General features: G+C 29.7%; 6 protein-coding genes, 1 long non-coding RNA gene and 1 pseudogene across 9 annotated transcripts; 2 read left to right on the top strand and 6 right to left on the bottom strand.

Moving 5' to 3' along the window:
• The first annotated feature begins 2,355 nt into the window (after positions 1-2,355).
• Positions 2,356-4,491, top strand: LOC108328283 (putative serine/threonine-protein kinase). 2 transcript variants are annotated; one of them, XM_017562119.2, is made up of 6 exons: positions 2,356-2,569; positions 2,684-2,808; positions 2,942-3,158; positions 3,264-3,501; positions 3,602-3,749; positions 3,847-4,491. In XM_017562119.2, exons 1-6 carry the CDS (start codon positions 2,500-2,502, stop codon positions 4,180-4,182), a joined length of 1,134 nt encoding a protein of 377 aa, XP_017417608.1. In that variant the 5' UTR covers positions 2,356-2,499; the 3' UTR covers positions 4,183-4,491. The 2 variants fall into 2 exon arrangements, with proteins under 2 accessions (XP_017417608.1, XP_052728665.1); XM_052872705.1 differs by having other exon boundaries at positions 2,693-2,808.
• Positions 4,492-10,329: 5,838 nt separating this feature from the next.
• Positions 10,330-11,966, bottom strand: LOC128195394 (uncharacterized). Its single transcript, XR_008246835.1, has 2 exons — positions 11,667-11,966; positions 10,330-10,625 (listed from the first exon to the last, which is right to left on the bottom strand). It is a non-coding gene; the product is annotated as an uncharacterized LOC128195394 (long non-coding RNA).
• Positions 11,967-20,271: 8,305 nt separating this feature from the next.
• On the bottom strand, positions 20,272-22,105 carry LOC108328423 (V-type proton ATPase subunit G). Of its 2 annotated transcripts, none has more exons than XM_017562288.2 (4): positions 21,998-22,105; positions 21,219-21,307; positions 20,844-20,944; positions 20,272-20,743 (listed from the first exon to the last, which is right to left on the bottom strand). In XM_017562288.2, the coding sequence occupies exons 2-4, from the start codon at positions 21,304-21,306 to the stop codon at positions 20,600-20,602; spliced, it is 333 nt and encodes a 110-aa protein (XP_017417777.1). In that variant the 5' UTR covers position 21,307; positions 21,998-22,105; the 3' UTR covers positions 20,272-20,599. The 2 variants fall into 2 exon arrangements, with proteins under 2 accessions (XP_017417777.1, XP_017417778.1); XM_017562289.2 differs by having other exon boundaries at positions 21,943-22,105.
• A 4,599-nt stretch (positions 22,106-26,704) lies between these two features.
• On the bottom strand, positions 26,705-29,073 carry LOC108329398 (aquaporin PIP2-7). The gene is made up of 3 exons (XM_017563576.2): positions 28,355-29,073; positions 28,107-28,247; positions 26,705-27,164 (listed from the first exon to the last, which is right to left on the bottom strand). Exons 1-3 carry the CDS (start codon positions 28,946-28,948, stop codon positions 27,045-27,047), a joined length of 855 nt encoding a protein of 284 aa, XP_017419065.1. The 5' UTR covers positions 28,949-29,073; the 3' UTR covers positions 26,705-27,044.
• Positions 29,074-42,741: 13,668 nt separating this feature from the next.
• Positions 42,742-43,830, bottom strand: LOC128195368 (peroxidase 31-like; annotated as a pseudogene).
• A 654-nt stretch (positions 43,831-44,484) lies between these two features.
• On the top strand, positions 44,485-45,385 carry LOC108322422 (uncharacterized). Its single transcript, XM_017554498.2, has one exon. The coding sequence runs from the start codon at positions 44,642-44,644 to the stop codon at positions 45,131-45,133; it is 492 nt and encodes a 163-aa protein (XP_017409987.1). The 5' UTR covers positions 44,485-44,641; the 3' UTR covers positions 45,134-45,385.
• A 2,230-nt stretch (positions 45,386-47,615) lies between these two features.
• LOC108322461 (diaminopimelate decarboxylase 1, chloroplastic) lies at positions 47,616-52,104 on the bottom strand. Its single transcript, XM_017554564.2, has 8 exons — positions 51,553-52,104; positions 51,244-51,418; positions 50,507-50,656; positions 50,159-50,320; positions 49,116-49,301; positions 48,442-48,564; positions 48,220-48,309; positions 47,616-47,834 (listed from the first exon to the last, which is right to left on the bottom strand). The coding sequence occupies exons 1-8, from the start codon at positions 52,047-52,049 to the stop codon at positions 47,754-47,756; spliced, it is 1,464 nt and encodes a 487-aa protein (XP_017410053.1). The 5' UTR covers positions 52,050-52,104; the 3' UTR covers positions 47,616-47,753.
• A 3,096-nt stretch (positions 52,105-55,200) lies between these two features.
• On the bottom strand, positions 55,201-59,560 carry LOC108322457 (cytokinin riboside 5'-monophosphate phosphoribohydrolase LOG3). The gene is made up of 7 exons (XM_017554559.2): positions 59,228-59,560; positions 58,550-58,647; positions 58,331-58,361; positions 57,853-57,952; positions 56,144-56,214; positions 55,895-56,038; positions 55,201-55,476 (listed from the first exon to the last, which is right to left on the bottom strand). The coding sequence occupies exons 1-7, from the start codon at positions 59,345-59,347 to the stop codon at positions 55,381-55,383; spliced, it is 660 nt and encodes a 219-aa protein (XP_017410048.1). The 5' UTR covers positions 59,348-59,560; the 3' UTR covers positions 55,201-55,380.
• Positions 59,561-72,089: the final 12,529 nt, after the last annotated feature.

Below are 72,089 nucleotides of genomic sequence, written 5' to 3' on the forward strand. Positions count from 1 at the left end.
TTTAATTTGTTAAAGAATTATATATAAACATTTTAAGTCTCAATAAACTTAGTTACTTGTTTATATAAATAATATAAGAAGTTGAAATTATTGATTGAAAAATTATATTTAATTTCTTTTGACTAGTTAAATATATTTTAAAAGTATATAATTAAGTTAATCTTTTAATTTTGTTATACAAAAATTAATTTAAATATGAATCAAAACTAAATAAAATATCTCAATTTAAAATAATAAATTTAATAATAAGTTTATGGATTTCTTTATTACATGTTTATTTTTTTTAATATATGATTTAAATTTATATTTAAATTTTATTAATTATTCATTTATTTTTAATAATATATAATAAATATATATTTAATAATTATAAAATAATTAGTGTGAATTTTATTAAAATAATATTTTGATATTTTGACATTTTGACTAGATTTTATAATTTTTTTCGTCTTGGGAATTTATCCCAACGTTAATCATGATATAATGAAATATTCATATTAATTATACTAAACGTCCATATTATTTATTTTCTGATTGATTATTAACTTAAAATATTGTTATTAAACTTCACATATTATATTAATATATAATTTTCATTTAGTTTATATTTCACTTAAAAGAATTATGAAATAAAAAATAAAAAAAATGAGGTTAGTATTTGGGGCTAACTCCACCCAAATTATATCCCAATCCTTTCACATAAGGCTTTTAGAACTAAAACTTTAAAAAACCTCCAATTAAATGGACAAAAACAAAATAAAATCCACTTTTAAAGAGATTCAGAGTTAACCTATGAATCATGAACCTAAATAACAACTATATCTCAACTTATTATAATAATAATAATACATAAAAATGGAAATGATTGCCTATTATAACAATAATACATCAAATATAGAAATTACATAAAAAATAAATAATGTATTCTATTTTATGAATTTTAAATTCTGGTGTTATGTCACACATGACATTAGAACCATGTTAATAGATGACAGGGATGAAATGTGACGCTAAAAATAAAATCCAATATAAGCTAAGATAACCTTGACACATGCTTCTCAGAATCTTTGAAATTGGTCAAAGGGGTTAGTTGCACCAATATGCATTAGTTCTAGTTTGAAACACAAAGAAAAGTATCAAATGAAGACTCTGTCACCCAAAAGAAAATACCTTGAAGATGACATTTTTCGAATGTACAACTTTCTTCACCTAACATGCCTTTCTTATCTCACAATAATCTTTCAATTTTGTCTTTATTTGTTAAAGAGTGCTATCATTATTTATTATTATTTTTATTGGAGTCTGGAAACTTTTTTTTTTGTTAGATAAAGTATTTTGGACGGATAATTAGAGATTAAACTAAAGTTTAAAATGATAACTCTAAAATTAATAGAACATGATAATAACTTTATAGTTGATAAGATTTTTCGTATTAATCCGACATTTAAGAATAATTTGTTATTGTTGTCCTCCTAATAAAAATATATACATTTTTCAAATTTTACTTTTCAAAACAAATTAGAGATTTCTTAATTTTAAGGTGTAATGAAAATATTCTATATGAAGGTTCGTTGTGGATAATATTCAACTTCTTTAAAAAATTATTAGGATTTGCCTCCAATTTGTGGAAAGAAATTTTAGGAAAGAAGTGGAACGGCAAAAAGAACGTGGAAAGGCGCGAGAAAAGAGGAAGAGAAACACGTCAAGCTTAAAAAGGTATTTTTTTTAAACAAAAAAGCGTACCGAAAACTTTCCATATAGAATAAAAAAAATGAAAAAAAGTTATATAATAGATTATGTTCTCAGAATAATTAAATTCAATTGTTTTAAAAGTTATAGCTGATTAGATCTTCAAATTTTTATATATAGCTGATTAGATTTTCTTTCTTTATTATAATTCAAATAGTTTCCTTACTACTTTTTTCTTAATTCACCATTAAAAAAACAAGGTTGCAAAAGATAGCAAACGATAACAACTAATATATTAATGAAAAAATATTGAAAATTTTCAGGAATTTTCATTGAAAACAATTATTTTTACTTGCATAACTTTTTCCTAAAACAGGTTCTTAAACAAACTTTTAAATCAAGTCGAACTCTAAAAATATATTGATTTAAAAAGTGATCAATTTGAACTTTCAATTAAAAAATAAAACATAGTCAAACTTCACCTTTTAAAAAAAATGACAAACTTGGAACTAGTATCATTTTCATCCATAATCCAGAAAATCCAGAAGAAAAATCTAAGAAACTCGGGAGTGAAATGAGATGGCAACATGGTAAACAAGAGAATCTATCAGAAATAGAGAAAAAATATATATATATATATGAAGTTTAAGTCAATGGGTCAAAGACTTACCTTTGTGTGCCGCCTCCTCTTCATTACAACCTCCCCATGCTCTCCTTCGCTTTCTTCACACCATTGCCATCTCCAAACAAACCTTAGCGAAACAAACACCCAAATCAATCATCCTAGGAATTTTACACGTGTCTCCAGGCATGAAGATTCCCTGTTGTTCTTTTTGTACTTGTTTCTCAGCATCGGTCAAAGATCAAGAAACTAAGCACGGTATATATAAACATGTTAATGTCTTTTCCTCCTTCTCTCATCATTTGCTTTTTCATCACATTTTATCTTAACGTCATAGAATTCTGCATTGGATCTATAATAATTACCCAACAGAAGAGCCAGGTGAAGATGACGATGGAAACTTTCGCATATTCACTTACAGAGAATTGAATTCTGCCACGCGGGGTTTTCATCCCTCGGAAAAGATTGGAGAAGGAGGCTTTGGCTCTGTCTATAAGGTTATACACACATATCGTCATTTTTTCTTTCTTTTTTCATGTGGGTATTGAAGAAATCTACAATTTGATGCTGTGTGTTAGTTCTGTTAATGAATCGAGAATTGAATTTGAAGTGGCTGTGTAAATTGTAAAGGGGCAGCTTCGGGATGGAAGTTTGGTGGCTGTTAAAGTGCTTTCGATTGAGCTAGATTCCGTAAAAGGAGAGAGGGGTTTTGTGGCAGAATTGAATACACTTGCAAATGTGAAGCACCAAAATCTAGTTATTCTTCGAGGGTGTTGTGTTGAAGGAGCCCACAGATACATAGTCTACGATTATATGGAAAACAATAGCCTTCGTCACACTTTCTTAGGTGATCTTCAGATTATTATTTTCTAATTTTTTAAGTTAATTAGTCAAAGTGTAGAATTATATTTCATGCATGTATTGTCTTTTGATTCTCTGTTACTATTGACAGGTTCTGAGCAAAAAAGAATGACATTCAGCTGGGAGGCTCGGAGAGATGTATCAGTTGGTGTGGCCAGAGTGCTTGCCTTTCTTCATGAGGAGCTTCAACCCCATATTGTGCACAGAGATATCAAATCCAGCAATGTTCTTCTTGATGGAAATTTCACACCAAAAGTCTCAGATTTTGGCCTGGCCAAGCTGTTAAGAGATGAAAAATCCCACATCAGTACACAAGTTGCAGGCACATTGTGAGTGAAACCAGAACCCCTTTTGAGTGAATGAAACAAATTTGGATTCTTTTTACTGAATTACTGATGGGTTTCTTTAATCTTTGTGAAAACGTTATAGAGGTTATCTTGCTCCGGAATATGCCAGTTCTGGCCACCTGACACGAAAATCAGATGTTTATAGTTTTGGAGTACTGCTTCTAGAAATTGTGAGTGGCCAAAGAGCAGTAGATGATCATGAAGGTGCGGATCGTTTCATAGTTGAGAAGGTAAAAAAATTGGACAAGTGAACAGCAATGTTTTATTTTTTGGACATCCATGTTAAATGATACCATGTTAATTGTGATTGTGTGAACATGTTGACAGTCCTGGGCAGCGTACGAGGAAAAAGATCTTTTGAGAATGGTGGATCCAATGCTGAAGATGAACTATCACATGGAAGAAGCTAAACGGTTCCTAATGGTGGGACTTTGTTGCGTGCAAGAAACGGCCAGGGTGAGGCCACGAATGTCAGAGGTTGTAGACATGTTGAGCAAAAACATTGAGATGGAGGAGTTTCAAGTTTCACGACCAGGATTTGTGAATGATATGAGGAACGCCAGAACGAGGAGGCAAGTAAATTCATCGGAGGAATCAAGTGCTAGTGCAGCAGCATCCTTTGCAGATTCCTCCGGATGGAGTACCTCCAATCTTGCTCGTTAGATTTCAAGGATGCATGCTTAGGTTGCTCTGTAGAAACATAAATCATTAACTGTGTTTAAGATTCATCATAGTTTTTCTCAAGTGGTTACAATCATCAATTTTTTTTCCTGCATATATGTAACATGACTTTTCTCTTTGGAAAATATTTTATACATATCTGAATGAGACAATAGAAAGATGTAACAAGAAAGAAGTGAGAGATAGAGATAGTTACATTTACTTCCACATGTAATTTTTTTGATTGGATGCGATTGCTCAAAGTGAATTTTTATGATTCTAGATTGATTGAGGTAATTTGTGGTTGAAAAAGGAGGATTGATACATTAGTGCCCTTTTTATATGCATGATTGTTTAAAATAATAAAAAAATAACAACACTTTCTTTGTATGAAATGATTAAATTTCACAAAGAAAAGTTTCTCAAGGTATCATGCAAAACCAAAAGTTGGCATTGAAAACTTTACATTGAAATGAGAATAATGAACCATTTTCCACAAGAGTACCAATTACATATGCGTTTTGGCCTAACTTACATATTCAAGTTAATAGTGTTATGATTTGTTTTATTGCGTGTCAATTCATTCGGGGAAATCATTATTCATATTTATCATCTTACACAAAATTCCTTTTAGAAATCAATTGGATGTGAAACAATTAACATGTACATTTTATTCACTTGAATGGATTTGGGGGAGAGTGATGAAATGAATTTGAAAGGATTTGAAGATAAATTTTTTTGTTATTTATTTGAGTGGATTTGGAGGTAAGTTAGAGTGAATTTGGAAGTAAATTTTTTTAATCTGTCACATCAATCAAAACCTACACTAATTGTCACAAACTTTACTTCCAAATTCACTCTTAATTGCCTCCAAATCCACTCAAATAAACAATAAAAAATTTACCTTTAAATTCTCTCAAATCAATTCAATCATTCTTTCCCAAATCCATTCAAGTGAACAAAGTCGTAAAGAAAAGTCAGCAATTCATTAGTTACTTATGCTAATCTATTTTAAGTTTAATTCTCTACACTTTCCTTAATTATGGAATTTTTCAAATATTTTTACTTGTACTTCTCCATCATTTATTGTTGTTTAAAATAGTATTACTTAATTTTTTTTATCGATATTATATTTACCCTTTTACTTCACTTTTAATCAAGTGATGCGTATAGAGAAAAAAAATAGACAAAAAAATGTATTTGAACGAATTATTATTATTTTTTAAGTTTAACAAAATTTATCATAAATAATTATGATAATATGAAAAATTATATATGACTTGCAATTTAAAAGTAGAGTCAAATAACATTTTGTAGATCATAAAAAATATCAAAAACATTATAACATTATGTATCTAATTTGTATTTGATAATAATAATAATAATAAATATGATAATATGAAAAATTATAACTTGCAATTTTAAAAGTAGAATCAAATAACATTTTGTATATCATAAAAAAATATCAAAAACATTATAACATTATATATTAATTTTGTATTTGAATAATACTACTAATTATAATAATAATAAAATTCATTAATAATAAAAAATAAATGAAACATTATATGTTGGAGTATGAATTACCATCGAATTTTTGTTTCTGAAATCATTTGTCCTAATGCAACGAGTGAAGGTTGGAATACATTAACAAAATCATTGTATGAGTGTTCAAAAAACCTTTCTGTGTGATTGTAAAAAACAATAATACAAATTAGACAAAATTTTCAATAATAATAAATAATGTATAATGTAGGCAATAATAACAATTATACTAAAATATTTTGGAGTAATAAGTAACATATCATTTTGTTGCTGCAAAGTACTTGTTCATACTAAAATGCGTTTTTTACTTGACTCTGTATTGCTCAATAGATTTTAATATTTTGGTGATTTCAAAATGAATAAGGTGAGTTTTAATTTCAGAAAAATTGAAGAGGAAGAAATTTGGTTGAGGTTGTAATACACTCAACAAAACATTTACTTATACAAAAATAAATTGTTTATAATAAATAAGTGTATATGAAGGTTATATTTTCTTATTAGACAATATTATTAATGATTCGGATCGTATCAAAGTGAGTTAATATGACTCATATGGATTGACTCATCATGGATTGAAAGTTAAATCCGATTCAATTTTTTGGTGAATAAGAATGAAATTAGATTAATTTGATTTTTTTTATAATTGTACAAAATCAAAGTGTTTATATAATTCTTTAAATAGTATTATAAGGATAGAAATTGAAAATTAAAGGATGACAACTATAGATTAAACAAATAATTTAAACATTTAAACTATTCAAACATTATGAAATAACATTTTGATAGTTAAAAAATCAAATTGTAAAGTTATACAATTAGATGTAATAAATAATTATAACAAAAAAACTTAGAAAAATGGTAAAAATAAAAATAAAGTATTGTTGTTGATGGATTAATAGTGAACTCATTTTTAACTTAACTCAAACCCATTTAACCTTTGGATTAATGAATAGATGTTCAATTTAACCCATATTAAAAAAAAGACTAATTCAAATATGTGGTGAGAACTCATTTTGAATCTCTATTAATAAGGATAAAATTATTGATAACATTTTTTAGTATCTTGATTTGGTAGTATGACAATTACAAATTTTGTTGTCCCTAATAAAATTATTGATAACATTTTTTAGTATCTTGATTTGGTAGTATGACAATTACAAATTTTATTATCTCTAATAAAATAATTTATTTTCAAACCAAGGAATTTTAAAATGTACAACATAAAACAAAAAATAACGGCTTAGATTTCTTATTTTAATGTAACGTATTTTATTATCACAGATCTAATTAACTTTGTATAATTTTTTTTTATCATTGAATGTTTTATTATACATAATTAGTCATTTTCAAAATATAAATCTTCAGTCATAATTGAACTTTTGAATGAGATTGTCATCAATACAATTTTTTTAATTAACTTTAAATGACTGCTCAAATATGAAACATTGATAATTTATAATTTGAACAAAATAGTTGGGTTCACCGAAAATGCACACTCCTTTGAAATATAATTAATGGTTTTGTCATGAGATTGTAAAGAATAATTATTTATGATTTTGAAACGTGTTTCTAGTCTTGAGAATATGAAATTTATCCTAACAATAATTCAATCAATACAATCCGTCAACAACGATTAATTATATAATAAAAATAAACTATAGCAAGAAATGAAATCAACACATTAAACTATTAAGTTTAGAACAAACACCTGCATCACATTTTATTATTCACTTTTCATTGTCTTCAAGGACAGATTATTTGAAAATGATTTAAACATGTTTTTTTTTAAATTGACTACAAAATGATTGCTTAAAAAAAAGTTAGTTCTTAGATCAACAATTTAAAATTTAAAATTATTACATTCATTAGAAAACTTAATTAACATATCATGTAAAAGAAATTAAATTAAATTAGACTATACAAACTTTGAACACTTTCAAAAACAAATAATTTTGTAATGTAAAAGAACATCTTTGTAATTCAAACATATAATTTATTCTACAAAACTGTCTATACATCTTTTAGACAAATATCATTAATATTAATATTATATATTATAGTGAATGTGAATGAGAAAAATATATAAAACTTTTATATAAAATAATGAAGTACTTATTTTTAACTTGGTACAACAATTCAACTTTTGAATAATGAGATTTACATCAATACAACCTTTTTTTTACTCTAAATGTTTGTTCAAATATAAAACTTAGATAATTTTTATCCTTAACGTTAAACAAAATAATGATTAAAAATCATATTCTAAAAAAACACTATTTAAGGAATTTAACATTAAATATTTATAAAATTCAAGAAATAGTACAAAATTTGTTTAGCACTTATGTTATGTTCAGATGAATGGAAGTCAATGTTCACAGAAACTGGAAGAGACAGATTGCGAATAAAAGTATTCGCTTGAACCAATTAGGAGTGATAGATGATGATGGATTTGCGAATGAAGGGTATTCTCCATTTTGAGGAAGGCATAAGATTTGAGTGAATTACGAGTGAAATATTCACTTTGTCCACTGATGAAGGTTGCGTATTCTAATACAGAGGTGAATTCGATTCTAGGAGGGATGAATTCTATTTCAAGAAAAGTGGATTAGGTTCTAGCTAGTGTGCAAAGTCATGAAACTTCATATTCAGTTATGAAATTCGCTGTAACTGAATATAACATTACATATTCGATTCTAAAATATTATATTTAAAAATATTTATTTCATTTTTACTTAAATATTTTTTTTTATTTTAAAAATTAATATTTTTTCTCTTTGTATATTATATATATTATTAACAATTATTATTTTATATTACTTTTATTACTAAAAACATTTCTTGAAAAGTATGGTGACATTTTAGTTAAATTTATTTGACTAATAACAAAAAAACATCCATCTTACACTTTAAACATACTTATATACATATATTAACTATATAAAGATAAAATGTTAAAGATAAAGACAAGTAAAACTAAAGATATTGAAATTAAAAATAAAAAGTACTACATCATATTTTTCATGAAATATTGTTGCACTTCTTATAAAAGAAAATATTTTGGAGTTTAGATACGCTTATTTATTGTAAATGCAAGTAACATATCACTATGATCAACAATAATATGTTTAATAGTTCCAAAATTAGAAAAAAGATAATTTGTTTTGATATTTAATGTTAAACAAAAAAGACTAATATGTTTCGGTCAAATCCATTAAAAGTTTTAAAACAATAATATTTCAAAGGATGAAAGTTAATAGATGAAACGTTTAAAAACACTTTTTTAAATTTGTGCAGATTTTTTTTTTTCACCTTTTAAGTAAAGCACGAAACAACTATTGACTTTGCAATCCTAACATTCCATCCTTCCAAAATGGTTTTGCAAAATAACTTTTAACACATTCTTTAAAAGATTCTATATTGAGAAAATGTCAAGATCTTTTTGACATAATGAATAAAGTATACTTATTATACATTCAACAAAAAGTTTATTAAACTACCTCTATTGATGTAAAAAGCTTATCAAACAAAACATATACATAAGTGTTCAACAAACAATATTTATATGTATTTAACCACTCAACTTATCTATTAATGATAAAACACGTTTAAAATATTATATTTAATACTTTATTATTTAAACACAAAAATTATTAAAATAATAAAGTATGTTCAACTGGAAATATAACAACTCTTAGTTTAACTTTTTTTCAACTTTTAACTATTTTTAAAAAATTTGAATTAATTTTATCAAACATAATAGTAGCATGTCTATTTGTCATATATTTTTTATGATTTATTTGATAATTTTAATCGAGCAATTCTATGTTATAATATATATATATATATATATATATATATATTTTGACTTATTTAATTTTAAATTCTTAATATATGATTAATATTTTTAATATTATATAATTTTTTCTTTGCCTATTGAATTGTTTAATAAATTATAAAATTTTGACTTAAGTTGAAAAAAATATGGACTCTGTAAAATAATTCTAGAATTATTTCTAGGTTTCTTTTCCAATGTTTTTTTCCCACCACCAGAACAACCAATGTTGCTTTTCTTAATATAAGAAATTATTTAAGCCTAAACGTTATACTATAATTCTTAAACATTTTTATACTTTTTACAGTAGCCAAATGACCAAATAATTCTTCAAAACCACCAAAAGTTGAGGTGAGGTTTCTAGCATAGGTTGATTTAAAATGATTTCTAAATGAGGATTAAATCTTGAAATTATTATTTCAGGCATATCACATTTTTTCCTTCTCATTATTTTTTTTTTCTTGCACTTGGGTACTATTAGACGTGTTGTTGAAAATTCATGATTTTCTTTCCTTAAAAAAAATATACAGAAGGTGTGCACTTATGTACAGACCCAAGGAAATAAAAATGCTTGTTTTAACTCTTTCTCTTTTCACAAATATATGGTTTACAATTACTTTTAAAAATAAAATATTATGTTTAAATAGTTATAATAATAATAATAGTAATAATAAATATGAATAAAATGTTATGATATAATAATAATTTATATAGTTGCAGAACAATTATAAAAAAGAGAATATCAACTCATGGTCATGACTGGCCAAGAAAAATAAAGTAAAATTGGTAAAGTTATATAAATCAAGACAATCAGAAAGAAAAAAGAAATAAATAGTTGTACCAGTGAATGATTCAACAATAGTTTAAAAGTGGAGTCATAGAACTATTTTCTTTCAGTTCTAAATTGTGTGAATCTGTTGAGTATACAAGTCTTCTTAAAGTGCACTACCAATACAAAGTGTTCTGCAGAAGCTTTTTCAACAATACTAATCAATCTGACAAGCATGGCTAACATAGGCTCCACAAACAATGACGTAACTCCAATTTTCAAGAGAGTACACCTGTGTCACTAAAAGAGTAATACAAGCATGAAAGAGACAGAAAACAATTCAAGAAAAAATCTGCTAACTAGAAGACATTATATTTGCTCTCTAAAGCTTGCTACTCAATTATCATCAAAATTTACAGTCAATGATGCCACTGTTGTCAACTAATTCAAACTAGTGAAATAGAGAATATCCCAAAACCAGATGCACGATTTGGGTTGAAATAGAGAATATCCCAAGATGTTAACTAGTCAATCACACAAAAAAAATGACAACACAACAATGAAAAGTATTGGTGCATGCGTCAAATTCAAGATGACAATGATCTTTAAAGGACCAAAGATCTCAATTAACATGTAATACTGATAAGAAGAGAAGCAAGTATCAAAAGAAAAAATGTTTTTTTTTTTTAATTTCCTTTGTACCTAATGTCTCTTACCTCTCTCTCTCTAGATGATAGTTTGAACCAGGTAGACTATATGGATTAAACCTAACACAATTAAACATGCTCAGTATAGATTAATCATTTATCAGACATGAGAGGAAACCTCTTCTAACATCATTCGACAGAAGGAAAGAAAGATTAGGAAAAACAAAACATATTCAAGGAGAGACATAATGAACTGAGTTTCAGAAAAAATATAAACCAAAACTACATCAGTTTTGTTTAAACTAATAACTAACAACATGCATGACTCCTCGCACGCCATTAGTTAAAGCCATCACTGTTCTGATGGGCTCTGCAAATGGCATACAGGGAGCCAGGCACGCAAGTATGTTAACAGTAACATAAAAAACCAAATGCAAACTTAGCCATATTTATCTCACTAACATGGAAGAAGAAGGTAAGATGCATAGAGATTATTTGAAAGTACTATATATGAGGTAGAAGCAATTGAACAGCATATTATATATATACAAAGACAAGGCCTTCCATGTCTCTCAAATGACAAAAACACCCCTAAAACCCTCTTGCTACTGTTTTAACTTGGGAAACAACTAAGAAGCTAGCAATTTGGCATGAAGCAAAGTTAACTTTTGTAAATAATTCTACCTGAACCTACCTTGTCTCTCTCTTTTTCTGTTCCCTATACTTTACTTTTTCAAACTCCCTAAGAGTTAGAAACTCATTGAAGAATAGTGTTACATACATACACATATAAATAAAAAAAAGTGATTGAGGAGAGACTGAAGGAGATAGACAATGAGGGTCTTGTCACGTTTACTGTTGGCTGAGATGGCTCTAGGCATGGCTCAGAATTCAACTTCTTTTTCCATTGCATAAAGGGCAAGTCATTTTTATCTTGAGAAACTAACTTGTCTACAAGCGCTTGGATCCCCTTAAGATTCCTATTCCCTCACCATTCAGTTTCTTTAAAGAACAAGATATTTCCCTCTCTTGTCCTTTTCCCTTTACACAAAGTGTTTCTTTTTCCTTTCTCTTTTGGTATGGTATACATGATGTAAGAATACAACCTAGAATTGAAAGAATTGTACTCCTAGGGAGCTCTTCTATACCTATTTCTTTAATTTCCTTATGTCCCTTTTTTATCATTGAATCAACTTCTGCAGGCGTTTGCATTAAACTGTTACCACTTTGCAAGATAAAAAACTGTAAAATCAGTTTTTACCTTTGGGACTTGGAAAAAGTAAATGACACAAAGATTTATATTCATTTGATACATGTTACAGATAAAATAATCATAAAAAAATAAACTTTTGTAATTTTAGAAAAAATAAAAAAAATAATCAATATAAAAAATTTATGGGTGTCAAAAATATCTCTGATTCAAATTTACACTACCATCTTCATTGAGTAATATGTGGTCCACTGTGTAAACCTATGGTCGCAGTAACTTTAAAAAGATATAATTAGATATAATAATTAAACGTTAGAGCAACAAACAACTGTGAAAAAGTGTTCAGTAATCTGTCTATTTCTTGTGAACTTTGATTGCAATGGAATTTTTTGAATCAGAATGGTTTGTCGCCTGTACCAAACTATGTAAACCTATTGTCTTGCATAGTATACACGGGTGCTCAAAAATTGTCTCTTGATACTCCATGCAAAACTGATAAACTCCAAAATGAAATTATTAAAAGTGAAAGCATGAAACTTTATTAGATCCGAAGAAAAAGAAAAGACAAATTGAAAGGCATTAACATGTTAAACTGCTGAACGAATTGCATGCATGATAGAAAAAAAAGCAACGTCCTGGTAATGCTTACAACAGTCACGGGGCAAAGACACATGCAATTATGCAAAAGCAGAATGGCTAAAGTAGAGGGTTCCCTTCTAGTTAGACAGGAATCTCTCGTAGTACCAGAACCAATCCTGAAACAAACACGTTCAAGTTGTAAATAAAGCTGCAGATTTTCCATACTCAGAATCTTGTAGAGAATACTCGACAAGACAAATATTTACAAAACCTTGTTGTATGAAGTAGCAACCTGCTATATCACTCCTTTGGCAACATATATGTGTTTGGAATAACCTTCTATGTTTTTTGTTTATGCTTTGCTACCAGCACTTGTGCACATGCCTTCTGCTTTACATACACTCCAATGTAGAATTCTTTTCCAACTTTAACTTGCTTGCACTTATATTTTAATTACTATTACATTCAATTCAATTCAACAGTTTTTAAATCATTATATAAGACAACACACTAAGAGACACCAGTGAACATGGCATGACAGCATGCATGTCAAATGTATAATATTTTTCTAAAATTACATTATCTAATATTACAAAGTGATTTCATACTTATATATGTGAATTCAAACATGTAGCCTTAAAAATGAAAACAAAGTTTACATTCTTGTCTTCTAATTTCAACTTTTCTATATTTATGGACACACTTTGTTGTTCCTTTATTGTGTCCTTGAGTTTTTTTCTTTCTAACATGACATACTTAACTTAAAACTAATTTAAATCTGACAATTCAATTAAATGTGGGGGAGAGTTTTGTTTTTTACAATGAAACCGTATTAATGATTTTGCAATGAGGTGTGAGTGGTCCTCTTTTATATTCATGAAAGCAACACAGCAATTGGTACTTCAAATCGAAGAGGAGCTATGTGATACAATTAAACGAGCACAGACAATCGGCCAATACATATAAACTATCATAAATTATTGAACAACGGTATAAAGGAGAGATCATATTCGAGAAGGATCGATATAATTTTTAAAAGCAGAACATTAATAATGAAAAGTCTATTTTATCAAAAAAATTGTTAAATTATACTTTTTTATATAACAATGATTTATGTTAATGTGAAAAAAATAATCTGAGTTTTGAAAATATTTAAGCCAATGACATTAATAATATATCATTCAATATAAGTTATATTGTTATATTATATGCTTAAGCTACTTTCCTAAAACTTGCAATGTTTTAACTATAACTTGTGTGATGTGGGTTTAATTAGTTTGTCTCTTGCCTCACAAACAAGTATTGTAAATTGATCCTAATTTTGTTTCAAAATGTGTTGACTTTTGTCTTATTAACAGAGATGTGTTAAAAGAATTTATTATTTGTTTCATTTTTGTGTTAATTAATGAACTAATATTTTCTTCTAATCTTAGGCAAAACTCACATTAAATATACATAGTACAAGGTTACATGAGAGCAAACTGTCTGTCATTGTAGAACTAAACTCCAAGAATACTTTGATTGGAATGCAAAATCATTTGCTCCATGAATCAAATCAAGTTACTATGAACCATTATGAACAATTTTGATTTTTTTTTTAATTTTGAACTGCTTTTACATTATTTAATTATTAAAAAAAACATTTAATAAGTGTTCTTTATACTTAATTTATCAACTATAGCATTCACTTATTTAATTTCTTTTAAATACTTTATTTTGATAGTTTTCTCATTAGTTTTTACAATTTAAAAAAAATAGAAATTAACTATATTTTTTAATTATTACATATAACATTTTAAAATTCTTTTGATAAGATTTAGTGATGAAGAAAAAATTAAGAAAACAAAAGAATATAGAAGAAGCAAATACAATCAAGCCAACATGGTCCTTGCTCAACTAGTAATTCCTTGTTTAATCATATTCATTTCCTATTCAGTTAGTCTTCTTCTTGCCTAACTAAACCACAATAAAAACATATTTTGAACATCAATTCTACTTATGACCAATGAGTATTGTAAACAAAGATCACAAACTTTTTTTGTAGCAAAAAAGGGAAGGGTAAGGCACTCATCAATTGAAAACACCACCCTCTTTCACCCCCATTTCTTCTTCATTATTTAACTCTATGAATAACTAAAATATCTCTTGTCTAGATTAAATATAGTCACCAAAATCTCTTGTATATTTTGGTTATGTTTACATAAAGTGGTAAATTACTCTTCTATTAATGTTTACTTAAATTAGACATATTTATCTTAATTTCTTATATAAAAAATAAATTAAATACAAAAAATTTACCTAAATATAAAAATTAAATAAATTAATCTAGTAAAATAAAATTTATTTAAATATAAAAATATAAAATACAGATTAAAAATTAATTATAATATAATATGTTATATAATTTAAAAATAATATGAAATTGTTAGACTATTTAACTTTATGTTATATTTTTAAATTTAGTATGATTATTGTGAAAAATATTTTAATATTTAATTCTTTTTCTTAAGTAAAAGTTTAATATATTTTCTTTATAATTTTTATATCTAATAAGACTTTAATTAATCATTTTAAAAAGTAGATTAAAATTATAAAATTTTCAATTTTATGTTCCATAATTTAAAAAAATAAATAAAAAAAATATAAAAGTGGCCTCAATAAAAAAAAACACAATATAATAATAATAATAATATAATTATATAATAAATCACATTTAAATTTCAATTTAAATTTAAAATTGAAAAATATTGTGATTTAAATTTCAAATGGAAAATAGTAATTCAAACGAAAAAATATGTAAAATTTAAAAGAAAAAAAATCAAAATTTAATAAAATATTAAATTTCTAATATAATTAAAATTTTAAATTATTCAATATTTTTTTTTGGACATTTCTTCTTCTGTTATTCCTTCCCTATCATTCTTTTTCTCCTTACTCGAAGAAGTGTGTTTGATATTGTATCCCCAACCATGTTGGAGCTTCATAGGTTATAAAAAAGTGAAAAACTTTTATGAGTTCCTGATTTAAAATAGAACAATCAATAAATTATTTATCCAGATTTATTAATTATCTTTAGACCTTAATACGAGTTTATTTTATTAAGTTGATAAAGAATTGTAATTTAATAAAGTATACTTAGAATTTGTTGTAAAATATTACTGTATAACTTTTCGGAACTCATGACAATTAAGAAGAGAATAATCTTTAATCTTGAACTTAATGAAATAAGAGGATGTGGGTGATGAAATCTAATTCTAACATATTTATATCATATATTTCTATTTAACTAGCTTTCTCATTTTATAAATACCAAAAGTATTGAAATGTTTAAATCTAACTTCTCTTTTATCTTTTGGTTATTTAATCTTATTTCATATTTTATATTTTGTTTTGTGTCTAGTAGTATAAAGTTGGTGTAGTTCTTAATATGACAACATTCATGTGGATTTGATATTCTTACTTTTAAAATTACTGAGAGAAGGAAGGGTACGTTTGTTAAAAAGTTAACAATATTTCAATGTATTTTTTTCATTTTTCATTTTATAATTTTATATTAATTCAAAATGTTTTATTTAATGATAATTTAATCTTTTTAGGCTTAATAAGTTTGAAGTCTATATGAAAATTGAGTATTTTTAATTGACTTTTTATTAATTCTTTTTTAGTTGATTAGGTACTAAAAATTTTTATATTTTTAATTAAGTCTATGTGAAAAGTAAGCATTAAAGTTTAATTATTTGGTTGTACTTAATTTTTTTTTTGGGAAAGTTTCATCCTTGTCTCCACTTTGCTTTTTGTTTTAACTGAGTCTCAATTTTTAAAAAATTGACAAAATTAGATTCTTTTTTAAACTAAATTACAAACTATGATAATGACATGTCGTGTGTTAATTCGTAATTATATTTATTTTTTATTTTATTTTTAATTATTTTATAAAAAAAATTGTTGTCACGTGTTAGATCTCATGATGTGATATGTGATACTTTCACTATCACGTGACAGGGTAGTGCCACATGAAAATACCACATGGCTATTAACTTCTCAACAAGTGTATTGAATTGCTCAAGTAATATAAAAAGGTAAGTTTATCGTTTCTCAAGAGACTCGTGTAATACTAAATAATTGTATGATTAATAACTCATCTACACTAAAGAATATAAGATTGTGTGCAAGAAGTTAAATTAACAAATAAATAAATGGTGAACTTTGATAGTAGGAGGCACTTAGAAGAAGGAAAAGGTCAGAAATGATATGTAATAACATATGGTAGAATTCACCGACTTCACTCTTGTGTACACACAAAATCATGTCCTCTCCACCAAACACTAAAGTCAACACACTCAAACCCTAATCCCTTAGGTGAAAGAGTCTAGGTTTTCTCACTAAGAACCAATATCTTAGACACTTAACAAATTAACCGGCATTACGATTTCGGGTTTAAGACAACTAATAACTCAAGTTTCATCCTAGATACGAGCTCTATTAGATCTCGTGTTTCAAGTTTAGGTTTCACTATATTCTTCCCAAAACCTAACGAGCCACAAATCAAGCTATTCATGTCTCTATTTCAAGCAAGCATTAAGAGTAGAAACAATAAATTATCATTTAATGAAAGAGACATATATATAATCAAAGCATTTACAAAGTACATGAAAGTTCAATGGCTACAAATGCCCTTAACAATATGGGTTTGGCTATTTATTTTCATGGAGAGCCTCGAGCTTACAAAATGGAAAATGAAAGAAGGAAACACAAGGAGGAAGAAGAGGATGTTTCCACAAGCTCCAAGTAGCCTCCATAAGCTCCAAACATAGTAGTTGTGCTTCCAAACCACCAAAGACCTAGTTTCCTTTGAGCTATATAGGGTTCAACTTGCCACATCAACAACACATAAGTTAGCGCATGGGACCTGCCACTCAGCGCTAGGTCTTCATAAAACACCAAAGTTACTCTTTAGAATGTGCTCACTCAACGATGTTTTTAGGCGCTCATCGCAAGTCTTCTCTATAGTGCTCTCGCTCAAGGACAAGGAGGTGGCGTAGACTTTAAGACTCCCCTAATTTATGTTTTTCTCGTTTCTCTGGTTGGAGGTTCTTCCTAACACAAAATTAGCTAAAAAAACGGATTAATGATATAAATACATAAGTGTAGCCCAACATAAAAGTATTTACAAAAGGAAGATAAAAGTGAGGATTAAAACAAGTTATCAACTATAAGAGAGTTGATTTTGTCAATAAAATGAGGCTCAGATAATAGTAGGAATTAACATTATTAATGGTAATGCTTTAGTGTCACATGTTAATGTGAGTATCAAGTTTCATTATTTTGTACTCAATTCAATTGCATTTTTTTCTTCAAAATGGAGCAATGTTGTCATTGTTTTAATTGTGATCAAATTTATTATTTGTAGTGCTGTCAAAATGGATCAGAACCTGCGGGCCAACCCGGTTCACCACGGGTTTGGCTGTTAATTTGAAAAAAAATGAAATTTTTTTATATGGGCCAATTTTTAACTCGGCTCACTTAAAACTCGACTCACCTGGGTTGAACCCATGTGAACCGGGTTGACTCACCAACCCACCTAGTTTAATTTATTATTTTATTATTTTGTGTTTCAATATTATTAGTTAACATTTTTTTATTCTATTGTAAATGAGAATAAAGAAAAAGATGTTTCAAGAAAGCAAAGTATTATAAACTTATCCATTCAAGACTCTAATCTTATAAATGGATAAATGACACAAAAATTATCAATATTATAAACTTATTTATTCGCTTTTTAGGTTTGCTTTTGAGTTACATCTGAGTTGTGTTGTATGTTAATCTTTTTTACTTTGAATTGTCTTTAGAGTTTAACATCATTTTAGTGTGAAATTATTTAAATTTGAATTACAAAAAAGTTGTCTTTTTTTTTATTTTAAAAAAATGTAATTAAGTGAGCTAATGAGACAATCCGTTTAACCCATCAACCTGTAGTGAACCGGGTTGGGTTGGGTCAGGTGACCCGTTTTGACAACACTAATTGTATATACTTATATTTGTCTTAAAATTAAATTTTTTATTAAATATTTCTAGAATTATTTTAAACCAAATCTAACAATATTATTGGATTCCATTTAAATTAATTAGTTTTAATCTTATAGAAAAATGGATTAATAATATATTAGTTTTAATAAAAATATCTAATTTAATAAAAGTCAATTGATAACAGAGAGTATTTAATTAAGTCATATTTAAAAACTAAATAAAAAAATATTTAATTTTTTAATGTAGTTTAGAATCAATTTAATTTGGTTTAAAATTTTTTTGTCATCCTTCAAATATATTTTCACATTAAATATTTTTTTAATAAATTTATTACGAGGCTTATATAAAATAATTTTCTTTTTACAATAAATAGATTTTTTTTTAATATTCTTAAAATATATAAGATTAATCTAACCATATTTTTAAGTTCATCAATCTGGTCTGTCTAAACAAATTTAATAAATACATATTTTATTTTAAATATAAATATCTAAAAGCATCAAGCAATTTGTATTTTTTTAATTTAAAACTGTTAAATAAATATGATCGTTTTATGAGGCATGCATCCACTATTATAAAGCTGAATAGAGTGCATATCATTAAAAGGATTTGATAACAGAGAGTATTTAAACTATTAATAGAGAGTCTCATCTACATTTTAAAGACTAGTATGATGAAAAATGGTCATGTACAACTTTTATGTAAATTATCCAAATGTGTTTTAGTGTTAAACTAACATGTCATGGATTTAAAAATTAAGAGTTAAGTGTGAGCAAGTCTTTATTTTTATTGAAAATAAAGTTTCAGTTGTAAAATTTGGTAAGTTGTTTCTCTAATTTGTGATAGAGAAAAAATACATTCTTTAGGGTAATTGTAATTGACCTAAACTAAAAACAATCTAAGTTTAAAAATCAAAATCTTACTTTAACTAAAATATAACATTAACCAAAAATTATCTAAAATATCATCAATATTGACATTTTTTAATTATTAACAATCATTTAACATTTAAATAATTTCTAAATTTAGTGATAAATAAAATATTTTATTCAAACAATAAAACTAAAACTTACTAAGTTTAAATTTCCTCATCCAAATAAAATATTTAAAAAATAAAATAATCTAAAGTGTGATAATTAAATTTAATATATTTAAATATTTAAGAAATTGCGAGATTTTACACTTGTATATTACTCTTGGTAGTTAGTATTTCCTATACTCAATATAGTTATAGTTCAATATTTCTTATGTGTAAGTTACAGAATATATTAAATTAATATAAAGAATTAATAAGTTACCCTAAAAATTAATTTCTAGTTCGGTCTTGACAAAAGTTAGTTTAGCTTCACTATTATGAAACATCTTATACTGCTTACCTTTAACCTTGAACAAAACAATTCCACTAAACTCTTCAACCTAAAGAAAAGTAAAGAGCTTTCAAAGGAGAGCCTCAATCTAGTATTAGTCACGGTGGAAACTGCAATTAACAGACTCAGTCGAAGCCAAAATCAAGTAAAAGGAGAATATGACGGTGTTTACAAAAGAATAAATCATTGGTTCCAGCTTTACTCAATATAAACTGACAAAGTAATCCTCAGACCTATGGTAAAGTGGTGATACATATAAGCATGTCTATGAATTCTTAACCGCTTATTTTAACAAATCAAAAATTAATTTTACATGGCAACAAGACACTACATATCATAGCAAAAAGGCAATACTCTATCTCCACCACAATCTAGAACAATAATAAACACAAGATGAATGAAATATATTATTCTGCATAACTTGAGAGTTCCCAGCACCAAGATTTAATTCTTCACACTAATTACATACTTGAGGAGCGTGGTGACAACGTCCCCTGATATCCTCCCTGCCTCAGTTTTCAGGTGATGGATCTTTGCTCCAGTGTCTAGCTCAAGTCTCTTTACATTAGCACCAGAATGTCCACTACTCTGTATTCATAAGAATGAAAGCATACAAACTTTGAACGAGACAGTGGTACAGTACAACAGCTATAGTTATTTATTTTACTGTAGTCAATTATAGACTTGCCTCTGACACTTTCTTTTGAAACTCGTACTCCAACTGAGCTCTGTACTCAGCAATTTCCTTTTCAGCGTTTTCTTTGGCCTGCTTCAGTCTAGCTAATTTTTCTAGCAAGGGACAATAATGATACTGATAAGTTCACCGATAAGAGATTACAACTAGATTCAGCTCAAGTTACAGGAGTACAATAAAGGAAATAAACAGAAAGATAGGGGAGGAGAGGTGGAATAACTTATTATAGTAATACTTAAAGAATTTGCTGTCACATGTAGGAGGAAACAAGCAAACTGACCCCTCATAAAACCAATAACTCAGACCTACATATGAAAATGAAAATATCAACGCAAAAGGGATAGAGGGAGGCAAGAATATAAACAATACCATTTTTGGCAGCATTGACAATCCTTTGTGCTTCTTGTTCAGCTGCCAGCAACTGTTGAATTCCACCTTGACCCCTGTTGGATGCCATTCTGTGATAAAATCAGTTGGTAACTATCAACATATACGAAATTACTAAAATCTAGAAATTAGACATAAATCAAGTCCTTCAACAACTCAAACAAATACCTTCGCAAACAAACCACCACGATCGCGACATGGAAATAACTACGCATACGTTGTAACACAAAGACCTTGAGCTCAACAAATTAGACAAATAATCCCACCGAAAACACTTCTCCTCACTCCAAAAGGAGGCGGAGAATAATCATCACACTAAATATGTACTAGATTTCAATTTTAAACAACAGAATGGAGTATCCCTTAATTTACTTTTGTTCTCCCTTGGTGAAGTGATTCAATATACTTACAATGCCAATAAACTTAAATATGAAAACCTAATTCTCCTTTTTGCGATTTAAGACAACGATATCGTGCAGAAAGCAAATCAAACACGCGCATCAAAACGTCAATCGAAAGACAACATATACAAATAATCCATGGTGATTATACATTGCATCAATCAGATGAAAATACATAGTCGATCACAAGCAGATGAAAAGCCAAGCCTTGATCATGTGATGAAAGCATAGAGATTAAAGAAGGATGAATGAGAAGAGGAAAACGAGTTGAGCATAGTGTGAGAAACGCATGATATCTAAAAGACCTGCATTGACATGGAAATCGTAGATCTGAAACGGCGGAGAGAGAAGAGGAAGTACCGTATCACTTGGAGTGTGTTGGTTTCAGAGAAAACCGAAGGTTGTGTGATAAACCTTCTTAGCTGGCTATGTGTAACGAAATCCAGAGGACTGTTTTGCTGATTTAGTTTTTATTTACACAATCCACCTTGTTTTAAAAGAAAATGATTTTATTTTTTTCAATAATAGTATAAATACCATTCTGTAATATTTAAAAAGTTATATCACCCAATTATTAATTAATATAAAAGGATATGTTACATTACATATGACTTAGGTAGACAGTGCTTACAACAATTTTTTTTTACCAATTTTGTTATCCTGATATTAGTTTAGAAATGTTCGCAAATATTTTGAAACATGCAGACACTTAAATATTTTTCAGTATTTAAAAAAGTATATTTTATAAAATTTTAAAATAAAATAATAATAAAATATATAAAATATAAATTAAATTTTAATTTTAGTTAACTTTAATTTAATAAAATATAAATTAATTTTAATTTTAATTTTAATTAAATTTAACCTAATAAAATAAATATTTTTTTTATCCTCAAATATGATCTTGATAAAAAAAATGTACAGAGAATGATAAAATATGAATGCATATATTTGGATAGGCCCAATTTGAAAGTCCATAACTGTAAGCTACCCTTGATTCCTGGGGTTCAGTTTATTCAAATTCCTTCCTCCTTGCGCCCTTCTCGTTTTAACGAGGAGCCCATGCACTAATGATAAAAAGTTTATTTTAATCAATAAATTATTATCATGAAATAAAGTATATTTTTCCTTGAGATCAATTTGATGTGAGAAAATCTGATTTGTTGACTATATATATAATGAATCTTAATTATCATATTTAACACACTTCTAATTTATAAAAGACTAAACCAATACATTTTTTACTTTTCAAAAATTGAAATACAATGTTTATAAAATTTAATGCTGTTATCTGTGTGAAGATTTAATCCAAGAATTTGTTTATTATTTATTCATAATTTTAAATTAAAATATGTTATAGTTCTGAAAATTCAATAAAGATTTGAACCGATATTTTTATCTGTTTATTTTAATAAATTAAATTTCTTATTCTTCTAATCTAAAAATAATACAATCAATCTTCTATTTACCAAATTATGAGTAACATATTGAAGTAAAATATGTTAGTTAATACCATTGAAAGTAGAAATAAAGTCTGTATCAATTAAAACTCAAGAGATGCGTTTTTTACTTTTATATATTTGCTTATCTCTAGTCAATATACTTGAACATGTATATGATGATGAGATAATTAATTTGTATAAGCAGGTATTTTGTTTTAATACTGTACATATATCACCCAAAAAAAAAGGCGTTTCTTTTTTCAAAATAAATTGTATTTTCAGAAATTACATTTTAAATAACTCTACGTTTAAGAAACTTATTCCAATAACATGCTTGTTTGTTATCAGAAATTTTAGAACAAAAAATAAAAAATATTTAATTCATTTTTTAAGGAAAAATAAAAACGAAAGTGGAAGAACAAAAATAAATAGTTACTATAAAAAATAGTTTGCATCATGTACATAGAATGAAAAATAATTTACTCAAATTCGTTAATGATCGAGTGAATAATTTTTATTTTAAATACATGAGTGCAACTCATTAGCCTAACATTTTATTAAAATCATTCCTCATATATAGATATTTTAAATTACAAAAATATGATATAATTAAATTTACGTAATAGTTATATATATGGGAAAAGTCATATACTTGGTATTCTTATTTATTTGCATGCTACGTATGCAAAATCTAATTCCTATTTTATAAAAAAATTATAATAATTATTTCTATATGTGGTATTTGTTATAAGATTATGAATGAATTGGTAGATTTTAACGTTTGATAAGAAAACAAAATTATTTTAAGATATTTTTAAAATTAAATATACATTATTGACCCAAGTCAAAACAATGGATTTGTGATTGACTCAAGACGTAATTTGGGATACTTGACATTTGTTTGAATTTGAAGATTTTGGAAAAGAAAAAACAAGTGAAAGTAGAGTTATATGGATTAAGGAAAAGATTGTGTGATTTAAGATGATATGAGATAAAAGTTTTGTGTATGATATAATGATATGATAAATTAAAAAAGTTTTAATGAATAAAATTAGATAATTATCAATGTGATTTTAATTCAAATATAAATATTATTATTATTATTATTATTATTATTATTATTATTAATATTAATATTAGTTATTGTTATTAGTATAATTAATATTATTTTCATTGCTCTTTTGAATGTTCTTAGATCACATAATTAATAATAAACAATTAGTTAATTATTTAATGTTAACACTAACTGAACCTATATATTGTTTTGACAGCCAGTGAGAATCGGTTATATCAATTTTATGTTACACTGGAATCGATCGATCACGTTTTCGAAGATCTAGTAAATGGTTCCAAAAAGTGGGAATCGATTCGATCAAGTATTCACAACAAGCTGTAATCAATTCCAAAGAAATCATAATTGGTTATATCAATTTTACAATACACTAGGATCGATTCCACGCACAACATAATCAATTCCCAACGCACAAAATCGATTCCAGTCCTTTCTCCACTGTTACAACACTCTCACGTGAAAAATTGAAGGAAAGCCTCCAAAACTGAAGAACACGAACAACTCTGCCAATCCACAACCAATGCTCACCTCAAAACTGAAGATCAAAAGCTGAAGAAGAACGCTATGTGATGAACTCAAAGCACTGATGGTGCAAGTACGAATGTTTCATGAAACTTGCAACTTTAATTAGAATGATAAACAAGGCTATTTTGGTCTTTCGAACATTTTCAAATCATCTCTAATCTATTCAAAATGCGAGGATGAATGGTTCGTACAATCCCTCGTACCAAATCCTTTCAAATAAACATAACTAAAGGTTTCCAATCTGCGCATATGTCTTCCTACATGGTACAGCGCTTACCACTTCTACAATTTTATGAATTGAAATGAATATTGTCAAACTAGACTCAAATGATAATAAAACGTTTTATAATTTTCAAAAAGTACAAAATGTATTAAGTTTGAATTGCTTCATTTAAATTGCTTAATTTTTTAAAATAAAATAATTTAAATGTTACCATTATCAATTGATAAAATTTTCGAAAAATATTTTTATTTATGTTCTAATTAACATTGATATTAAAACTTCAACAAAGAAGATACTTTTAATCTTGATTAAAAAACTTGTAATAGACACTAGAAAAGAGACCATCAATTTTAACAAATAAAATACTTATTAATATTAATTAAAAAAAGTACCCTAACTTAATTATTATGTATATTATTAGAATTGGAGACGTTTCTTCCCTAGCTAAATATTCTAATTAAAATCCTAACTAAAAACCATCAAATAGAAAATATAAAAAAGGCATAAATTTACTGAGAAGTCAATTTTTTTGTATATATCAAAGACAACATTACTGAGAAGTGATTTTTTTTTCCAATGTAGGTTTTTACCCAACTTTAGAAGTTGACATATAAACTCTAAATAAGGAAAGCAATTGCATCAACTACTTGAACCTCAATGATAGAGTGTCTAAAGTTTTGTTGTGGGTAAATAATTTTAGAAAACTTTACCAGATAAAAATCTTTGATACTATTAGTTGAAACAAAAACAAAAGATTTTACCATTTAGCAAATAACTATATTTTATGTTTTACAAAAAAACTGTAATTAGAATCAGAAGTAGGTTACTGAACTTCTTTTCACCAGCTGTTTCTGTTTCCCGGAGCCAGCACAGCTACCTTCAATCCATTTCAGAATTTTTTTCTCATCATTTCATGTCTTTAATTCCAAACTTTTCTTGACCCACTCAAACCTAGAATATTAGTTTCTGCAAAATCACACAATTATTCCGACAGTAAATATTAGAAGGTGAGTTTTTAAATTGTAGAAATTGGGTAATCTCGTAACAATCCGATAACAGGTGAAATAGAAAAATAAAACACTCACATAGAACTTGCCAGGATAGATTCTAACCATGAATTTGATACCAATTAGAAGATGAGTTTTAAGCCTAACTCAACTCTACAAAATCAGCTTCTAAGATAAGTTTTGCACATCACTTATATATTATATTTTGACCTTATCTCTAGAAACTTTCAACCGTAAACACGAGCATCAAACCTTTTAAAATATAGTTCATCTTCCTCTTTATCTTAAACTATTGAAGTTACAAACTTAAACAAAATCTACTGCCGAAGTACAAATTTGCTATTTTCATTAAGTACTGAACTTGTATATATGAATTCCATAACCCATGGGAGCATGTGAATCGTGGAACTCGATCGAAAAACCAAATCCTTCCCTGGATAACTTCCAACAAAAAGTCGCAATCGCATCGCTCGCATCACAAGTTGGCTAAATTTGCACCTTGCATACACTTACCCATCTTGGATAATGACAGATATGTTTGGTGGGTAAAATGACAAACATTCAGAAAGTTTCACACTAACATGTAGTTTATGAGTTTTGGTTTTCAAATTTGTTCACCTCCTAACGTTGAAATAAAATAGACAGTTTGGAAAGGAGTTTGGTCCCCCTCATCCATCCATGCATAAAGCATGTAACGAGTAAAGACAGGGACGTCATTGATCACCCCGGGGGAAAAGATTCTCAGTCCAATAAAAATCCGTACTGGACCACACCACCTTTCATTTCAGAACAGAAAAATTAAACAATCATGGACCACACCCATAGATAAATCCATTAATCGCGACACAGTTAAATAGACACGGTACAACGATCTCGCTCTCAGAAACACCTCTTCACTACTACATGTGATCCTATCATCGCCCGAGAACCACAGCCACAGGTAATTAGCGCACATGTAGGATAGAGGATTAAAGATATGCATACACAAATTAACATGGACATGCATGTCCGTTGAATGGACGTTACCGCAAATAGTAAACATAAATAAATACACACAGTGACGAGGATATACAAATCCCAAATCCAAGATCCATCGAATACGATTAATTAAGGCTGTCTCCATGTGGTTTTGTTGGAGTTACAGGTGCGAGGAGCTCCTGAATGACCCGAGAGCCTTTGCCGCTTGTGCCCTCAATACGTACTGGTGGTAGACTGCAGCAATGGCTGCACCGATGAAAGGTCCGACCCAGAAGATCCACTAACCATTCCAAAACAATTTTCAGAACCCAATTAAAACTTAAGGTATCAGAACCAAATTTGGTAACAAAAATTACATTTTTTCATTTGTGTAGGTTAAAAATAGTTTAATGACCACATTCTCGGTAAAATCTTATTTTTGTCTCTTTTACAAGCTTCATTGTTTCTTTTATTAACTACTTTTTTTTTTTAATAAAATGTGACTAATACCTTTACATTTTTTTTTACTTGATAAGTACTATTTACTATGAAATATTAAAGATAATAGTCAGCATTAATTATTAACTATGAGGAAAGTAATTAAGTGAAAGTAAAATTGGTAGCCTTGATTTAAGGGTAATTTTAAACGATAATATACATTAATTAGTAACAAGTTTAATGTTATTAACTAGATTAATGAACTTATTAAATTATTATTAAACTTAATTATGAATAGTTTAGGTAATAGTTTGACTAATTAACAAATACTATAAATTGTTAATTAAATCATTACAAAATATTTATCAATAAGAACATGTATGGAAAAAAAAAATGTTTGCAATTTCAGCTAAATATTTGGAAAAATAAATAATTGTTTTTAAACAAGTTAATTGAATGAGAACATTTATAAATTAGGGTTATTTCTTAACATTTTTCTTTTCTCTTTTTGTCTTCATAAGCTACTATTTTTCTGGTAAAGAAAAAACTGATTTTTTATTTCATCCGAATAAAATAATTATTTTAAAGACCACTTTCGACAAATTCATCTAAACAAAAATTTGTTCAATTATAATAGATTACAAGGACAGATTATACGTACATATTAACCCAAATATATTTGAAACGCATCCACTTCATGTGAGAAGTACAGTAGGACTTATAAACTGTTTCATCGTTGATGTTTTTTTTTGACATAAAAGTTACACAGAAAAACTGAAATGAAATATATGCATGGATCTCGTACCTGGTCATCCCATGCTTTCTCGTTGTTGAGTATGACAGCAGGGCCGAAGCTTCTGGCGGGGTTGATGCCAGTGCCGGTGACAGGGATGGTGGCCAAGTGAACCACGAACACCGCGAACCCAATTGGAAGTGGTGCCAAAACCTGCATATGTATTTTACTGACTCAAGGTTCTGTATCAAATTAATCTGGTATAGAGATTTTTAGTGTTATGTGGATCCTTATGAGTGAAAGTAAAAAGAAAAACCTACGGGAACATGAGAATCTCTGGCTTTTCTCTTGGGATCGGTGGCGGAGAAGACAGTGTAGACAAGAACAAAGGTGCCAATAATCTCAGCGCCCAAGCCAGTGCCTTTACTGTACCCATCAGAGAGCAAGTTCACGCCACCATTGTACCTGTTGTAGTAGCTCTTCTGAAATGCCTTTACCAGCCCCACGCCAGATATAGCTCCCAAGCACTGAGCCACCATGTACGCGATCGCTCTCACCAGCGACACCTTCCTGGCAAGAAACAACCCGAACGTGACGGCGGGGTTTATGTGACCCCCGGAAATGCCCGCGGTGCAGTAGACGAGGACGAAGATCATGCCGCCGAAGGCCCAGGCGATGCCGAGAATGCCGACGCCATCGCAGGAGTCGCCGAGGTGGATCTGGTGGTTGTAGCCGATGACGGTGAGGATGGTGACGTAGAGGAAGAGGAGGGTGGCGACGAACTCGGCGATGAGGGCCCTGTAGAAGGACCACTTGCGGAGCTCGGCGGCGTCGTAGAATGGGGCTGGGGGTGGGTCGTAATAGTCCTTGTGGGTCAATTCAATTGGTACCTCGGTTTCTATGTCCTTGGCCATGGTTGTGGGAGTTAGCAAGATTCAGCGGTGTTGTGCTATGTGATAAGGTTCACAGGAAATTATGGAAGCAAGTGTATCTATATATACAAGGGAACATGCTGTTGATATGGCGTGTGGTACCGTTGCTTGAGTTTGATGGCTGAAGTAAAATTTTCACTAAGACTTCCTTTTCCAATGGCTGATTACAATTTTCACTCTTACCCTGCCCCCACTGAACCCACCTTTGTACTTCTATGCTTCTGATTAACCCCTTTCAGTGTCTTCTGCATAAAATTATTGTAATTATATTTATATATTCTTTTTCTAATTTTATATTTTATTTAGGTGCTCTTTCATTATCGCATCCCAAATTGGACTGTTTTTTCATTTACTATATGAGAACTTTAGGGAAGAAAGAGATTTACATATATTTGCATTTAGAAATAGTATTAAATTTGAGGTTAGTCAAATTTAACATTTTATTTAAATAATACTCTTTCCAATTTAGATAACACTCTTTCTGTTTTTGTTTCTTTCAGATAATACTTACTCTCTCCCTAGAGTCAATGGAGTTTAAGGTTCTCTTACAACAGTAATGGATTTTTTATTTTAAAATAATTTTACTAAAATAGTTTTATTATTTAATAAATGCATTGATAGAACAATGACAATACGATATAGTTTAAAATTCATGGGCGAAAAAGAATTAGGAATTATCATATGGTCCCAGTATTTCTGTGGACTTGCGGGCTTGGTCGCTAACTTAAAACTGAAACATTTTGGATAGGAAAATTAATAAAATAAGCATGAGAATTATGAGAGAGGAAGTATTTTTTTCCATGTTTTTAATTATCTTTTCAATAATATATTTACGTATACTTACCAATAATTAATACAAAAATACTAAATTAAAAATAATTGTAACTAAATATTTATTGATTTAAAGGTTAAATATGTTTTGTTATTTTTAGTAAAAATTAGAGTTAGTTCAATTTTTAAAAAATTTAATTCAATTTAGTATTCTAATTCTAAAAATACGTTAATTGAATTAATTTTAAATTTATTTAACGTTTTAAATATGTTTTTTTAATTAAATTGAAGTAAAAATAGGTCAAATAATTTAAAAATTCAAATATTATCAAGAAATATGTTTGAAATATCAAATAAATTTAATAAAATTTAGTTAAAAAAATTGAAATTACATATTTTTAAAATTATATGACTAAATTGAATTAAATTTTCAAAAATAAATTAATTTTTATTTTTATTTAAAGTTAGAAAATAAAAACATATTTAACTTTTAATTTAATATTATTATTTTTTCCAATGAATGAAATATAAAAGAGTTGATTCTCATTTGAACATTATGGTGATTTCATCAAAGATTAGAAACAATAATTTTACTATTTTATTTTAAAATTAGTTGATGATTATGAAACTAATTCAAATGTAATATCTACAATAGGAAATTTTAGTATATAAAATTATGGTAAGAATCCAAAAAGAAAAACCAAAAACATTAATTTATTGATTGACCTTTAAAATAAAAAATAATAATAATTAATTATCATGATAAAATTAATTCAACCACCATGTTATAAGACATTGAGTAAGGAGAATTAGACAGAATAAAACAAAACACGTACAAGAGGATGAAGCATAATAATATTAATCAGAAATAAAGGGCGAAAATAAGGGTATTTTACCAGAACAAAAGATTATAGTGATTAACTAATTACATCTTTAGTTGACAATTAGACCTTAAACTGAAAAAAAAAATATGAATCTAGTACAGTACTAATTGTAAAACTCTTTTTCTTAATTAAACAATAGAGTCTCATAACATAATACTATAATTTTGATGACAAATTATGAAAATGCATTTTAGTATACTTCTTTAATAATTGATTTAACGGTACATAATTTGTACAGAAAATCGAAAACATTATGGGGCACCACCTGATTCTGCACTGAACTGCTGGTCCTATAAAAAAAAGTTTGAAAGTACCAGTAGTTAGTTAGGGAAGAAAGATAGGTGAGATTATTAGATGATGCCACTATATTTCATTATTAAAATATTAATATAAAGAAACAAAAACATTAGTAAATTTTAATTTTTAACTCACCAAATTAATTTTAAAAGCTTTTATTCTTTTATTATTATGATTTAAGATGGATTATAAGATTATTGTAATAAGTACTTATTTTATTAGAATCACTTATTTTTGTGTCATTTACTTTTATAATATTTTCATGAAAAAATTTAGGATTTAAATTTTTCTTTCTTTTAAAATAGAAATAATTAATTTTTTGTTGCCTTATTTTTTTGTAGATAATTGAATGTTTGAAGAAAAAGTGGATGAAGTTTTTCAGGACAATCTCGCACAGCAAAATGATCTCATGCTCAACAAAAAAAATTAGACTTAATTACTGTTTTATGTCACTACAAGTATTTTAGTTGATTTTTTTTCAATTTTTTTTGTCTATTAATATTAAAAAAATATTTTTTTTAATTAAGTATTTCTTGTTTAATTTGTTTTATGGGTTGAGTAAGGTGATTTCTACTTTCTTTTCTCATTTTATTTTAAATCAATACCAAATCTCACATTTAATTAATCTTCGAGATAATGAAAACAATAATAGATAAACTAATAACCACATTATTCAATTAATGAAAAAGAAAAATTTGAGTATAGAGTAGATAATTTTTTTTCATAAAAACACTAAATAGATGGTTTTCAACATGGAGAGTCTTAAACTCTTCTTCATATTTTACATTACATCTTCTCCATTTGTCTTTGCAAATTCTTAATCATTTTCATATGATTTGGTTCATTGTTACACTTCTTCCACAACTCTATGTTGTTCATGATATTTCATGTAGTTATCATGGATTAGTAGACTGGTTTTTTTGGTGGGTGTCAAAATATTTTGGATGTATGAGGTTGAGTCTTTTCTTCAACGGGTGGTCTTTAACTTATTATCTTCGAATCCAAGTTTTGTTTCTTAACATAAGTCTGGAATACTTGTCAAAGGTCTTTCTATACTAAAGTCACTTCCATTCAGATTATAAGTAATAAATACGTAATTAATGTATAACCTATCATCGTACCTTAAACTTCTATTTATAAACTTTGTGATGAATTTTTTTATTAAGGTAGGTCGGTTTCATTATGATCCAAACAAGTTTAAATCTTTAAACAATATGATTTTGGAGTTAATCTGTTTTAGTTTGATGGTTTGGTTTCTACAATACTTTGAACTCTAGTCTAATTTAACCTGATTAAGGATTGACCGTCCAACTAATAATTAAATATGCATTTAACATTTTCTCTTTACTTTTTCATGAAAACGATATATTTATGCATGGATATTTTTTAAGCAAATGTGTTTTAAAAAAATAGTAATATTATTCATATAAATTAAATAATAATTTAGGTAAAAACTACCTTTTATCTTTATCTCTCTCTTAACGTGTCAATAATGTGAAAATTTTATCAATTCTATAAATTATCTGTCAAAAAAATAGATAACACTAAGTACAGATGGGGAATTTTCATGTTCTACTAATAACACATAAAGCAAAGATCTGGCATGATGTATGATTATTGTACCGTGCGCCCTAATTCTTGGTCGTACGATCCCCACACTTGGTCGCCCTCCTGTACGGTTCTCCCAGGTCGTCCATCGTCCTCCTAGGACGTCCTCCCATGACCGTCCACCTAAGCCGTGCCAACTGGTAATGACTCATTAAGTCCCTAATGAAGATTAAGGCGTAATTGGGCCGTCATTAGGCCGACAGAAGGTAAAAGCCCATTACAACTAGTATAAATAAGAGTCTGAGGTATGATTTCTGGATCACGCTGCTCATTATGCACACCACATGAATTATTTGCGGTGCCAACCGTTCGGTCATTTTACTGACTTGAGCGTCGAAGTACCTTTGACAGGTGCCCGTCAGCCCGACTTGGAGAAGTAGGAGGGAGAGCGAGCAACGTCCATCCGTCCGATCTTCAACACCCATCCAGTCTTCAGTACCAAGAGTGTTTTAGCGGTGAACCTCCAAACTCCACTAGAACAATTATAATAAAGTCGAAAATCAATAGGAACAAAATGCGTTAGACAAATCATCTATATAGCAAAACGAAAATTCATGTTTGAATAAACATGATAATTAACCACGATGTTGGAATTACAAATAGCACTGGTTGCACTTTATTTAATTAACTCCATTATACTGACAAACAAAAGTTTGAGATATTTTAATTTAAGATCTATTGAATGACGATTGCCTAAAACATCACTATAATTATAATTATGGTTCCTACTGATGACAATCGTGATTAATTTCAAAACAATCATGCATGTGTGATTTATATAAGAATAGGAACAACACAAGAAATTGAAGGGTAAAAGTATAAACATGCAAGAAAAAAAAAAGTGAACCATTAATTTATATGGGTATATATATATATATATATATATATATATATATATATATATATATATATATATATATATATATATATATATATATATAGAGAGAGAGAGAGAGAGAGAGAGAGAGAGAGAGAGAGAGAGAGAGATAGATAGATAGATAGATAGAAAATAGAATGTTAACTTTGCTAGTAAACTTATTATATATAAGTCCATTTCTCTCACTCTTCATCAATACTAAAAGTGTAAAAAGAAATTAATAATTAAAAAGCTATAACCAAAATGGGGCACATATAATATAATTTCCTCCCTTAGTTTTTTAAATGTAAAAAATAATTGACTCTAAATTTTGTATATTTAGTAACTAAGAATAAGAAAAAGTGGATAGTATAAAAAGTAAAGGATATATGGGATACTTAGTTTTTGTTTACAGTGATACACGTGCACCTTGGGTGAGGGAGGGTATAGATAGTAACAAACTGTACCCGTTTGTTTCCCTTAAAACAAGTTAAAATGTGAAGATTGTTTTGGTGTTTAAATAGTAAATAAGGAGTGTTAATAACAATGCCCCAAATGTTTTAGGTCATGCACCACCACTTCCTTTCTTGTAATCAAGCCCGAATTTGTATAAGCTTTCTTTCATGGGCTCAGCCCAGGTCTACCGTTCAATTTCATCATCCTTTTCTTTTCTCTTTCCAGAGCTAGCTTTTGGGTTCATACCACTTTTTATGATTATTTGTATCTTGGCTCCGAAAAAGAAAATTAAATCCACAATTTTTTTATTATTTATTTTTATCTAATTTAATAGACATATTAAATAATACAGTTCAATAAGATTTATTAAGTTTATTTATTTTGGAGCAGCTCAAACATAATATTTATATATCATGATTTATTTTAGTAATTTGATATTATAGTTCTTGTATGTTTAAAGTAAGTATTAATTGAATGAGAACATTGTCACAAGTTGATTTTATAAATATAATTAGTATTATTTAAGAAATATTCACTAAATAATTACTCATACTTTTTAAATTCATAAAAATCCAAATACTAACTGTTTTTTGGATGTAAAAAAATTTACGCTGAAAATATCAGTAAGATCAGTATCTATCTTGATGTGAGTTCTTGATTATTGATTTTAAACAATTAAAAATTTAAATTAATTTATCAAAATGTTTATCTGTCGCAAACTTAAACGAAAAATAAACAAATAGTTATTTAAGAAATTAAAAAAATTATTGGAGAGTAAAAAGTCATATATTAAACTCATGAAACTTATTTACACTTATTTACATGTAGAAGTTAGATTAGTCTAACCCGCCAATACACCAATAGGGATAATCTAGAGTTTAATAAAATCCACTAATCCAACCAAAAAGAAAAAAGGTTGTTTAGAACTAATTTGCTTTGGAAGCCATTACCAATCATCGCGAAGCCAGGTTTCGAAATTTGGAATGGGATGTAAATATAATGACATGATATTTAATTAACCTTAGCATAGAACAAAAACTTTAATTTTCAAAACTTGTCAAACTGAATACATACATAAGATTTTGAATGGGATTTGAAATTGTTCTTCACTTGAAAGTTGGGAAAAAATTTCATAGATAATCGCTGACCCACACGTGCAAAGAACTTTGTAAGGGTTGGATTAGAGTAATTTATTGTTAATTCATGTAGAACATGTGAAAAATATCATATGTAGTTGTGTTCGCGTGAGAATGATTATTGGCATACACTCACTACAAAAATGATGTGGCATTACTCAATGCTTACCCCACCACCGACAAAGAAAAAAGGAAAGTGGACAATTTTCTTAAATGGAGACGTTGTGTTGTGGTCATTAGTTCAATTTTTCTTAATAATACGTAAATTATCAACGAATTTTAAAAAAATATGTTAGACATTTATTTATTAGAATCCAGATAAATTTGCTTATAAATGAATTTTTTTAAAGTTAGTCAACAAATTTGTTTATAATTAATTTTTTTTATTCTATCAATGAATTTGTCCATAATTTAATTTCTATTAAATTTGTTGATAAATATATCAACGCATTTCGAGAAAAACCAACTATAATTTTGGATTTGAGTGACATTTTATCTCTAATTACAACACATCTACTTGTTCTTTAACATCAGTCGATTTAGTCAATCACTTAGTTTCACATGTCAATAACAAAGTTTTATAACATATCATCGACTTAAATCTTCTATTGGACTTAAGTCTCCAATAAATAATCATTTTTATATATCTAATAGTCATATATCATTTAGAAGTCAATGCTTAAGACAATTTAATTATTTTTTTCTCTTTCCCTTTCTGATAAGCTTTTTAATAAAATTGTGATGTAACACATGTTCCGAAACAAACAATATAATATCAATTATTTATATTTATTACATATAACATATAATAAAATTTAATAGATATAGTAATTGTAATAAATAAAAACATTTTTTTAATATATCGGCACATGCTATATATTTAATAGATTGAGAAAATATATAAAATTGAAAACAATTAAATAGTAAAATAATAATCGAGTAACAAAAAGCTTGAATGTTGTATACAAATCAAACCATCAATTCAGCGAAGCGAGATAATTGATCAGTTTTTCTAAATTCTGTCAATCATAGAGAGCATCATCCAGAAAAGAGAAAACTGTCACATGGACACAAGATTTTTTTAAGAAATTATATGCAAACTAATAAAGAAATTATTTACATATACATATATATAATATGCAAACTAAAAAAGAAAAATACATATTTAATTACACATATATATATTTTACAAATATACAAAGTTGCTGCAAAGACGAGGACGACGAAGATCACACAACAGGATTCTCTTCATAAAACTAGAGCCTTGAAAAGATGTTTGACCAAACGTTCTCATCTTCACTGGACAAAATCTTGAAACATTATTAAGTATTTCACCTTTCCAACATACGTAAAAGCCTCCGTTGGACGCGACATGCAGGTAGGAACCACCCTCCAAATGCACATGCATGCATGCGTCCATGATGAGTGGATAGATACCCCATGTCAAACGCATGTAACAGGTCACATCAGTTAGAGCAGGGAGAAGGTCGTTTATTATAGCTGATGTCGTCATTTTCGAAATCCTCAGCAGCTTCCTCGGCTATTGTTTCCAGAGAAGGTGTGTTCGAAGGTTTCTTAGGAAAAATTACAGGTGCCGGGGCAACCTCGATCCATGAACTTAGCTTTCTCATTCCCTTGCTCATTGGGACAGATATATATATATATATTTACAGAAATGATTGATCTTGCTCCTCAACCACAATCTGCAATCCTTCTGTAGCAAAACGAAAATATTTTCTCTCCTTCTCCTATGTCTAGAAAGAGGAGAGAGAGAGAGAGAGATTTATTTTCCCAAGGGGCTTTTTACAAGGGTTCAGGATTTGCTGTTTGCTATGTGTTAATTGCCAAAGACCTTATGCCTCTATATATATATATATATATATATATATATATATATATATATATATATATATATATATATATATATATATATATATATATATATATATATATATATATATATATATATATATATATATATATATATATATATATATATATATATATATATATACTTGTTGGAAATTGGAATAAGAGATGGATGGAATTATAGGTAGGAGATATTTGGAGAAGGCATAAATAAGAACATGTATACCTGGACGGTTTTCGGGAAATACACGTGGAGAAAGACAAGTTTTTGGAAGCTTCCTTTATGACAACATTAACATAAAAATCTAGGAATCATCTAACCACAAACGTGTCCTATAATAATTTCGTTGTCGGTTTCTAAAGGCCTACAACCCCTAAACGAATTACCTGTTCGAGAGGCAAAAGAAAACGTCAACAGCTCCTCACTTTTCTCTTCTCCATCAAAATATTCGTCTTTTCTTATCCCAACTGTTGACAATTTGGGCATAGCCTCTAGAATATACCGGAATATAGCAAACACAGAATACATTCTGATTTTGATATTTGAATTCGTAATTCCTCATTGAACATGTTACTAATATTATTATTTTCTTGTTCTATTCTTTAAACATGTTACAGATATATATATATATGTTTCTTAAGTTTTTTTTTTCTTTTGGGGCGATATACAAGGTGCACGATGTTTTATGTTTTTATTTATGTAGATGTGCTTGGTTTTTGGTCCTATCCACTGTTTATGCCCAACGAACTCAGATTGAAGGCAACGATGTACTTGAAAAAGGATAAAAGTCGTAGGCCACTTGAGATTGGATCAAGGCCTTTGTTTCGTGTGGTCCCCATCGAGCCCAATTAAATGAGCCCATAAATTGGTTCAACAAAAACTATTATATAGACTGATGACTATGATGCCACGAGCCTATAAATACCATGTACCGAGTCTACTCTACAAGGCTACTACCACGTCACACAAGTGCGGTCCATATGTTTTTTTAAGAAAAGTTTAATATAAAATAAATTTAGTCTTTCTAATAAATAAATTACAACCATCGCACCGAAGTACAAAATTTTAATATTTTTAAAAATAATCTCAATTTTATTTAATATAAAATCAAATTTAAACTATTATTCATTGATTAATATTTCTTTCACTAATAATTTTATTGATCACACTTTATTTAAAATAAAACTCAAATACAATTTACTAATGAAGCGGATATCTTAGAAATATTATTTTTAGGTATTTATTAAAAATATTAATTCAATATTTATTATAAATGTTCTCTGTAACTGGAAGCATCCGTGAGTACGAATTCTTTTCTCATTTCCTAATTGTGAAAAATTACGAAAGAGTGATAGACTGAAAAAGTCTGAGCTAACCATTGAATTATTCTATTCAACCTAACGCTTTCTTTCTATTAATTTCACATGATTTGCGAATAAAAAATGAAGCGGCAACACAGCATGGTGAAGAAGTAAAAGAAACAGTCGCCAATTAGCTACTGTTGAATTCCCAGTCAAATTCGTTAACAATTTGAACTAGTACTGTTTGGAAGGAACAGTTTGATCTAGTAAGGGAGCATTTTTAAATGATACAAGGTCCAAACAATGGCATCCTTATCTACAAAACAACAAAAAGACAATCGTAGGTAATCATGTTCCGAGAATAGACACACTGTTTGCACATCCTAAAATTCTAACCTAACTCATTTGACAGCACCCCTGAATATGTGCATGCGCATGCATGCACCAGTAAAACCCAGTTGTTTATCTTATAAGAGTCCTCATAATGTTATTATATATGAGACAAATCGATAAATCAATTATAATTTGGATTTTTTTTAGCGAGTCATATCAATAAACTGGATTATTTACTAGTGATGAATCAAACTACATTAACCTTGATATTAATAAATTTAAAAATAAAATATGATTACTCACAATTTAATCGTAATTGATTAATTTTAATAAAAAATTTACTCTGAAATCTATAAATAAATATTTATTAGATGCATTTACTGTTATATTGATTATTAACTATCAAATGTTTTTTTTACTTCGAATAGTTTGATACAACAATTAGACTTCTAAACAACATTTGAACTCTGTGAATAATATAATAAAATTCTGATTGTTGATCTTGATTTCCAAATAAGAACCATAAAGAGAAGTTGGAAGTTAAAATAAGGTGGAGATTAATATACAAGAAAGAAGGGGACAAGGCATATGCTTTATTAGGCCTGGTTCATTTTTCTAAGGCATTTGGTTGGTTGAATCACTCAGTTCAATTAACATTTGGTCTTCTCTTCATAACTTACACGCCACTTTCTGTTTCTACCTTGCTTTTTCTAACGTGGAACTACGAGTTAGGACCATCCTTTTTACCTTCCTCAATAAAAACCTATCTTTCAAACGTTCTCTTAAGTATTACAGTATATATATCTTATTTAAACTTTAAGATTATAAAAAATTGTTTTTTTTATAACATGTCAAGATTACGATGTTATGCTATTTAATATTATCTAATTATTATAAGTGTTTCATTAATATTGTGTTCGATCATTAAATATTGAATTAATGCATGTCATTATCAATTTAATCATCAGTCTAATTTTAAAATATTGTTTAAAACCTCGAGAAAGTGGCATATTCCAAGGAATAAATCACTAGAAAAGTTGGCTTGAAGTACGCATAGAAATCTACTCTTATTCTACTCCAAGTATCTCATACTTGTAGAATAGACGTCTATTTTCATTTTGAATAGAAACTTTTCATGTAATTGCGTCGTTAGAACGATTTTAGGAAAATGATGAGGAAAAAAAATTGAGAAATTTGTTTGGAAATATTTTATTCTGCTGACTCAATTATGTCAAGAATATATTCACCTTTTCTATTAATAGTTATAAAAAAGGATTAAACAATATATTATTATAATTCAGTAAAATCAGTAATATTAATGGTGTCACTGGTATGGATTTTAAAGGACTAAAAGACGAGACAGTTTATTGAATATTTTCCATCTTGTTATAAAGAAACGCTTTAAAAGCTAATTACAAAGACGCGTTGATACAGTTTTACGACACATCTCCAAACTTAAAGAAAAAACATGTACTTGAAAGAACTCGAATTTATTAAGATCTGCAAAAGTTTTAATCAAGAATTAGCCTGTCTAATCAAATTGATAACCTTGATTATGGTTTAATAAGATTAGGGTTTCCTTTTACAATTAATACCTATAATCTAGTCACCTAAATTAGAATACCAGAAAGTTATAATAATAAATGATTTTTATTACAGCATAAAACTGAAGATGTATCTAAAGTCAGTTGTTTCGAAAGAAAACTAACATTTGGAGTGAATGGTGAGCCGTTTTCAGCTTAATTAATTTGGCCTTTGTTTTTACTTTTTGTTTTCTTTTCTCTTGCATTTTGAGCAACTTATTGCATACCAAAACCCTTCACGTCTTGGGGGTATGAATAGGCATTATTATTAGCCCTTTCTTAATACTTGTACGTATCACAAAGAAAAACAACGTCAACACCATTTTTCTTTTCATTCAATATATATATATATATATATATATATATATATATATATATATATATATATATATATATATATATATATATATATATTTAATACTCGTTTTCATTCTTTCTCACTTAATCTAAACATCACTTTTTGGTTATGGTATTTTCTTTTTGTTTCACACTTTCTCAAAAAAAGTGCTATAGTCATGTCTAATGCACCAAAGGATAATAGGATTAGGCTATTAGGGGTGATTAAAACTTTCCTTCTTCTCAAAGAACTAATTAAGAAAATGACAAGGTCGATGATAACGTGTCAAGATATAGACATCTTGATCTTGATTCAACGGTGATGGGTGGAACCCACAGTTTTAAATATGACAAAATATTTTCACAAATTTGTGATGAAAGCGAGATAAAAAATAAATTAAATGAATAATTTTATAAGAAACAAAATACATGTTATAAAAGCATTATATTAATAAGGTTTAATGTCATTTTAGGTTCCTATTTTCGGTTCAGAATCTCAAATAGGTTCTCTCCTTTCTCGGCGTCTCAATTAGGTCATTAATTTTGTAAAATTGAATCAAATAAAGGCTTTCCGTCAAATTGATCAAACACTGTTAAGTTGGGTGTTTCGTGGCACGCTCACACTGTAATTTTTTATTACGTGGCATTAAAAACGTGACTGAATTATATTTTTTTAATTTTTGAATTAAAAAATGAAGTGTACATAGTGGAAATATAATTTAAGGGTAAAATTGGAAAATCATATTAAATTAAGTGTTAAATTGGAAAATCAAATTAAATTGGAAAATCTTCAACCGATCGGCTCCCGTCCTTTAGTCGTTCGGTGTCCTCCTTCTTCTTCACTGCTTGGCCTCGCTCGGTAGCCTCACCGCCTTCAGCCATTCGGTTCCCTTCTTCTTCATCCTCACCGCTCGGCGTCTTCTTACATTTCGTTGGTCGGTTGACTACTAATAATATCCTATAATAGGCTGCCACCAAACCTTAATTCCCTAACCTAGCCAATGTCGCCGTCAGCCACATTGTGCCACCACCATCATCCTCGTCGGACCACAAGCCGTTGTCGCCGACCTCCATGGTCGCCGCACATTCATCTTCATCACCTGCAAACCCATAAATTAGAAAATTCCAATTGCCATGTAATCCTAAATCGCAGATCCCTTTCTTCTTCCTTGCGAACTTCGCTGCAACCACCAGTTAGCGACATCATCTCCTCCATCATCGCATCATAAACCTGCATCAAATAGAAACCACATCATCATCTTTGACTTCCCATCTGAACTACATCAGAACAACCCACCAAAACCCTAAATCCATAGTTAGTCACCACACCGTTCAACCACCGCAGGAACACCATCAGAACCTCGTCGGTCCTCCGTTCACCTCTAATGCATCTCGCATCATCCTCACTGAACCACCTCGCGAGCTACGCGTGAAGGCTCCATCACAACGCGATCCAGATCTCTGCACCAGAGTCGCACCACCACGAAACAAAAACAACACCATCGCGAGCCCCAAAACTCCTCCGCATAAACCCTAATCGCGAAAGATCACCGCGCCGGAAAGGAGATTGAAATTGCAAGCCATCAACTGAGCAACCCAAACCGCGACGAACAAAAACGCGAACACCCCAAAATCAGATTGTTCTCTGTAATTGAAATCAGAGAAAGGAGCAGCCTTTAATTTCTTTTTCCCAATTTACCCTCAATTTTTTAATTTAAAAATTACAAAATACATGTCACAATTATGTATAAACTGACACGTTATCTAAAACAACACCCTCAGCATGGCACGTAATACCCTCTTTAACATCGTTTTCTCAATTTGACGGAAAACCCCTTATTTGATTCAATTTTAAAAAAATAAGGACCCAATTGAGATGTCGAAAAAGAAGGGAGCCTATTTGAAATTCTGGGCGAAAATTGGCACTAGTTATTGATAACGTGCCAATATATTGTTTTGTGCGTTCTGACGTGTTACTTTCTTACAGAATTGGGTCTTCTTCTTCTTGTTTAACCTAGAATCCATATTCAATCACTCCACACCAATTTGTATGCAATCTCAAAACTACATGAACTCTGAGAAAACAGATCAAAATGAGAAACTTTATTAATTAAATCTTATAATATTACATTCAAAAACCATAACTCAGATTCATCTATCCAAGATCAAGGACAATTGCTTTATTCCCCCGTTTCCCCACCTCACACAACCGAACTCTATGTATGTATAATCAACCTCAAAAACATCAAATTCATGCACAACAGAGGTTTCATTCTAATTCTCATCATAAATCAAAGGATCTTATATCATCGAATCATCAACAGCTTCCAAAAAGAAGAAAGAATCAATTAATCTGATCACACCTACGTCTGATCTTCCCCTTTCTTCCTGTCTGCACATTGAGCAGACTTAGCTTCCGCATCGTCGAGGCAAAAACCCTAAAGAACCTAGCTTGATCCTTGGCGAAGCCCTCCAGGAATGGTCTCGTAACAGGGTCATTATAACTTGTTGGGAATCATAATGTAATTGAAGACAGAAAGGGTAGGGTTGGTTCTGTAATCGGCGCAAGCTTTGGATAAAGGTTCAGAAAAACGAGGGTTGTAGGACGAATAGGAGTTCGAGAGGTTGGTGACGAATTCGGAGCAGTGGGAGAATCCCACGGTGTGGTCCCCACTCAGAGCGACGAACTCCTCCACGGAGAAGCCGTGACGGGTGAAGCCGCAACAGGTGAAGATTTCCGTGATTTGGGACATTGGCATGGATGGAGTGGGAGTTGGTTGGGGACGGAGGCAGTGGAAGAGAAGCGACCGTCACGATGCCTGAGGAAAACAAGGGTAGAAGGGGCAGCCGAGCATGGTCAGAAGGTCGCGGGTTGCGGCGGAAAGGATGTTGGCACAGGAGACGATGTTTGGGCAGGCCAGTTCAAGGGTGGTCTTGGCGCGGACGACAAGGTCGAAGGCGTCGTCGGGGAGGGAGAGGCTGATGTCGGCGTCGCCGAGGAGGGAGAGGTTGATGTCGGCCTCGCGATGTAAAAATCCTAAATCAATTTTTTCCCTAGTATAAAAACCTTATCTTTAAAAAACCTCAATATGGTGTTTTATTAACATGTCAGCACCGCACAAAACAATATATTGACACGTTAACAATAACTGGTGTCAGATCATCAACACACTAACTTTGTTTGGTTATACTTAACGGAAAGGACAAATTAGACACAAATTTTACTAAGTATAGACATATTCCAAACACTTTTAAAAATAAGAATTGAATTGATATTATCCAAAGTGGAGACAAAAAAGATTATTAAACCAATATATACATCCTTATCTTTATTCTCAGTTGTATTAATGGGAATATGTTGATTTTTTATTCCTTAGATGCATATGTAATATAGTACTTAACCTCTTATAATCCAAACATGTCCTGCTTGCATTATTTATAACTATTTTTCTTAAAAACAATTCTAAAATAGGTGACAAAACGAAGGAAAAATTGTTTCTAGAAAAAAAAAACTCACTCTTAACCTTTATTAAAAGGCAATGGAAATGTTTTATTTTGTTAGTATTTGTTTAACTGTATTCAGTCGCCGAACAGAGATCCCATTGGTGAAAGTGTCTCACTCATGGAAATCGGATAACTCTTTCTATGTTTCTCTATCTCCTTTCCCCTATCAGACTTGTTAGAAAGAAACAACTGAGTAAAGAATCTATTCGTTTCTAAATTCATAGAAAAAAAAAACCTATGATATTATTTTAATTAAATTAAAATTAACATATACTTGTATAAGATATATAGTATGGGAAAACTTTTTCAGCGCATGACAATGGTTTGCTTTTGAAAGTTACGTAGCGGTTTTTAAAACTGCAGCTAAATCATGTGTAGAATGTGACTTTTTCTCTTGTGTGCAAGGAATTTTATATGGAAGGGAAAGCTGTGGTCACGAGGTAAATATTTGGATCCGAAACATTAACGGACGGGTTCATGTAAAATCACGTGAGGACCCTTGCATTGAACCATTTCTATAGTTATATTACACTTAATTTTTGTTAATTAATTGTAACGCGTGTGGTGAGCCCTAGAGTAGAGAAAAAGTGGATTTGATTGGCTTTATCCTTAACAACCAAAAACCTATTATATAAATTACAAGAAGGAATAGTCAAGAGTGTGAAAATCACTAACATAGCCAAAACAGAGAGCGAGAGAGAGAGAGAAATAGACGTCAAAAAGCTTGATTCAGAGCTTCAATGGCATCAAGGAAGGGCTTCCTTTCGAAGGTGAGTTCCATGTTTGCATCATCGAGCAGCGAATTGGAGGGAAAAGCCGTAGAAGCTGACATGGAATTGGATGAAGCTGAGGTGTGGAACTGGAACTTATCCAACAGCAATAACAGTGTCACAGAGTCGAAGAAGTGGTCACGATCTGGTAAGAAAGGGTTTAAAAAGGTGGAGGGTGGTGGCAGAGTCAACCCTGTTGCATCATCCTCAATGCCGGTGAATATTCCAGATTGGTCCAAGATTTTGAAGGAGAACTATGAGGAGCACGAGAACAGAGATTCTGTGAGTGGTGATGATGATGATGATGATGGTGGTGGCGAACGAGTACCCCCTCATGAGTATCTTGCTAGGAACAGAGGAGCTTCTCTCTCTGTGCATGAAGGAAAAGGGAGGACCCTCAAAGGTAGGGACTTGCGCAGTGTTAGAAATGCCATTTGGAAGAAAATTGGTTTTGAAGATTGATTTTTTCATCCGATTCCATTCTACAACTTTTCAATTTTTGGAACCTGGCTCTGTAAGAAAGAGTTCATATTCGTATGCATCTTCTGCTCCTCATCAACGATATTTGTTTTCTTCTTTTTGGACCATTCTTGTTTGCTAAGTTATCTAAGAAGATGTATAAGTCTCTTTCGTTTTGAGTGTCTGAAAGAAGAATCACTCATGCTTGTAATTAACTATTTTCAACTACCTAAAAGAAGGATTGGTTTTGTACTTGTTTTTTAGTGTTACATCATTTGTATTTTTTCCCGATTCGTTAAAAGGGTTTTGAGTTTGAGTGAGGAGAAAAGGGTATGGTGTTGCAGAGACAAAAGGAAAAGCATGGTAGGAGAATTTAGTAGGATTGGAAGAAAAGAACACGTAAGGAAAGAAATTAAATACGTTGGCGGACTACACGGGTAATAGGTTGTTGGTAAGAGATAACGGCTCATCGCATCGGCTGATAAATAATTTTATCATTTTATATAAACAACACTTCTTAAGAAATATATGTTGTTTATAAGTTCTTTTTTTTAAAAAAGGGAAAATACCACTTTTTATAACTTCTATTATGTATATAATGCAATGTATTTGTATAAACATATTACGCCGTAAAAATGTTTGGTTATGATATAAATAAATATATTCATACTTTACTTTATTGCACTTTTATCATAATAAAACATATAGTGCCTATTTCGGAATAATTTCTTAGAAAAATAATGATTTTTATATTTATGATGTAAGGGCATTCAACTTTAAAAAAATAATTGTTCATATGTTCATTTTTAATAACTCAACTCTATGAAATGATTATTTGCTCCTAACAAATTATTCCCAAAAACTTAGTTACGTGTATGGTATAAAATGTCTTCAAACGTAATTAGGAATTTTGTGGTATATTTTAGGCAAACATATAGAATGGATTAGAGTGATGACAAAGGTCCACCGGTGAGATGAATGAGATATGTAAGAACAAAAATAAAGAAAAAGAGTAATAAAAAATAATAAATATAGTAAAGAAAAGAACATATATAAATAAATGGAGAAGATAATTATGTATCATTTTTCAACTCCCCTCAACTCTATTTTTTTTTCTTATATACTAAAAACAAGGTGAATGATACAACAGTCATTGCCACGTCACGTTTTTTTTGTACTCCTACCTAACACTTTCCGTTTAGTATTAGTATTATTATAATTTTTTAACGAATATGAATATTTCCGCGTCTCACCCCAACAAAATTGATTTGATTTTAATTATTTTATTTTTGTCCCTCTAACTTAAATTTATTTATTTCTTTATCCAGAAAAGTTGACGTTAAAATAACAAATCACCGTCAGAAAATACACATTAAAAATAAAAATAACGTATTTTCAAATTAAGAAGGACGAAAATGACATAATTTGTTTTAAAAAATTAACTGGAGAATTTGTTAAGTTAAAAATTATATTTTATTATTTTGTTACAAAGTTCAAAAAATATATTTTTAACGCGAATTCTCTCATTCTAGAAAATCTTAAATAAAAAACGAGAAGGTAGTGTGTATTTTATATTCACAAAAAGACAAATATAGCAAGGAAGTCATGACACGAGTGACCTGTGAAAATAAATTATACGCGTTTTCATGGAGAAAAAGATCACAATTGATAAGGAAAAAAATGAAGAAGGTGAATATTATACATTTTTTATTATTAATTTAAATTTATATGATTTTTAAAAATTATTTTAACCCCTCTTTTAAACTAAATAAAAGTTGAATGATAAAGAAAATATTATAACGTTAAATTCTAATCTCACACTCATTATCCCTTCTAATGATGACATTACAATTCTAATATGTTAGCAAGTACCTTTAGTTTCTAATTAGTGTAGATAAAGTGGTAACGTGATGCATAATCACATGATTAATAATAAACCGTGTTAGAAGTAGACACGAACTTACGATTTTCTTTGTACTGTATCAGACGCTAAAATGCCCAACGAAAATTTAAGAGGTTTCATCTCATACGCTAAAATGGTAGGACCCTAAATTGACAAAAGTAAACCCTAAATCAGTTTTAGACATTGTCAGTGTCATCTTTAGCCCTTTAAACAAAAGTTCCTAAGCTTTATTTCCTTGTTCTCATTTAATGTAATTATATATGTTTGCTGAATTCATTTTTTCTTTTCCTCGTAAGAAATATATACTGTCTTAACATTTCATAATCATATTAATTAAAGATTGTATTAGAAAAAGAACATTCAAAGAAAGTGTCCAGTAGGACTAAATTAGTTAAAATTTATTTGTGTCAATTAAACCAAACACACCACTAGAAAAAGAACATTCTAAGAAAGTGTCCAGTAGGTTCATTTATATGTCAATTGAACATTCATGCAGGTTCATTCACACTCAGAATTTTTTTTTCTTCATAGGTGGTCTACCACTAACACCAAAGACTAAAAGATTAACTGCAGTGTAAAATCTAACCGAAATCACACTTTATTCAAGTAGCATAGAAGAAAAACAAAAAAAGAGTGATGCATTCAGAGACTTGGAAAGATCCAAAATCCAAAATACACAACAATTTTCCAGCTTCCTTTCCTACAGGATGAATTACCAGCTCAAAGGCCCTCAAAAAACCGAATGTGGTCTTCAAAAGTCTCACCATGTCTTATTTTGCTCACTGATCCATCATCTTCAACCTAAAATATTTTACAGCATAAAAATGTCATGCTTTATATCAAATCAAGTTAAAATTGATTGTGTTCAAAACCTGCATGGTATTCTACAAAGCAACTAAATATAATAAAACCACAACCAACAAGAAACGAGTTATTAAATATTAGAACTTTCAATCATTAATTATAACAAGCAGTACCCTCGTTTTATATAATGTGTTTTCTCAAAACATGTAGAACTTCAAATGGTTTTGCCAAAGACCTTAAACACAGAACAATCATTAGAAAAACATTATTCCTATTCAGAGAGGCTTTCCTGATATTATATGTTCATTGACGATTATCAAAAGGCATGTTCACTGAAAACCACTTCAAAGAAGTTAGCAAGTGGAGAAAAGCAACTCCATACCCAATACTCAGGAGGCCGCATCTTTAGATTGTATGTTGATGCCATGCTCATGCAATAAGCGCCAGCATCATGAACGACCAAACCAGTACCCTGACAATAAAATTCAGATGAGATAGTTTAAACAAGTTAGCATTCCTGTCATCTTTGTTTTGTACAAATTATGCACATTTATTATTTAAGCATGTAGTTTAATTTAAATTTAAGAAAAAAATATTATATTACCTTGGCTGGAGTAGGAAGTTCTCTTTCTTTTCCTAAGAAATCTGCAGACTCGCAGACTGGGCCAACCACGTCAAAGGTTGCTTTCTCAGCATTTGATGGGGCAGGGGAAACCAACTCTATATGCTGCACCCAAAAATTAGATGTCACTATTAAACATTCACGTAAACATAGATTGACACAACCCATCAGCATGAGGTAGCCAAAAGGACCTTGTGCTATCCAATAAGTTTCTTTAGAACATGCTAAATCTAACTTTGTTCACTTCTAATCTGTTTTCCAATCAATACTGTCCAGATTCCACCAGATTTGGAAAATCAGAACCAAAAATGTTATTGCATGCTTTGGTATAGTGAGATCCAAATCCAAAAATACAAGATTAGCATTTTCTCCTTTAAGCTATATTCGGCAAACAAGCGGGTCAAGGTTGTGGAATCCCAACCAAACTATAATGTATTGATCAAGTTTTAAAAGTACATTATATGCTACGGGAAAACACAACCGTTCATACGGCCTAGAATTCTTCATTAGTTTCTGAGGCAAGACTTAGCATAATGGCAGCCATCACACAAAAACTTCTCAGAAGAAAAAATTATCTTTGTCAAACACCCACACCACACCAATATTGATTTATTGATTAGAAGATATAACAAACCTTTGGCACTTGTATTACATACCTGGTAAGCATCATAGAGACTAGGGCGGATAAGTTCTGCCATACTTCCATCAATTACAATGAAGTTTTTAGATCCATTAGTTTTAACCCCTGTCACCCGGTTAACTAAGCAACATGTGTTAGCAATGAGTGATCTCCCTGGTTCAATGATGAGATTAAGACCTCGGGAAATAACAAGATCTCGTACCTACTCCAACCATGAAACAAAAAATTGATATTAGCAGGTATGGCATGTGCACAGTTAATAAAACGTAGTCCAATTCACTTATTCTGCTATAAAGGGTAGTATAACAACAGGTCAAAGACTGATACAAATTGGCAGTGCAGAAGCATGTGATCCCTATGATATATAACACTTACAAACATATGTGTGAAAATGCATTCATAGTATATGTTATTTCTAGGACACAAATAAATACAGAGTCATATTCTATTATTTAAATATCTTTGGATCCCAGTGGACTTCCTTCAACAATAGCCAACCTCAGCAGACACGTGAGATATTATCAAATTACCATGATTAATACGAACTACTTATCTATCAGTTATCACACATAAACTGTGCTCATAAGGACCTCCAGCACCAGTCATTTGCACATCAGAAGGTCCAATAATTACTTCTATGACAATTCAACATCCATGAAAGCTTCTATTTCAATAAAACATGATAACTGCTAAGAACTTCAGATCACAATTGACAATTGATGAGATGTTTGGGCCATTTGTACTATAGCATCTTTCAACAACTATAATTAACGAAAAAGTTCTCAATAGATGACATTGATCAAGTTCCTCAAATACTGTGACAAAAACATATATTGTATAATTTAATATTAGTTCCTAAAGGACTTATTTATCACGTTTGTGTGCATCTAATATTTACACAAATGGTAAATGCTGAATTTTAATTGTATAACATTGCAATATTAAGAATATCTATTTATCAGCCATTGCTTATTAGTGATATTCATTATGCTAGTACGCAACTGCAAACTTAATTACATATAAAATGTAAAGATGAAATGATATGGGCCGAGTCCTCACAGTGTCAATGAGATCTCTAGGTGAAGGAAGGATGGCACCAGAATGATAATAATCTATCCCAAGTCCTCCTCCAATATTTAAATAATCAACTTCAAAACCCTGAGCTCGGATTTGATCAATGTAGTTGATCATAATGGTGGCAGCATCCCTGAAAATGTCTACCTGAAAGAGTGGAAAAAGAACACAGCTATATTTAGATAAAGATTAGGAATCAACATAAAGTAGTGCAAAGCTTGAAATTGACTTAAGCAAGAATGTTGTACACAAATAAAGGAAAAAAACATAAATATAAAAAGAGGTGTATAACTTAATATACCAAAGCAAAAATAATAATAATTTCCATCTAACCTTGGTGATTGTTGAACCGAGATGGCAGTGGGCCCCTACTAGTTTGAGCTCATTAGAATGCTCCTTCACTACATCTAAGAACCATTGCAGCTTCTCATTTCTAATGCCAAATTTAGAGTTCTTATTCCCAGTAGCAACATAAGGATGGACCTAAGAGTAACAAAGTTAGAAGTTTAAATATTTTCAAATAAAAAACATAAATTATGCAGATGAGAGCTAGAAATCCGAGGTTTCAGGTCTGCCCAATGGTGAGCTGTTCACTAACCAGTCAATCACTAGTAATACAGAAAAGTTTTAGTACAGTGATGATAAATACAGGAAGAGTAAAGGAAACTGCTATAAGTGCTGAAATGGGGTATTTTATAATGTCAGTGAAAGGAAGATATCGTATGAACGTAATATGTAATTGCCTGAGAACATTGATAATTAATTGTTGAAATTACGCAAAGCTGTTTGCAATCAAATGCCCTGAGCAATGCATTAGTTAGAAACTAGACGAGTGTCATTAACCATGTTCACTTTCTTCTACGCTAGAAAGCTTATTTTAGCCGCATTAATCCTGATAGCAGAAACACATTTTAAGGAATTAAACATTTATTCTTTTCAATGGAAGCCTCTTTCGATCTGTTCAACTTCAGTTGCCTATCAATAACCCCTAATCTGAAAAAGTTGCCAAAGCCTTAGAAAATGAGTCAAACATGACAACTCAATTAGCAAAAACGTGGACAACAACATACCTGTGGATCTACATCCGGATTAATCCGAAGTAAAACATTGACCTTCTTTCCGGCCCTTTTTGCAGCCTCTACAATGTTCTCCAAGTCAAACTCACTATCAATGTTGACAAAGACACCTGCCTGGGCAGCCAAGACCAAGTCCTCCAAGATTTTACCATTCCCATTAAAGATACACCTATCCATCCAACCCAGAAATAATCTAAGAATACATGAAACTCTTAACAACACAAAATACAAAAATGCCAAACGACATGTAATGTGGGTAAAAAAAAACACAACAACACATTAATCGGTTGATTGTTATTGAACCTTGTGGGATCAAAGCCAGCACGAAGAGCCAATCTAAGCTCATTCCCACTAACAAGCACAGCTCCACAGCCCAAGTGCCTCAAATGTTCCAGAATCTTCAAGTTATTGTTGGCCTTAATGGCATACCCAATTATAGAGTTCAACCCTTCCAATGCATTCCTATAGGCTTCAACATTCCTAGTTATCTGGGGCTTGCTGTAAAGATAGAAAGGCCTTCTCTCAACAGATTCCATGATGTCATGTACCTTGAGGCCCTCACAGTACAGATACCCATCTTCGGATTTGGTGAAACAGTGCTGAAAAGGAGCCTTCTTTGAGTCCTCTACCGCGGTTTGAGCAGCTTTCTGGGAGAGAACAGCTCTAAGAGCACGCGGTCTGAGGGTGGCCTTGAATTTGAAGGGTAGAAGTAGATTTTGAGATAAAGGGTTTTGGTTGAAGGAGTGGTTATAGGTTTTGGGAAGGGAATGAGAATGAGAAAGAAGGTGTGAGCCTGCCATTGCAGTGTCTTGATGAATGATTTTGCCGACAAGACTGAGTTGCAAGGAAAATCACATGTCAAAACCCTCGTCCATGTTGCTTTTTTTTTTTTTTCCTGAAGCTAAACAACAGCAAGAGGGCTACTTCTTTGTAGGTTTGGCCCATTATAAAGCCCAAAAATAGGGCCCAAATATTTGCATTTTTGTCAGCCCAGTGGCTTTTTGCAAGATTGAGAAGGCTAGAAAACATAATTTCCAACTTAGTTTTTCTTTCCTTTCTTTTTAATTAGATATGCTGAATATTTAGAAAATAAGGAATATCTAAGTTCCTAGTACCAACAAAATTTAGATAGTAACATTAAATCTCACACACTTAAGAAATTAAAGTCCAGCTCCCAGTACCAACATAATGCTGGTAGTTAAATTAGTTACACACAATTCATATTCATACTCATTATATATCTCATTCAGTATATTGAAAGTATCAATTCATATTCATACTCATTATAATCATTACCATTATCATATATCTTTATTCTACTATTTATTATTGACTTTAGCAACAGTTTTATATAAATGAATTCATACTCTCTGAGAGTAGGATATTCAATAAGTGTCAATTTCGCCTTAAAGATTTCCTGATGATTTCCAGTAAAAACAATAATATTACTAAATGTGCTCTGTTATTAATTTAAATTTATTAAAAATCACAATTTTTATTATTTTATTTCGTATTTAGTAAATATTTTTCATGATATGTTAGATCTCAATAATCTTAAATGGATAATACAAGTACCTTAAGAAAAGTGTATTGAAAAAGTAATTATAAATATTATTGCATAATTTATTACGATCGAGCGTTTTTCTTTGGCGTTGAAAGTGGTTAAACATGTAAAGATTTACGTGTGCCCCAAAAGTGGGCTACATATATTTTTCTTTCCTTTTTGTCTTTGATTTATTTGATACGAGGTGGGTTTTTTAACATTATTTTGATTTTGTTTGGATATTGAAGTTATTCTCTGTCAGAAATGTTTTTGTATGACTTCAAACATTTCAAGACCAAAAGTTCATGTTAAGTTTAACTTTATTTAATATCAGTTGAACCATTCTTTGAACGTGACTTTTTATTTATATAATATAGCAGGAGGTTGATAACTTTTACTTTCTCTTTAAACATTAACAAATCTCGAAAGAAATAAATGCATAAACTATTTAATACTTACTTTTACGAATAATTAAAACTACGATCAAATGTATAGTTTTTAATTATTATTCATGAGACACTTCTTTCACGTTGATCTCACTTTTCCGGATCAGTGTTATAAATGAATCTTAGACAAGTAATTAGCGCTAAAGCTGGTCTGACATTGTTCTAAAAGGTGATTGTTTTAAAAAATAAACAAACCCAATGATAGGTTCATGATAATTTTAAGAACTTGATATGCAATTTTATAGAAAAATTGAAAGGCAAATGGGGTAATTAATTTCATTAAAGCTGGTCTTCACATTGGGGACCAATGTTGGGTTCAAATATTATGAAGAGTGCCATGGCCATGATTAAGACACTCGTGATAACATATACATCTTTTTATGGATTACAAAAAAAAGGGCATTGTCGGTTAAAAGAAAAGGACAGAGGAAGAGAAGAGATAATTGTCGACATTGTTTAGACTAATACATTTGGACATATATGGGTAAACTTCTGTATACCGTGAAACAATAAAATCGTTTGATGTCGAATTTTCCTTATCCAACAGACACAGTTGAAGAAATTGTTGTCAAAAGCTGTCAAAAGAAACTTGATGTCAATGGTTAGAACGGAGATTTGGGAATATAATGCAGGTCCTTTTAACTTGAGAAAACTGAACCATAATATACAAACCATGTTACCCAACATAACAATAAAATATTCCTTGAAAGGTGCTTGCACAAGCTAGTGGTCCTAGACGTATATGCTTGCCAAAACTAGCACTACATAATGCACAGTCAACTGTGTGTATTATAGTCAATACCCAAGACTAGCTCTTTAATTTAAACAAGTTGACTGATACAAAGAAAGGAGCTTTTTCATGCCCTTTTTTCCTCTTTGCCCAAAGATGAAAGCTTTCCAAGTCCTCATGTACTACCATATTACTTTTTCTTCCATCTATCATTGCATTGGTTTCTTCCTGCATTTTCAAACATTTTCGATTTGAATGTTCAGAGAGGGAAGAGGATAGAACATTATTCTGTCTGTCAACTCCTCCACTTTTTGTTCTGCTGGATATTGGAGGCTTGTTCTCTTCAGGCAAAAAGTAAAAAAGAAAAACTGTGAATTGAATCCTTGATTTGTTTATCCTAAGGATAGTTCAAGAAATAAGGTGAAGGAATAATGAAAGGACTTTGATTCCTGTTTGCAATGGCATGTTACAACTTTTAAGATATGAAAGGAAAAGAATACTGAGAAGGGATGACTGCTAGAACACAACCACTGAAGTGTTCCGGAGATATGTCTGAAGCAATAGCCCCAAATGTACAAAGCAGTTGTTTCAACCACTGGCAATTGTTAGATGAAACCGGGGACCAAAGATGGCCATCATATTGTCTTCAGATGCATGTGCCACATGACCCATTTAACTTTTTCTTTGAATCCCATGCTGCCCCTGCCAACACATGGCACTGTCCCATTCGCTGAGGGATAAAAGGGTCCTACAAACCTCACCCTCTTGCTCCAACTCGTTTGAGGAGTGCAACCCTTTCTTTCCATTGCACTTCCTCCCAAGAATTGGCCCCGGTCACTCAATACTGCTTCCATGGCACTCAGTTTGTTGTCTTTAGTTTTGTCACTCTCTTAGAACTCAAAAACCAGTTACTTCAAGACAGCTCTGCCACATTTCTGTCTCATTTTCGGTCCCATTCTTAATTATTAACACTTGCCAACATTTAAGTCGGACCATAGTTCTGTACACTACTTTCTTTCCATCAACTCATGGACACTGTTCTTTCTTTATTCTTAGTTAAATGCTTTAATCATCTCAGGAAATTACAACAAAGTTTCAAGTTATTGATAAAGGAATAAGTACTGTGCATGGAAAATCTGTTCATTGTCTTGGCTAGTCAAACGTAAAAATTAATTGACATTGAGAAATAATAATAATAATAACTTCAGAAGCAGGTACTTACAACTTCAAGAAAATCGAAGTTTCACAAGTAATGGCAATAACTAATAGAGTAGTATCACATATCAAGGTCAATCCTGGTAATTTACACAAGAAATTAAAAGGATAAAAACAGAACAACGATAGAAAATATAACTTCTTCCAGCTTCAAAATTCTATATGGTCTCATCTTCCGTGCACGTGAAGTAACCTAACTACCTTGACATGTCATAATCTTGAGGGTATGCAAGCTGCTGTTCTATCTGCCAGCTCAACTTGGAAGCAACACCCTCATGGCAGGGAACGTAATCCTGTGAATTAAACACAAAAATATTTCATATTACTCAACTGCATAGTTTTTTGCACAACAAAAGTTGATTACGTATACAGTTGATAGAATAAGCTTGATGACATAAATGTGCATGTCCTCGGACATCCAAGAAAAGTTTTGTTTTGTGCGTCTACAAATCTTTTATTTACCTGTTTTCATATACAGTATGAAACCAGGGAAACCTTTGTTTTGATGTGACTTTTCCAATGAAATCAGAGAAAGTGGTTTTATGTGAGACAGTTGCTTCAAATTGTGAGAATCAAATTGAAAAGGAGTTGTGTAATGCCCACAAAGCTTCACTAGACTTTTCAAAATGAGTATAAGGTTGATTCAAAAGGGTAAACGTCAAAATCTGTTTTAAAAAATATGGAAATATAATTTTAGTAAGGAAATATTACCTCCAATTTCTTCACCAACTCCTTTGCTGTTGGTGCTGATACAATTATGTGACGAGCATTTGGACTGATAAATCCCTCTTCCACGGCTTTGTCAATAAATGACAGCAAGGAATTGAAGTATCCATCAACATTTACTAATCCCACCTACAATTTTTGGAACGTCAAACCTAACTAGGCTGCAAACACCAGACAACTAAAGGAACATAAAACATTCAGTAACATGATTCCCATAATGATCAAGTCAATTACCGGCTTGTCATGAATCCCAAGTTGTGCCCAGGTTATGACTTCAAGAAGCTCCTCTAGAGTCCCATATCCACCTGCATGTGATTTTCATGAGTTTCTTCAAGAATTGAAAGCACAAACATTGAATGAAAAAGTCAAATTGAAAGGGTTTAATAAAAAAGGTAAATAGAAATTTAATTATATAGTTTGAAAACTGTATTTCAACTATTTGTTTGTTTTTTAGGTATGATTGTGGTATCTATGACCCTAGCATTTAGTACTACCAACTTGTTGTTGAAACAGAATCATGGATTTGGCAGTGTCAAGGGAGAGTTCATCAGAGATCATGAATTGACCCTCCTGGGGAATCCTCTTTCGTACGAGGGACATCTAAGATAGAGTGAATGACAACATTGTCTTCGAGCGCTCCTCTCTCTCTCTCTCTCTCTCTCTCTCTCTCTCTCTCTCTCTCTCTCTCTCTCTCTCTCTCTCTCTCTCTCTCTCTCTCTCTCTCTCTCTCTCTCTCTCTCTCTCTCTCTCTCTCTCTCTCTCTCTCTCTCTCTCTCTCTCTCTCTCTCTCTCTCTCTCTGTCACTAATTTTCAGCATTCAATTATACACTGAGGATGCTAACAACGGGCAGTTAAAAAAGTCTTAGAAAAGGGTCAAGCATTATTCCGTGTCAGGTGCAGGTGCTAGTTGGAAACGCTATCTCGTGAAAGTTCTCTTGCTTTACTTTCCCTCTTTATCAAATAAGGGAAGTTTTGTAGAATCACGTCACGGTCCAAACCAAAGTTGAGGGGGAAAATGTGTATGTATATTCAACCTGAACCTAGCCACAGTGGCTCAGAGCTGCAGAAGCTTAATTTATATCCCAAGATATATATTAAGGGTTCATGAAAGGTCAACATCATTTTCAGCCTGCTTTGAAGGGTTGCTCTCTCTAATCATAGCATTGGGATGTGCCATGAAAGTTGGTTTTGCAGCAGTGTCAATTGAATTGAATAAAAGAGGCCCAAAAGAAGGTTTGGTTAGAAACACTTTTTGAAAATTACTAAATTCCTGTCTTATCCCCATGACACAATGTTTACTAAATAAGTGGACACTGGTGAACATTATCCATTACGTGTCGTGCCTTCCAAATCATCACACAAGTTTTTAACGCCTTGTCAAGTACTATCCATAATTAGGCGTGGTAAGCACTTTAAAATTGTTTAGCCAAAAAGGTTTAGCAAAACAAAAAAAACACACCAAAGCCAGTGTCAGTTTAAAAAGCTTGTAAACTTTTGTAGACAAAACCATTTTGCTGAAAAGCAACACAAGTAGTAGTAACACCGAGAAATCAACGGGAAACATGTCGGTGAACTAGCCTCGAAACAATCATGAATAGATATGCCCATCACTAAATACTACCACAAAAATCATTTAAAATTCTCTTCCTTCCTATTTTTATCAATCCTCTTAGTCACTTTATAAAAAGTTTGTATATCTCAAATATATATTATAATATAATATATATATATATATATATATATATATATATACACACACACACAAACACACAATATTTGAGATATCAAACACGTTTATCTTTTGTCTAATACTTGTTTTATAAAATATTAACAAGACATGACATAACTAAAGTGAATGAAGCACATCGTGGTTACAACCTTTTCCTTTTTTTGTTAGTGTATCTCTGATTCTAATGTGCAAACAAGTATATTCGCAGTCTAACCTGGTAAGGCAATAAAGGCATCTGAATGTTTGGCCATCTCTGCCTTTCTTTGGTGCATATCAGCAACAGCTTTTACTTCTCCCACCGTTTCACCAGTTAGCTGCAAAGGAGCATCAAAACAAAGGAATCCAAAGAAAGAGCATTTAGTAATGATGAAAGTTGCAGGGATGGAAATCTGATACATTTAACCTACTTTGAAAACTTATTCCAGTGGAGTACTACAGTACAAGACACCAACACAAGCATTGGTCGACAGAAACAAGTTATTAAAAACAAAATGCAAAATAGCTGAGTTTTCATTTACAAAATTTACAACATGCTCGTGAAGGATGGAATAGAATGCTTCAGTATAATCCTTGATGAAGTTGAGAAACAAATTAAATAAACAAATAAACACAAGTAAGAATAGTTTAAAGTTTAAAAGCGTGAAGAGAAAAGGGGCTGAGCTTTTTCTACTGGTTGAATCAGATATACATACCTCTCGAGGCATGAGCGTCTTGGGAATAACTCTGCAAGAGACAATTACAAGACAAATATATCATCAATAGTGAAAGAGACTAACAAAAAAATACAGTGGTTACTCATTGACTACGAATCCTTGTTCTTGCCTTTTACCCAACAACTTTGTGGGAAAAAAGAGAAAGGGGAATTAAAAAGAAACAAAAAAAGGTAAAACGGTGAGGAAAACAGTGTTTACCCAATGACATGGCGACCGCCATCATGAACAGCTTGAGAAACTAAACCCATTAGACCAATGCTTCCCCCTCCATACACCAGATCGATGTTCCTTGAGACCTTCCAACATCATTCAAAATAATATTAGTCACCCTAGGAATAGTAAACAATAATAGTGGTGGTTATGATTGCGTATGATCTAAAAGAAAGAGTAATGAATGAGACTATAGAAAACAATCCCCTGAGAGTACATTCTTCACTGTTTCAAAATGCAAGAGTAAAAGGGGAAATTATTCCTCAACGCTCAATCACTCAGCAGAAGGCACTTGTTAACTCCGTACAGTGTTCAGTTCAGAGCCCCTGAACCAAAAGCTCAAGAGGCAAGAAAAAAAAAACAATGGAGTCTTCAAGCTCTAAACAAAAACTACTCAGAGTTTAACAGTTTCAGAATGCTCAAGAGACATCCTCTTTGCATTGCGAACATAACCAACTCACCCGTTATGGTTTCAAGGGAATCAATAACCATACCCAAATGAAAATGTAATAAAGAAGTGAGCTTGCACATGATGAAGTTCACTCCGAGGAAAAATATTCAACACCCCATACGAAAAATAGAGGAAAGAAAAGGTTTTGAAGATGTTGAGGAAAACAAAACAAAAGCATAATGCAGATAAAAGGAAGACATGAAGAAAAAGCATACCAGTTCATTGCCGAGCTCAATGGCAGCATCTTGATAGCTACTCTTCTTGCCGGGGCTACTTCCACAGAACACACAAATCCTGTTGAACTTTGAATGCGTTATCTCACAACGTGTCTCCATTTGTTAGTTGTAAGGAAGATAGTTAGCTATATGTTTATATTTCACAGTCACACAAAAATTTTGTAATGTTTGTGAAACAAAAAGAGTGTCACAAAATCCAAATTCTGTTCCAAACACTATCTTCCCCTGTTTCAACAATAACAAAATTACACTCCTTGAGAAGAAAAGAGAATTTAGGAGAAGACTCTGTGATTGCTTCGCTACTACTCTTAGAACTCTCATGCCTTTATATAATAAAACCATGTTGGTCTTCGCACGTGACCAGCCATAGCACTTGGCACGCGCGCACTTCTACCCTCCCACTCACCATCTCTATTTCTGCAGAAATAGTAACTATATGGTAATCCTTATTAAATTTTAAGTTTGACATAAAAATATATGATACCACTTTCACCTGTCTTAATTTCAAAATAATTATACATAAAAAATAAGGTGATTTCTAACTATTTATCGTTGTAAAAATATTTACATATTCATAATATATTGAAGCTACCTCTGATAATTGCATACGAATTTTGTCATTAATTGAATATGAAGATAGAAAATATCTTGACCTCTCTCTAGAATGGTTGAGGTTTTTTTTTTCTAGTAAAAATACACGTTAATTTTTCGTTGTTAATGCTTGTTTGTTCAAGAATGGAATTGTAGGTTTCTCCATTCCATAGATTTGCGTAAAATAAGCTTAAATACGACTTCTACCGAAGCATCATTTTTATTAATATTATAATTTAATAATGGATGACTGAGCACATTATTTATATAAAATAATGTATTTAAGACTATTTATAATTGGTTGAAAGTGTAAATTGTTTATATTGATTATGTATTAAAGTTAAACTATTTGAGTCCCAAATTGGAATGAAACAGTAGGGACTGTTTATGTTTAAATTTTGTTAACATAAAAATAATAACTACTTTTATGCTAATAACTCTTTTTTTTCATATATGTTATATAGGAAAGACATATGTTGAAAATGCTTTTGTTGACAGGCTAATTAGCACAGAATTGTTTATTGTTGGATTAAAAAAATATATGTAGTGGAATTATATTCTTTAAAAAAATAAATGTTTTTTAGTATAGGATTGAACGTTTAGTTAAAAAATATATATTTTTTTAATCAAATATTGTTTTTTCCAAATTTAGATAAGTTGTATCTCAACTCAATAAGGATACTCATTAAAGATGTTCTGACTTTAAAGTCAATTCAAGTTCGATTGATATAATAATTAATATTATAATAAATATATAGTCAAAAGTTTTAATAATTATAATTTTAACTTGTATTTATAATTTTTTTTTTAATTTTTTTACTAGAATTAGTCTAATCTGTTTACATGAATTATATGTTTAGCTAATTTTTATAGTGACCAGTTTCTTTCCTGTTTAAACGATCGATTATGTAATTTCGACTAGTGTGTATCAGTATAATTATAAATTTATTAGTTTTATATTTAAAAATATTTCACTAAGTCATTATCTATTTTTTACACAAAAATATTTAAATAACTCTTAATTTTTACTGTGGGCTGATAAAATAAAATGTATAATGATACAACTAAGATTATGTGTTTTTAATTACAGAAAAAAATAATTGTCCTTACTAGAAAAAGGAAAGGAGTCAGTAAACCTTGAAACTTTTATTTAAACCAGTCGATAAATTAAAATAAGTTATTCCATAAAAATCAAAACTTAAATTTATAATAAAATATTATTTATATTAAATTTTTATATAAATTGTCTGTGAAAAAGTTATCAATTACTATTATTTATGAGGAAGAAAGCTCGTTATTCATTTTTGACACTGTTTTAATAAATAATAATAATATAATATTATTATTATATTATTATTTTCGACCTCTACAATTACTTCAAATTCATGTAAAACTGCTTTAAGTTTATCTAAATTTAAACTCATACCAAAAAACATACATACTCAAGATTAAGATACTAAAAGAGAAAAAATATTAAAAAAACATAAAAGAAGAAAAATATCCAAGATTAATAGACTAATAAGATTAAGATACTAAAAGAGAAAAAATATTAAAAAAACATAAAAGAAGAAAAATATCCAAGATTAATAGACTAATAATGATCATAGATAAAGTATAAGTATGATGCCCAAAACGACAGATAAATTCTTTTGGAACTATCAAATAATAATATATTAGTTATAATGGTATTATTTTTAATTTAAAATTATAATGTATATTATTATACTATTAAAACAGAGTATCAAAACTGAATAACGAACTTTTTCCTCATAAATAATGGTAATGGGTAACCTTTTCACACACAATTTATATAACATTTTAATATAAATAATACTATTATAAATTTAAGTTTTGATTTTTATGGAATAACTTATTTTAGTTTATCGTTTGATTTAAATAAAAGTTTCAAGGTTTAGTTACTCCTTTCCTTTTTCTAGTCAGCATAACTACTTTTTCCTGCAATTAAAAACACATAATTTTAGTTGTATTATTATAAATTTTAATTTATCAATCTCACAATGAAAATTAAAACTAATTAAAATATTTTTGTAATAGATACATGCAATAACAACTAATGAATTCATTCATAAGTGAATTGTACACATATCGATCCTAATAACACGATTGATTGTATAAGTATATAAGAAATCGGTGAATCAAAACCAAAATCAGTTGAATATTTAATTAATTTAAACATGTCGATTTAAAGAAAGATTGGTCGTAATTAGGTCGTTTTTAATAAAAAAGTTTATGAAATATTATAAATATAAGTCAAAAATATCTTTGTTGAAAATGTTTATTATGCATTTATTATAATATTATTTGTGTTACCAATCAAACTTAAGTTAACTTGCATCCGAACACCTTTAGACAATATTTCTAATCGGTTGGAGAATAACTTATTTAAACAAGATAATATTGAAATAAACACCGAAAAAAATTATTTTAAACAGATATTCAACTATACATTGGAATGAGCATCATAATGTTTTTAGATACCTGTCAAATATTTTTCGATATTAAAATTGATTTGGAAAACAAAGATAATAAATACATAATTAATGCACAACCTATCCTCTTACCTTGAACTTTTATTTATAATTTTTATAATGAATTTTTAATTACTACTAATCTAATTATGATCAAAACTTAACTAATTGCGATCAAGCCTTCAACCAGAACAGTTTTCCAAATTAATTCATTTTACCTTGATCATTCATCAATGTACTTTGACCATTCAATTTAAAGTAAAGAATTTCACGATTGACTGTGTGACAATTTGTTAACAAGATGGAATATACTGTACAATGACCATACCTATGTGGTTCCAAATCTACCTACAAGTAGTGGAGATGGCAATCTGAGGTCTAATATTTCAGCAAGGACACGTTGCCCTTATCCCTTCCTTAAATCATGTTCATCTTCTTCTTTTGATCATGGGGGTGGTGTGAGTTTTTGGACATGTGATGTGAACATAGACAGAGGTTTATCCAAGAAAACAAGGTGTCATGACCAGTCACGAGTCTTATTAGTGTCAATAATGACTGTGACCAACATTGCCACTTTGTTTCCCTCCCACCCTGACACTTGTTATGTTTTTGCATTCATTTAGTTCTTACCCAAAAGTCATGAAATCATTTAGCTGGGCTTTATCTACAAGGCCACTGCATCAACCAACAAAGTCATCCCTCCATAACTTTTCAACCAACCAAAACACCATTGCTTGCTTAACTAACAGAACAAAACCTCTTCCTAACCACAAAAAAACTTTAAAACAATTAATAATTCTTCCCTTGGAAAGAACAACATAGTGGGAACTCACTGTCTTTGCTTTAACCCTACAAGACCACCATGAAAAATGACATACAATTCTTACTACCCTTGTGCCTTTGATTAGCTTCACCTCCTAAAATGGAAAAAGGGTCTCCATCAAATCAAGAAAACTCTTTTTTTTTTATAAAAGAAAGTTGAGTTTGTCGTGAAAATAAAACGTGAGGTTGGCACAATTTATTATTGGTCAACAGTGGACACTGCTGTCAGATTTTCTTTTTTAGTCTGTGCAGGAAATTTTTTATACTGAGCAAAGAGTTATGGGTAATAAAAAAAGGTTAATGTAGATTGGACTCCCATTGTGCATTGATGATTGAGAAAAAAACATAAGTAGGTTGTAGTGTCTGATTTATATATATATATATATATATATATATATATATATATATATATATATATATATAACAGCTTCACCTTCCCTTACTCGATACTCTTGTAGTATGTAAAGGAAACATTTGATTTTTATTTTACACGCTCCTTTTCTTTCCCCCATATCCCTTACCACTTCCTCAATTCTTCAACCATATTCTCCTTAACCCCTTCTTTTATCTATCTACTCATTGCATGTTATCTTCTCTACTTGAGTGCATAGAATCTGTATAAACATTTTTCTGGACTAATCTTAATTACTCAACTTCCTGCATTGGTAATCTTTTCCAAAGAATTCAAAATATAAGATGGATTTTGTGTTGCCAATGTTAAAACTTTGTAACTTGTTAAGAATGGTACTTTAAATTTACCTCAAAAATTGAAGTTTGTACTTATTTTAATATATCTTTAATTGATTGATGTGAGAATTTCCAACAAAACTTTGACAGTTTTGGAAAAGGAAATGGAGGAAGTATTGTGAAAGTTTAGAGCATTTGAATTATGATGTGTCATGTGATAGGCTTAGTTAGTTTAGCTCAATTGATGGAGCCTCTGATTGATTGCTGACATTTTGTTTATATCTGATTTAGCAGGATTATTAGAACTGAAGTCATGTCTTTAAGCAAATGGTTATTATATTAGTTTGAGTTTCAATCCCCAAATAGCCTTTTTGGCTGTTCTGGTTTAGCTTTATTGACACCTCTGTTTTGTCTGCTTTATTGTCTTCCCCTATGTTTAGATATTATAAACACATAATCACTCTCTTAATGGGGGATTGAGCTTATGTATAAAAATTTATGTGAAATTCCTGCATGCTCGCACGCGTGTTACAGCATGTTTTTGCGTGTTAGTGAGTTTGCTGGTTGTCTTACTATGGTAGTATGATGATACTGGTATTGAAATATGCTTCACCTTAATGTCATAAAATGAAAACTATTGGAGGTTGGAACTGTGACACTGGACTTGGTTTAATTATGATACATTCACAGGAATTCAATGCACATATATACTTGGAATTTTCTGAAACCCTTCCTGCTACACAAGTTTTGAGGTTTTACTCTCTGCAGCTTGTTCTGTTCAAGGTAAGACTAAAAAGTTTACCAATTGGGGAAATGATTATTGCTTTGAATTGATGTCAAAATTGTGTTAAGAAAAGCTACAGGCATGTGCATGTAATAACATAATGTAAACATTCAAATATACATGTTAATGTTTAGAGTTTGCCTATATTTTAAACAAAATTGTCTTCAAAGTAGAAGACTTAAAAAATAAAAATTGCAAATTTAATGAAAGGAGACTTAAATTTATATAAATTTATTACTATTCTTTTTGTACTAGTAAAAATACATACACTTACTCATATTCATGCATTTTTTTTATAAAATAAAAATTACATTAATAAAGGATCAAATTTAATAGATCAATGCACACTAGGAAAACAATTACAAAAGAATTATAATGGTGAATTAAAAAATATTTAAAAAATCTTAAAAGAGAAAATAATAAAATAAAATATGTTAACAAGATAATAAAATCGTGCAAAAATTATGTACATTAAAATCGCAATTACAAAAGTGAATCTCAGTTTGGTGAACCTAGAAAAAAATGTCATGTTGGGACAAAGCCAAAAAGTCTACAAACTACTAATATTGAAATATCTTTTAATTTGTCTAAAAGTTGTGGAATAAATGTATTAATATCTCCATCAAATAAATATTTTAAAATATAAAGCAAACAAATATTATTTGTATTAGAGTTGTCAAAACGGGTAACCTACTTCGATCCGGTCTGGTCTATCACGGGTTAGTCACTTAGTGAGTCAATCCAACATGGCTCACTTATTAGCGAGCTCAAAAAATTTGAATCCGGCCTGACCCAACACGGGTTAATGGGTTAAATGGGTTGACTCATTAACTCATTTAATTATAAGTTTTTTTTAAATAAAAAAATTACAATTTTTTTTTAATTCAAATCTAAATAAACATTACACAAAAATTATGTTAAACTTCAAAGACAGTTCAAAATAAAATAAAATAAAAAGTATCATACAATCCGAGCGTAATCCAAAGACATGTACGAAAGACAAACAAATTTTTAATATTGATAATTTTTGTATCACTTGTCCATTTATAATATTAGAGTCTTGAATAGATAAATCTATAATATTTTTCTCTCTTGAAACATCTTATTCCACCATATACAATATAATAAAAAATGTTAACTAATAATGTTAAAACACAAAATAATAAACAATTAAATTAAATTAGGTGGGGGCTCACTATGAGTTCAATCCGGTGAGCCAGGTTCTAAGTGAGTCGGGTTGAAAAATACACCGTATAAGAAAATTACATATTTTTCAAACCCAGCTCGGTTCAAATTCACAATGAACCGAATTAGTCCACCTATTACAATCTATTTTGACAGCACTAATTTGTATATTTAGATACTAATTTGTATATTTAGATAAAAAATTATCAAGTGATAAATTGATTGATTCAAACTCAAACAGATTAGTTAAATGATACATCAATTGACTTCACCGTTAAAACTTTAATATGAATATACAGACTTTTAACTAAGAAATAAGGGTTTATTAAAATAAGAAAATCATAACATTTATATACTTTATTGACGTAAAAACGGTTTGAAGAATCTAAATATAACGAAATATTATAAAAAAGTATATTCATACAAAATTTTAATTCTGAACTCTTGCTCTTCATACAAAATGATGTTATATGAAAAGGAAAATATGCGAACAATTTATAGAGCTTCAATCCACCATAGAATAATAGACCTTGAAAAAATCAGCAAAACCATGGCATCATATCCACATATTCTCATATAATGGATTGAATATTTATTACAATGGACCACATAATATATATATATATATATATATATATATATATATATATATATATATATATATATATATATATATATATATCCAAAAATGCATGTATCATGATCATGTGGTTGTTGGTTCAATGCAACGATGGTTTGTTTACATTTTTTATGTAACTACTAACACATATCCTCAATATTATTAATAATATTGACATTCTTTTTTAAATATATTTAAAGATGATGTTGTAGTCTACAATTTTTTTTAAGTTATTTACATTATATTTGATATATATCGTCATAGATGGTGACTTGTTTTTATAAATGTATATAAGATAATATATATGTATATAAGGTTTGGATTTGTATGAACAATTTTATATGGATGGTTTTCATGATTCTTGATAGGTAATGTAAAGATACTTGAGATAGTATCTTATATGAGATGACATTGATAAACACAAAATTCATATTAATATAAGTATTCTATTTTATTATTGTCTAGTTATGCAAGCAAGACTTTGGATAAACTTTTGCATGATGTGTTAGACATATAATGTTTTATTATGATATACTTTATTTTGAGGATTTGGAATTATAGATGTTTATATTTGTATAATATACAAGATGCATTTTGTACAAATTATACATTATCCTACTAGTATAATTCTCTAGTTTTTAGAGAGTTGTAAGAGGTAATTTATTTTAAAGTATAAATTTTACTTTCATAATTAATTTTGAATTTATAAATGAAAGATGAAAAAAAGATGGTGAAAATTTGAAGTATTTGAATTAAGAAAAAGAAAGTATGAAATGAAAAAAAAACAGATAAAATTTATTAATTATTTAAATGAAAAAATAAATTAAAAAAACTGTAAAGTGATATATATTTATGAAATTACCCAATTATCCTTATTCTTGTAAATTAATTTTTCTTAAATATAGTATTTTAATTTATCTAAAAAATAATTATTATTTGTCATAAAAAACAATTCCTACCTTTGTTTGGTAATAAGTGAGTGAACATCAAGAAAAACAAACACAAAATAGCACTGCATTTTATTAGGCTTGAAAAAATATATCAGCTAAAAATACATAAGAGTAGATGGAAATAATGAAGCAAATGTGGATATTGTATAATAGCTATATTTTAAAGAGAAATGGTGGATTAAAAAGTAATATAGAATATTAAGAGAAATGGTAAGAAATTGAGTTTATCTAGATTGTATTATTTGAATGTTTTTTATGATTTAGGTTGTATTTATAAGGATAATGATAGTTTGACAATATTTTTTTGAAGTACGTGTTATTATGTGATTTATCCAAAATTATTTCACAATCAATAATAATAATCATAAATACTACATTGTCCATTACAGAATGATACGTAGATAATGTTAAAATGTTAGTGAAAAAAATGTTTTGAAATATCCTTATCCTATTTATAAATAGAAATGAGAGTAGTAAAAGGAGAGGTATAGAAAAAAAAAGTTTGTTGCAATGATGCATGATGATGAGGGTTGAATGAGAGAGATGGAAGTTATTGAGAGTTGTTAAAAGGTGTGGTGTGGTCTGAGAATTCTGTGTGGATAATGAATACATAGCTCTGACAATTGGCCCCTCTCTCTATACTCTTTCTGCCTGTTCCTATCAAACCCTCCATTATCTTTTTCTTTTATCTCTTCCAATTACTCAACCGAACGTTGCAACACTCAAATATTCAGCAATTACATGTAGGGATTTTCTGTTTTCGCCACCACAAACAAGATGCGACGTTTCCTGGTTCCACCCAACTCATCATCATCATCATAATAATCTCTCCTTTCTTTCCCTTATTCCTTCAACCATCCTCTCTTTCCACCCAAACATCAACGCAACAATTCTTTTATGAATGTGAAATCGCCATCTAAATGCATATGTAAGGGACGACTGTGAAATGTTTACATCTAATTAATCAATGTTAATTTTATTTAATCAGTTCGCCACATTTTAATTTATTCTTCTTGTTACAAAATAACATGTCAAAAAAATATAATGACAAACTTAATAACTAAACTTTTTATTAAATTACAGGTGATTATCTTTCAAATAACAATAATTCTAATTGAATAGGACTGACCATTTAAATCAATTTAATACATAATAATAAATAAAAACAAATATTGAAAACAAAACCTTAAAATATAAGTACCAAAATAATAATCAAACCTTGGAAGTGTGAGCTTTCATGACTCAAGAACTTATAGCTTAAGTTTGATTTTTCAACGTACGCTATCAAATTTATCATTTAAATCCGGAACCGAAATGATGATGCAGAGAAATTAATTTAATTCAGTCGAAATTTATGAAGTCATTGAGTTCCTATAAATCTTGATAAAATGAGTTGAATCTGAGCTTTATTTTTGGTGAAAACCATATTTGGACAAATTAGGTCATCATCCATTTGCCTCACTCACCTATTGCCAACATGACAGACTAGAATGGGATAAGACGATGACCCATTTGTCATATGAATTTTAAAAAATACATTTAAATATTAAGTATTTATGTTTAAAGTTTAATATGACTCTTTTTAAAATTAAGAAAACCAAAATATATACCTTTGTTATTTTTCATTTTAGAAAAAGGTCTCTGATATTAATAAAAAAACGTATTTAAATAAAATTTAGATTAATTTATTAAATAATTTATGTCTTATAACTAGATTAATTTATATTTTTTTACTTCCATGATAAACTTAAATCTTTTTCTTTTAGTAAATTTAACATCTAATATCACTATTGTCATTGTTTAAAGAAGAAATTATTGAATTGAACTAACACGAATAAATTCAGAAGAAACCATATAAAAGAATCATGATATGATTTATAATTTAAGTAATTAATGTACATGGATTTTTTTTGGTCTTATATAAAATTTTCATCTTTACTTAATTTAGAAATTTTCAACTCCTACTTCTACCTTAAACAAATTATCAATATCAAAATCTTGACTCATTTTGAAGGTGTTGGAAATGAAAACAAATTGAATTGATAACTATAACACCCTTATCCAGATTCTCATCAACCTTTGCTACTTGTGTTTTCTTCTCTCTTCCAAATGTCACTATAATTTATGATGATTTTATTTTTCTTTGTTAACTATCATTTTTCTTTTCTTTCTTGGTCTCGTAAAGGTGGAACTGGTGAAGCTGAGGCTGTCCCAATATAAAGGTAGCATTAGGCTCAAAAGTCTTCATTGAAATTACTCAGGAAAATTATGAGTTTTGTTAAAATTGGTGCTTTTTGACCTTGTTCGTAGCCAATAAGCAGGAGCGTAATGTTTCAAAGTGAGGCAAAAACTGGGTAGGAACATGATGGGATGTTGGTAATATTTTTCCAAAAGTAGTTTTTGTGTTGCTTCTCACTTTCACTTTCCAACCCTAATTAATCAACTTGTCCAGTGCTGTTGTGATGTGAAAAGGAGCTCATGTGGCTGAATGATAGAAGGGTTAGTTAAGGTACATATCAACCTTCAATATAATAAATGTTGGTACGACAGTGACCCAATAATAAATAAAAAAATAAATTCAACAAACAATATTTTTTTTTTAAAATAAACTTAAATCATAATTTTATATTATATTAAAAAATTGACTTTAAAATTAACTCAATTCTATAGAATTAATTTGTAAGATGTAATTTAAACTCACTTATATACCGGAAGTTCATATGAAACTTTTTACTTGTATCTATTTATGAGTCTTTTGCCAAATTGCATCACCCAATAACTATGCACTGATAGCACTGTTGGACAACTTAATTTCACCATTTAAACCGGCTTTTACTGTCATTAACTTTCTCTGTTAATCATATCGTTAGTCTTCTCAATTATAGCTAATGATGATAAGTGATTATAATGATGATCTTTCAATTTCTAAAGTTAATTTAATCTCAGATTTTTTTCCACTATCATAATTATTCTTTTCGTTACTTTTCTTTAACTTCACAGAGTACATAAGAAAAGGCGAGTACACATGTAATATAAATCCCATTAATTAGTTTATCTAATGCAATGTTATGTTATTCTACGCAGCAGTTTGAAAAAGGATGGTATCTGTTAAAAGGAGATATGTAGAATGCATAAATAAATAAAAAGAGATTTACGCTTCTAATCATGGTGAAAAAACATAAACAATTTTATACCATAGTTGAGTTTATTTTGTTAGAAATTTTGCATGTGTAGCTGCCCTCCGGCTATTATGTTATGATATAGCTATATTGCGTACAATAATCCAAATAATAGAGACATAGATGAAAATGATATAACTGCTAAAACTGTCATATTCTAACTAAAATTGTCGCCAGAAACCTCTCCCTCATGTCATGGACATTCTAATTTTCAAACGTTGGTCATAGAACAAGGATAACGCGTTATTTGTTGGGAGTGACATATCATTATTAAGGGACAACAATAGAATGATAATATATATAATATAAGCTATTTCTTACACGGTAAGGAAGATGCACTTTTATCCAGACACCACCTTTAGACTACATGCATTTGAATATTTTTTTTATGGGAATTGTCTTTGCCTTCCTTCAATTCTTGAAGACAGGCTTTACTTATCAACCAACATCTACTTTCCTTCAACATAAGGTGAAAAAATTGGTCGGAAAACCACTCCGTTTCTTTCTTCTGCACATGCTTTATCCTTAAACTGCTGCGGCAATTTGAAAAAATCGCTGCCGAAAGTGTATGCAGATTTTTAAATTTAGGTCAATTTCATCTTTTTAGAGAAGATCCTTAGGTATAATGGCGGTCATTTTCTGTCCCCCGTTTCAGGTATTAATGTTCAATCCAAGATTCATATGCTTGGACGCCACTCAATATACTTGGTTGATTTTACTTTATTTGAGATTTTTTTAAAGAGATTTGTTAAACAAAATTATATATATGAGTTTAGTTTATAAGAAATTAATATTATTTTTAATTCAAAATTTCGAAATATTAAATTTATAGATTATTTACTTATATTAGGTTTAATTTTATGACTTGTGTTTATCCAATATAAAAAGTTGAAAAAAGAAGAGATGGAGGGAAGTAAAAGGTGTGATAATGGAGCAGAAGGGTATCTCAAATCCCTAGAGTTTCCTGAAAAATATTTAGACAAAGATAAGGGATGCGAAAGTTGTTTGGCAAGAAGTGATTGGCATGTTGTAGCAGTGGATGAGGAAATGAAATGGTAATATCTAGAGAGGAAGAAGACGACAAATTCTGCAAAATGTGCATTCATTTTGGTTTGAAAATTGGGTCCACAGCCACATATCTCTCTGCTCGACAATATGCCTTGTGCCACAATAAAGAGTCCGTAATAAACCCTGTCGAAAGTGATCAATCATTCTCCATTCAATGGGGTCATTACACGTGTCATCCCACTAGGACACACCTACACGCACCCTATCCCTATGCTATGCCTGCCTCTGCCTCTGCCTTTGCTATAGTGACCTCATTCATTACTGCTACAATCATGATTCATGATTTCTCATTTCTTGCATGCAAATGCAGCCTGCAGAGTACGATCTTCCCATTACTTGCATGAAAATCAAGCTTACTCCCTTCCTTTTGCCTTAGGACAATCTAGATAAGGTTCCATTTTTATGCCATAATTATACCACTATTTCTTAAACATCACTTTTCAATTATGTCTTCGTTTCTATCTGTT

Source organism: Vigna angularis, chromosome 2 (assembly GCF_016808095.1).
Source record: "Vigna angularis cultivar LongXiaoDou No.4 chromosome 2, ASM1680809v1, whole genome shotgun sequence".
Classification (NCBI taxonomy): domain Eukaryota; kingdom Viridiplantae; phylum Streptophyta; class Magnoliopsida; order Fabales; family Fabaceae; genus Vigna; species Vigna angularis.

Excerpts from the sequence above, each read along its gene's own strand:
- LOC108328283 (XM_017562119.2), top strand. The coding sequence starts at position 2,500 with ATGAAGATTCCCTGTTGTTCTTTTTGTACTTGTTTCTCAGCATCGGTC. Across the intron at positions 3,502-3,601 it reads ACACAAGTTGCAGGCACATT|AGGTTATCTTGCTCCGGAAT; the intron begins GTGAGTGAAACC and ends AAAACGTTATAG. Across the intron at positions 3,750-3,846 it reads ATCGTTTCATAGTTGAGAAG|TCCTGGGCAGCGTACGAGGA; the intron begins GTAAAAAAATTG and ends ACATGTTGACAG.
- LOC108328423 (XM_017562288.2), bottom strand. The coding sequence starts at position 21,306 with ATGGCATCCAACAGGGGTCAAGGTGGAATTCAACAGTTGCTGGCAGCT. Across the intron at positions 20,945-21,218 it reads TGTCAATGCTGCCAAAAATG|AAAAATTAGCTAGACTGAAG; the intron begins GTATTGTTTATA and ends GTCCCTTGCTAG. Across the intron at positions 20,744-20,843 it reads TTCAAAAGAAAGTGTCAGAG|AGTAGTGGACATTCTGGTGC; the intron begins GCAAGTCTATAA and ends TTATGAATACAG.
- LOC108329398 (XM_017563576.2), bottom strand. The coding sequence starts at position 28,948 with ATGGCCAAGGACATAGAAACCGAGGTACCAATTGAATTGACCCACAAG. Across the intron at positions 28,248-28,354 it reads CCAGAGATTCTCATGTTCCC|GTTTTGGCACCACTTCCAAT; the intron begins GTAGGTTTTTCT and ends ATACATATGCAG. Across the intron at positions 27,165-28,106 it reads AGAAAGCATGGGATGACCAG|TGGATCTTCTGGGTCGGACC; the intron begins GTACGAGATCCA and ends TGGAATGGTTAG.
- LOC108322422 (XM_017554498.2), top strand. The coding sequence starts at position 44,642 with ATGGCATCAAGGAAGGGCTTCCTTTCGAAGGTGAGTTCCATGTTTGCA.
- LOC108322461 (XM_017554564.2), bottom strand. The coding sequence starts at position 52,049 with ATGGCAGGCTCACACCTTCTTTCTCATTCTCATTCCCTTCCCAAAACC. Across the intron at positions 50,657-51,243 it reads ATCCGGATGTAGATCCACAG|GTCCATCCTTATGTTGCTAC; the intron begins GTATGTTGTTGT and ends TGTTACTCTTAG. Across the intron at positions 47,835-48,219 it reads TGCGGCCTCCTGAGTATTGG|GTTGAAGATGATGGATCAGT; the intron begins GTATGGAGTTGC and ends AAAATATTTTAG.
- LOC108322457 (XM_017554559.2), bottom strand. The coding sequence starts at position 59,347 with ATGGAGACACGTTGTGAGATAACGCATTCAAAGTTCAACAGGATTTGT. Across the intron at positions 58,648-59,227 it reads TTGAGCTCGGCAATGAACTG|GTCTCAAGGAACATCGATCT; the intron begins GTATGCTTTTTC and ends TGATGTTGGAAG. Across the intron at positions 58,362-58,549 it reads GGCGGTCGCCATGTCATTGG|AGTTATTCCCAAGACGCTCA; the intron begins GTAAACACTGTT and ends TGTCTCTTGCAG.